Here is a 72,089-nt window from a genome sequence, read left to right on the forward strand (position 1 = left end):
AAATGTCCAGTTAATATGATTCACTGACTTGCTGAAAGTATCAATCAGGTTAGAGTGGGATAATCTGAACAGGCTGCTAAAGGGCTGTTCAGATGCTCAGTATCTTCCAGAATTTGGTCCACAAGTTGGAATCCTGTGCTGAACTTAATCTGTTTAGGAGAATAAAGAGGAGACTCTGGAAAGACTCCCAAAGCCCATAAAGACACTCAATGTACTCATAGTCTCTGCAAGAGTTGAAAAGATTTATCTGGGGACATGTTTAGATGGATAAACATTATTTAAAAGTGCTTTTCTTGTCTGTGTCTTAGTAGAAGGTTACTCTAGTGGTTAGGACACAAGGCTAGGACTTTGGAGACCCAGATCAAAAGCCTGCTCTGCAACATACTTCATATGCATCCTTGGGCAAGTCACTTAAAGTCAGGTTTTTAAAGTAGTGCTAGGGTAGCCCACATACCTTCTGGGTGTGGTGTACTGTCCTATTTTGTGGCATGTAGACAACTTACAGAGAGAATAATGAGTCTGCCCTTACGGCCTTACCTAATAGCCAGCTAGCTTTTACCTTATGTGGTAGAGGCTCATGCATTAAGTCATCTACATCGCTTAAAGTCAGATTTTAAAGGTGTTTGGGCACTGCTTTGCTCAGCATTGGCACGTCTTACTGATTTAGGAGCCAAAGTCTTATTTTCAAAAGTGATTTAGGCACTGAAGAGGGCTGGGGGCACCACTCCAGTGGCAGGTTTTGAAAATATGGCTTTCAGTTAGCTGTTGCACTGTTACATGCATCCATGCCTAAAACTCTAGGCCTATGGCCTTGCAATGCTGAATGGAACAGCAGCGGAATACTTTTAAAATCTGGGGATCCGTGACTCTTACCTTGGTACCCTGTCTGTAAAATGGGGATAATAGTACTTCCTTATGCTAAAGGGAAGAACTTTAAAAGAAAGTGAGGTGCTAGCAGGAAGGGAGGCTAAATAAGTACCAGACTTTTTCAAAATTGTATAAATTGTCTCCAGGGTATTTGTGGTCACATGTTTACCTCTTGACCATAAGGCCCCACACCAGGACTTGGGCTTCTCAGAAATGTTACTGTTATGCTAGGTGAGTACTTACAATTACGTTGGTAACGGGGGTCATTTAAGTAGCTGAGGTAGCTAGAAAGAACCTAAGGAACATTCAGCAGTGGCTTAGAAGGTAGTGAGAATGGAACCACTGAAGATGGGCTGAGCAAGACAATGATTCACCCTGTGTGTGCGCAGGCCACTGAACTCCATCAACCAGATGTTGGTGACACTCTCTTAATGCAGAATAAGTGCATTGAGGGAGCCTGTCCTGAGACAGCCTTGGCAAAATTCTGCATGAATTCAGAAGCAGTCGAGTGAGACACATCATCTCCTAGTCACTGTGAAAGCTATAATCTACAGAGTTTCTTAAAGCAGGAAACTTTCATAGTCTAGTTAATATGAATCTAATGACCAGGAATGACTTTGATCGGAACCTGTGGAAGCTAAAAGGCTGAGACTATTGTGAGAGGAAACAGCCACGGATGAGAGATGCGACCATGCTGCAATATAGTAATAAGTGCCTGCTCTGTCTTGTTACCCATGACGATCAGAAAATTAGCTAATATCCCAACCCTGTATCAGAAATATCAATCCAGTGTCCCAGAGTGAACTATCGCGAGGTCTGATTTGTGTATGTCATTGCTGTGAGCACAAGTTATGCTGATCAAAGTAGTGAAAGCCACAGTGAGATGGATTTTTTTGGAAAGTGCCTTGCACTGACTGCAAAAACAATAGGAACAATGACAGTGGGTGATGGCAATACATTTTGCATGTGATAAGACTGGTTAAACCATCCAAATAGTGTTCCATGCAGAGCAGTAAGAACAATCAATCAATGCACTCAAAGCTCAAGGTCAGGGAAATAATGGCTGTCAAAATATGCCTATTTTTTTTCTGATTCGCATATAATAGAAGATGTTTCCTAAGATGCCTGGCCCATTTCTAGCCATGAGAATTAAATAAAAGAGATGTCAGAGGAGGATAGAAAAATCAGCAAAGAAGAAAAAGAGAAGTATTGATCAGAGAAAGCATTTTCTCACAAGACTTATAATGAAACAGGTTATATCAAAACAAATGAAAAAAAAAAAGCAAGTGATCTGAGAGGGCCTTTGAATACATGCCGTGAACTGAATGTTTGTGCTGTGAGTGGATAGGATTTTCAGAATGTATCTCCTACCAAGAGAATCAAACAGCTTTCAAATGGCTGATCTGTAGAATCAGTGTGAATGTCAAAGTCATAAAAAATAAGAAGCCTTGAGAGCCTTGTAAGTCAAAAGGCTGATAGTAAAATCACTTTGAACCATAATAAGCAGGATGCAAATGCAGAGATATGGGAGGTGAGTTAGGATGCTTCTTAAGGATAGCAAAAATCATACTCCAATTTCTTTTAAATTTAATCTTAACTCAGATTTTCCTGGATTTATAATTCTTGTTCTGGGAAATAATTGTAACACACCTAAATTACTGATGTACTCTCATGCTTAACTGAATCTCAACACAGTTTTTTGCAGATGTATTCATATTGCAGATGTATTCAGTTTTACTCTACTACAATCTTCCTGTGTCATTTTGGGCTAGTTTCTTACCTCTCACTGCCTCAAGTTGGTTTCTGTGAAATTGAGATAATATTTTGCCTTGTCTATTTATATTGCAAACTTTTGAAGGCAGAGAGTCTCTTACTATTTATGCCTAGCACCTATCATAATGGGCCCCCAATCTAGGTTGAGACTGCAGGGTACTATGTAATAAAAATAAAAACTTAACTGAATAACTAATCACTCTTCATTATTTTATTTGTCAAAAGCCAGGAGGATTCTTGATAATGTTAAAAAAAGAGAAGAGTTTCTCCTGTACCACTGACAAATCAGGCAGTCTAGTTCCTCTATCAGCTATGATAGCTCACTAGTTGTGGTACTTCTTCCCACATAATGCCAGCACATTCAATAGCTTCTCTCATTGACATCTGCCCATTCTTCCTTGGACTTCCTTGTTTTCTCTTTCCTCCCTCTGGTATCCAGTTCAATGCTTGCTTACCCATGTTTTATGTTTTCTATATGATGCACATATCCCAGCCACCTGAGCCTTCTTTCTTAGATATTTTTCTAATGTGTCCTGCTCTGTCAGTTCCTTTTCTCTTGTGCTGTTTTATTTTTCCATGAAATGTGTAGTATCCTTCTAAGCCATCTGTGATGAGCTGCTTCCAATCTCTTTTTGTCTGCCACTGTCCTCAGTCAGGGCTCTGCTTCACACAGTAACCTGCTCAGTACTGTCACATGATATTATATGACCTTTAGTTTGGTGTGGAGACCTCAATTGAACAGATGGTATTCATCCTTCCAAAAGTGTTGTTTGCGTTTCCTAATCTTTTATGAATATCTTTATCTCAGCCATCTTTAAATGTCATCACATGTCATTCCCATATAGCTGAACACTTCTGTTTGTCTTCTTTTCCATTCACGTACATCTTTGCATCTGTTGTCCAATTTCCTATCTTCATAATTTTGGTTTTTTCTTAAGTTACTTTTGATCCAGTTTCTGCTGCTTCCTGCCCTTCCTCTGATTCCTTAGTAAAGAAATACCATTGGCAAAATCAAGGTCATGTAACTCTTCTCCACTAACTCATTTTATGCTATCCTGTTTCATCACACAGTCTGTTACTAATGCAAAGAGGATCCGTGATAACACACATCCTTGTGGAACTCCAGCCACAACACTGAACTACTCACCCAGGCTCATATTTCATCTTACTGTGCCTATACTTGCAGCATATAAAATTCTTAATATGTTGATCAGCTTGCCTGGTATCATAAAACTTCTAGCAATATTCCACATGGTCTCACTGTGAATAGTATTGTGTGCTTTCTTAAAGCCGATGAAGGTGATTAAGATGAGTTTTTGTCAAGCAGTAGTTTTTTGTTAAATAGTGAATACTCATTCACAACATGACTTACCTGGATGGAACCCAGCCTGTTCTTGTAATGTTTCACCTACTGGCTTCTCAATAGAACAAATAGAAACAAGATGAGACTGAGTAAAGTTTTCAAAAACCTCCTATGTAACTGAGTACCCTGAATCTTATATTCAAAAGTCCTAGTCACCTAGAAATGAAAATCAATGGGATTGAGGTCTTTTCTTGTCTAGATAGGAAAGCTATTACAAAATAAATCTGGGTCTGATTTAGGGATGTTAAATTTTGATTAATCAGCTAATTGAGTAGTCGATGGAATTTTCATCGACTTCTCAATTAGTCTATAATGGGGAGGTAGGGCGTTTGCTATCCTGGCTGCTTTTCTGCCTTTCAAATGTAATAAGAGCTGCCTGTGGCTCTTACTACATTTAAATGGCAGAAGAGCAGTGGAGAACTCAGGGCGAGCGGGGACTCTGGCTACATCCATGTGGGGCTCTTGCTACATTTCAAAGGCAGAGGTGCAGCAATAAGGACCTGGCATGAGTAGGGACTGTTTCAGTCCCCATTCATGTTGTTTCCCACTGTGCCTGCTCCCTCATGGAGATGATGCTGGGAGGAACTGGCTTTTAAGCTGGCTCCCACCACCACCGGCTCCTGCTCCCCACCTTGCTGCTTTTCTCTGATAGAGGCAGCAAAGAGGGGAAGCAACTAGTTGAGTCACTACTTGACTACCCGATAAGCTTATGCTTATCAGGTAGTCAACTAGTCGCCTACATACCTAGTTTGACTTTAAAGGGCAAAAGCTGTGGCTCACTGATTTCCCTTGTGAACATACTTATTCTGCACTAAGAGCGCTGGTGTGAAATTTAGTTCAATCCACTTTCAAAGTGGATTAAATTAATTTTGGAAAAAAACATTCTTTTTGTGGAAAAAGAGTGTCCACAAGGTGAGTGCTGAATTTTGCAATAACTTTTCCAGGCTATTTCCCTTTGTAGCAAGCTCTTAGGCCCCTTAAGCCTGGTAAACACTAAAGGAGAAGGTCAGCTTAAGATACGCAACTCCAACTATGTTAAGTTCATAGCTGGAGTCAACATACTGTAAATCGACATCTACACAGTGGGAGGTCAGTGGGAGCAAGTGGTCCAATCAGCTTCTCTTACTTTTCATGAAAAGCAGGAGTACCTGTGCCAAAGGGGCACCCTCTCAATTCAAATTAGTGGGTTTTCTCCGGACCTGTTATATCAAACCCCAAAAGATCGACCACGGCAGCATTGATCTTCTGCATATTTTAGACATGGCCTAAGTGTCTAAATCACTTCTGAAAATAGTACTTAGGCTCCTAAATCACATAGATACTTCTGAAAATGTTTCCCTCACTCGCTGCCTAAAAGAGTTTATAATCTAAATTCAGATACAGACAAAATAGATAAGTCATGTACCTCGTGTACCAGGAGGAGATGTAGGTTGGGACTGAATCTGTCAGTAAACATTTTTTAAAGGCTTAGTGGAACTGTTAGAAGTGCTTCTCTTCCAGATGTGCACTTTCAGCATATACTATCAAGGTTATAACATGCAGCACAGTGCATATGGAAGAGGTGTATTGTATCTACTGACATTTGACATAGAACAAAGAAGTCTTGACACCATTGTGTAGGGCTAGTAATAGTAGATCAATATATTTCAAATCAATGTAGCTACACCTGACTCTTTATTAACAGTTCTCCGGCAACTAGATCTCTTCAAAGCTTCTAATTGCTCAGTTCCCAGAAGTTGTCAGGCCCTGATAACTTTCCCTTTAAAGTCACTAACACCCCAATCTTTGTGTGGCTCTCTGAACAAATTTGGTCTTTCTCAGGAACCCTGAGTTGTCCTTTTATTCAGGATTGCCTCATCTTCTTATTCCTTGGTTGGTCCCAATTATCTGGTTCCTCTCAAGTGAGCACCTGTCTGGTCCTTATCCATTTAGAGCTATTCCCAATCTGACTTCTTTATTTTCTAGGATACACTGACCTTGCAACTCTTATGACATCTCTGGTCTGGTTTCACCATTCTAATTTGGTCTTGGTCCTTTAACACTGGACAGACTTAGGACATTGCCTTTTGTTCCACTCTAAGCATACTACATTAGACACGATGATGCAACTGATATATTCAGGAGGAAACTCATGGGGCAGGAAATACAATACACTGACATCTTGCTATCAGAAGACATCAGGAGGAATTAATATCTTGTCTCTTTAAGAGCTCATTATGAGACACTTTTTAACACAGGTCTTTTCTCAAGGAAGCAGCAAGTACTAACCACCAAGATTTCTTCCTCCCATGGATATTTGTGTTCTAAGAAGCCACAGATAATAAATCTCTCTGGATATATCAGGATGCTAAGGCTCTTAATTATTTTATTTGATACCTGAATATCACCAGAAATTCATAGCTAGAGAAATTCCTGGGTACTTCTCAAACAGCAGGTAGTATAATCCTTGGACACCTATTTCCTGTTTCTTTAATTTCCCCAAGTTCTTTTTTCCTTTAGTGTTTTCAATGAAAACAAGATAATGTATGTAGTTTTTTTTATGTCAATGAGGAAAATAAATTCTCTTCCAGGTTTATTCAAAACTTGATGAGAACTTGGACTAGATCACCCACTATGGATATATCTAGTTTAGACCTTATCCTACTGTTGTAACTGGAGTTCACGGATTGTTTGCAGGTTAATTAGAGTTAGCTAATACATTTGTAAATGACATTTTAAACATTGAAAAAACATTTGTTTCAGGGAAAGCATTTATGGTTTACCCTAGGTTGCTTGCTAAGATAAATGATAAGCATTTGTCTCATGGAACAAGCATTTATGAGATGTCTAGGGTTGGCTAGCATCTACAATCATGCTAAATAACTCTAGTGAACTCACCATCAATTAATTCGAGTTAAGACAGAACAAAACTCTCAAATATAGACAAAGCCATTGATCTCAAAGTTTTCTAATAGCATGGTGAATTCCAAAAATGTGTCATAGGGTCAGGTAAGTGGTAGTAGAAAGATCTAGAGAAGCTTTTCTTGTCTAGTTGTTAAATATTAATAAGTTTATTAAATAGCCATAAGAAGTTTGAAATATCTACCCAAGAAGATATCTCCTAGGATTTTGTGGGAAGAGGGAAAATGGCATGTACTGGGCAGCAGACCTGAAAAAAGCAGGCTGTGCGGGAGTAGGCCAATTGGCTGTTCACTGAAAAATCAAGAAGAGTCAGCAGGATGCTAGCCTTCTTGCAGTAGACAAGGAAGGCATGTCTAAGGGGCATGTCTACACTGGTAAGTTTCTGTGCAGTAAAACAGCTTCTTGCACTCAAGCTGCTGAGGTGTACACACTACCAAGTCACTTTGTGCACAGAAACTCCTCAGTTGCAGTGTTGCAATAAAATCACCTCGAAGAGAGCTTCAAGGCTCACTGTGCAGAGGCTGCAGCACAGTATTGGCAGTGTAAATACATGGATTACTTTCTGTGCTGTAGGTGGCTTCCAGAAGTGTACCAGAATCCCTCCTGTGGTGCTCTGCGCACTGTTTTGAACTCCTGACTGCCATGGAGGTATGTGCTTGTCCCCTTTCAAAGCTCCATTTCCAACAGCCCTTGTGTGCTTTGTCGATCTGCTCCATGACGCAAAGCAAATCACTACTTTGCAGTGTAGATCTACCCTTAGTCTAGCCTTGCTGTTTTATCAAGACTAGGGATGACTAGTCAACTATCCAATATGCAAAAGCTTATCTAGTCCCTTGACTAGTCGCTTCCCCCCACTTGCTGCCTGTATCAGAGGCAGCAAGGTCGGGGTGAGCAGGGACCAGTGCTGTAGGGTTCCCGTTTCCCCCCAGCACCATCTACACGGGGGACAGGGTAGACAGTGGGGTAGCAGGGATCAGGCGCGAGCTGGGAATCAAATGAATCTCGGCTCGCGCCCAGTCCCAGACACTGTGCCTCTGCTTTTTAAATGTATTAAGAGACTGCTGGCTCTTAATACATTTAAAATCAGAAGTGCAGCATCTGGGACTGGACACAAGCTGGGAATCAGCTGATTCCTGGCTTGCTCTGGGTCCCCCCACTGCAATCCAGCCTTTTTACATTTAAGGCTGGTGTGCAGTGCGGGGGACCTGGCACAAGCTGGGAATCAGCTGACCCAGCTCGCACTAGGTCCCCTCCACCGTGCTTCAGCCTTTTAAATGTATTAAGAGCCTGCCAGTTCTTAATACATTTAAAAGGTAGCGTCACAGTGGGGTTAGCTCCTGGGACCGGGAGTTAACCCTGCTGTGGCTCTCCCACTTATTGACTAATCAACTAGTCAATGGAAAATCCATCGACTAGTGATTAGTTGATTAAACTACATTTAACATACCTAATCAAGACATGACTTGATTATGTTGCATACATTCATTCATTGGAAGAAAATTCCATGTGCTAAAAGCTTTTTTATCTGGTAGAGAAAGGCATAGCAAGAACCAATGGTTACAAGTTAACATTAGAAAAATTCAGACTCGAAATCAGATGCAAATTTTAAACTGTGAGGGTGGTTAACCATTGAAAGAAATTATCAAGGGAAGTAGCAAAGGTGAAGTCTCTTTATTTCTTCAGATCAAGACTGGATGCATTTCTGGAAGGCGTTCTTCATTCAAATATAAGTTATTGGGCTCAACGATGCACGGGTAGCTGGATGAAAAACTAAGGACTGTGCTATACTGAATGTCAAACTAGATGATTTAATGGTCCCTTCAGGCCTTAAAAATCTATGAATCTAAGAATTTGGCTCATAGTATTTATGACTTTTCTCCAGCAAAGGAAAAAGTATGGTTTGAAAGTGAGTTAGGTGCCCTGTTAATACAGAGCAAATGTTTAAAAACAAAAATAGAACAAGCAATCAGTCAAAATATTGCTGATGTTCATAGTATTGAAGTAAAACGGGTCATAATGCACATGGTGTTCAAATAAATGTTGTTATTTCAACCTTTTGAGCATTATCAGCCATTTATTTCCTTTCTAAAAAGACTAATTAGGGGACATTATATTGATGGAGGAGGCATACAGGGGATAACAAGTGGCTATCACAGGTGCTTAAATGCCCCAGGGAAGAAAAGCTATTTGATAGTGTAAATAACAAAAGTTATTTGATAATGCTGTACGAGGCCATTGTTTATGGCCTCATACAGTGCATTCTTCCATCATGGACATTGTTATTATGTCATAACAAGACAAAGAAAAATGGTCATAAAAATAGGAGTAAAGAATTTGCTTTTCATTCCTCATGAGGTTTTGAAAGTCTGGTGCTTCTGTTTTCTCAGACGGAAGTGCTTAAAGGCAGGGTTAAATATGAATAACCGACTGAGGGAGTGACTTGGAAACACCATGTTGCCTCTGAACACAGACTGTGTCAATAAAGACTTCAGTACTGCTGCACAGTTTGAACCAAGACTGAAATAGATGTCCCCAAAACTTCATGCACAGACAGGTTCCTTAGAACTCAGGAACTATGTTCAGCCTTCTTCAGGGTGTGGTCTTCTCCACCCAGACTGCATATTTCTCTGTAACCACTGTTGTGAGTCATGTTTGAACACGTGGAAATATTAATAGATGAAATACCAGTAGATAATCCGCAAGAATATATAGCACAATTCCTGGTTTTTGAGAGACCAGAAAATCATCTTGTGGTTGTGCACTGCCAATGGCATCCTCTGTGCTGCTCTTTAGTTACACAAGCTTTTAACACAGTGTTAGAATAAAAGAGTTTCAAAGAGCCTGGGCTGAGCTTGCACCTGCTGCTGTGTTCACCTCTTCCTCTGATCTGCATTGCCTTCTTCAGGCCTGCTGATGGAGGCAGACAAAGGGGCAGTTGTCCCAGGGCTCAATGATTCAAAACGACCCATGGCTAGTAGTGGCTGGATCTCTGGGCTTTGTAAATTGCCACTGGAGTGCTGTGTGGCATGCTCCTGGGGGTCCAGGGCTGCAGCAGGAGGAGACGTGGTCCAGGCAGCACTGAAGACTGGCTGCCTGTCAGCCGACGGTCAGGGCAGTGTGTGTGTGTATGTTTCCGAGAAAAGGTTTAACGTCCGTGCCTTTACTGCTAGGACCGGGGTCCCATCGCAGAGGGTGGCCAGCAGGCCAACAGACGCCCCGTTATATAGGAAGAGCTTATTACATCTTAGATTTCAGCTGCTAGAATTTCATAATTCCTTCGCAGCGGGCAGCCTTGAGGAAAGACTGAAAGATGCCCCAGTGGGTCCTGTCACCTGGGAGTGACACAGATCCAAACGCCCAAGCTCTTCCTATAACTGTCCCTTTAGACCGGCTGAAGTTCTTTTAAATTGTGCTTGGTTCTGTTACAGCAACTGAAGGAGTCAGGTTAAAGCTTAAACAGTTACAGGTTTATTGAGGAAGCTTATAAATCATATGGTTGCAATGGCTATTGTTCTATTTCTTAACTATTAGCAAAATATAGGTCTTAAAATGGTTACAAAGAAGATAAAGATAGAAAAATAGAAATAATGGTACCAAGTAACAGCTTACTCTTGCTATGTGTACACTTAAGACAGAGGACCACATCCAGGTACCATTTTTACCCCCTTCTGTGCCTCTCGACTCCAGCATGTCAGGCCAGGGCCGGTCCCTCAATTCCTAGGAAAGACGAAAATACGAGGTGGGCGTCCCCATAGAACCTCGGGAGGTCAAACACCTAACCCGACCAGCAGGTAGAGGGTAGAATGACACTCAAAGTGAGTGTGTGCTGGGCCCATCTTTTATAATCATGGGGTCACGTATTTCTCTTTCTTATCTTAATTGCCAATTGATGCTGGTCTGTCTGCTGTGAGACCAGTTCTTACAAGGGAGTTGTGAACTTAATTTACACTTGTAAGAGAGATTTGAGATGATTAAATTTTGAAGTACTGGACATTGTTTTCTCAGTGGGAAATTCCTCTTCCTGGGACTGTGTGTTCGAATCAACATAGGTGCCAGCCGCAGCCTCGAGGCCAGCTTATTGACTTAGCTGCTCTCTATCCACATATTTGTGTTTCAGCTTCTCAGGATCAGATGAGCCAGCATAGACTATGCTGATATTATTGCTCCTTCTCTGCCCTGTGCTTCAGAGAGGCAAATAAGATGGATAATATGGAGGCAGGCTGTCTGGCCACACTGCCCTCAGCTCCATTCCTTCCAGGAGCATGGAGCAGCCTCCGGCCCCATCCAGGGGCCTGATATTCTGTTGGCCAGTGTGGCCGTCTTCTGATTGGAGGCCATATTATGGTACCAGCAGGCAGCTATAAGCAGCATTCACCCCACTCTGAGCAGGAACAGCAGTCTGGTTTGACTTGTGCCATAGGAAAATGGTGTCACCCATTGACCATAGCCCAGACATTCCCTCCCTGCTGCCTTTCCTCTTCCAAATGTGAATGTAGTCATTACAAACTCAAGTGTTTAAAAACTCTAACCCTCCCCTCTATGACCAAAACTCTGAATTCATCTCCCTCAGTTTAAACTGACACATCCAGTTTAAACTAAGCTTCCACCCAATTTCAAAAGCCCTGGTAAAAGCCCTGAGTTCCCATTAACTTCCAAGAATTACCACACTAAACATATATACTGTTGGTTGATGTTCGATTATTTTGTTTCCTTTCATTCTGAATTCAATAAAAACACATTGATTTTATTTTCCCCCATACTGCTACGAAATCTGCAGCAGACTTGAAAGCATCCAGACCACAGAAATCAGAAACTCCAACCCCAGAATATAGAACCAGACTGCAGAGCCTCATGCATATAGGACACTGATTGGCACCTGTGTAACAGGGCTTCCCTCTCTCACCGAGAGGGATCTCTGTGTGCTTGTTAAAAACAAGCTTTGTTTTGCCCTAATTAATTTTCACTCCTTTTTCGTGACTAACCTTTTCTGTTAGCACTTGGAGATCAAATGGATTTTCTGTGCAGCTGAGGTAGTGCAGCTATTATCCCCTAGAGTTGTGCTCCTTTACTCATCCCAGAGGAAGCAAACCATTTATGCTGCATGTTTAAGATATTTGCAAGAGAAACTGTGAAGAGCATGGCTGTGTTTTCTGATAGTAATATTCTGGCACACAGCATAGGCCAATTAATATCCTATTTTAATGGATATTGTATATGCAGCATGCCCACAAATGACATGTGGTGTAGGGGCAGCCGATTGCTGGTGCTCTGATCTTTTGCATATTCTACAAACTTAGGGTATGTCTACACTAGCCCCCTAGTTTGAACTAGGGAGGCTAATGTAGGCATTCGAAGTTGTAAATCAAGCCCGGGATTTAAATATCCCGTGCTTGATTTGCATCTTTCCATCCAGTCGCCATTTTTGAAATTTACAAGTCTGGACTAACTGCCCGTGACTACACGCGGCAGGGACCTGGTAGTTCAAATTAAAGCCCTAGTTCGAACTACCTGTTATTCCTCCTGGAATGAGGTTTAACAGGTAGTTCAAACTAGGGCTTTAATTCGAACTACCGGGTCCCTGCCGCGTGTAGCCGCGGGCAGTTAGTCCAGACTTGTAAACTCTAGCCATTATTTCCAGAGCAAAACACAGTTACTGCAACAGTGGATCATAACTACTTTGGGCAGGAAGTGATGCTTTGGCCTAGTCAAAAGTTCCGGAATTATTCTTATTTATTTTGGTAGTTGGATTGTATAAACCTGAATTTAGTCAGGATCCTGGTACTAACACAACTCTTGCAAAAGTCTGTGTGGTGTCTTTAATGAACATAGGCATCAAGATCTTATTTATATATTGCATCAATGATATGGCACCTCCATCAGTAGCACAGTGCCTCCTACAAGCATTCAGGGACACTGCTTCAGAACTGACGCAGAGGAAGAGTACCACCCGAGGAGTCATGCACAATACTCCCTGCAGCTTTGTACACTGTCTTTAGGTGTCTCCCATTCAGGGGTCGATCAAGACCAAAAAAGCTTAATTGGTGAGCGTAAATGAAATCAGCATGACTTGGCCTGGTTGCATGTGATGCTGGGGAAGAAAAAGGATCTGAATTCAGTGTTTTCCAAAAGTAGCTAGAATTGGGAGGTTATAAGTTTTTAACTTGAAAAGCAGATGAATTAGAAGACTGCTGCTTGTGTATTGGAATAGTTTGGGATTTTTTTTTTGGTAGAGAGAAAAGCCTTTCATTTAGATTATTGCTTCTCAGCTGAATTTACTGCAGCTGCAATTTATCTAATTATTGTAGCACATTTTCAGTGGGGGGGGGGGGAGGGGGAAAGGAGGGGAAGAGAAGGTAAACTACCTCTGATTTTTTTCTTGCATTTACATTTCTTTTGCAAATATTACCACGTTTTTCAATAATTTTAGGTCAATAATATTAATTCTTATTGCTGGGTCCTATTAGTCTGTCAAAGGTTTTCTTACCCACCTGCAAAACAAATAAATTAGTTTTTTAGGGTCACAGTCAATAGTCACTCCATACACAGTAGATTTAGAGGAATTATTAAGGGTGGCAAGAAGGTGTATAGCTAGAAGTGAAGAGATGAAATGATGAAAGAGAAAATTTTAGATGAATATTATGGAGCATCTTCCTGACAGTGAGATATATTATGCTCTGAGGAAGCTTGACCTAAATATTGTATCTGGGCGCCATGAATGGGGCAGTTGGTGTGCTGAATCTTTGACTACAAGAATTATTTTTATTGTTGTAGCGTGTATAAGTTCCCAATCATACATCAAAACCCCACTGTATTGTACAAACCTACGAGAGAAAAGATTGTCTCTTCCTCAATGAAATTAATCAGGGTTGTTTCACTGTATTTACCTTGTCCTTTTGTTGTTTATTTGCTGTATCCATATGTTGTTGTCTCATACTGACATGGGCACCAACTCCTTGGGTGTTTTGGGGCACGAAGAGATGGGGAGAGGGTGGAATGTTGAGGGAAGGAGTGGAGGGAGGGCAGGGGTTGCGGTGGAGAACAAGGTTTGAGCATCCCTGTCGGGGGGTTGGGATGGGGGTGGGAAGGATTTGATGCATATGGGTAACACTTTCAAAAGAGCTCAGGGACAGCTTTTCAAGAGCTGATTCTCCAACTGGAGCAAGTTTGGGCACACATAAAGGCAGGATTTACAGAAATACTCCTCTCACAACAGCCCCCGTAATCATAATTATAGCCACATTTTCCATCATGTGCATGTGATGTGCTGACTTCTTAAAAATGCTGACATCTGTGTGTGACTATGTCTACTCCATGGGAACTGCATGGGAGCCTAGCCATGTTTACACTGAGGGTTAGGTTGGCATAGCCTCAGTGCCCACGGCCATGGGTGCTGACTGCAGGTACTCTAGGACTGGAGCACCCAGGAGGAGGTGGAGGAATGGGGAAGGATGAGGCAGGCAGGGGTCCAGAGAGGGCAGGGTGGGCAGGAAGAATCAGGGCAAAGGTGGGGTCTTGGAGAAAGGGGTGGTGTGGGGATGGGGAGCACCCTCCAGCACATTAGAAAGTTAATGCTGCTGCTCAGATCTATGGATTTGTCACATCCCTGAGCGCTGTAGTTATGATGACCTAAGCTTTATGTGTATTCCAGGGTGTGTGTGTGAGAGAGAGATGTGGGGGGGAGAAGCAAGAAGAGAAGCTCTGTGACAGCAGCAATGAGCTATATAAAGATTTATTAAATAGTAAAAGGAAAGTTGAGAATTATTTACAAAGTTAAAGCAGGTAAACACAAGTTCATACACGTGTTTCATTCTTAAATTTTAAAAGGTAATAAACTTTCTATAATCTGCAATCTATATATATCTTAAGCAGTTGGGGGAATCTCTAATTTATGCTTAGATAACCTTGACCCTCAGAGAATTCTTTCCTGCTAGAGGTTGTATTCCTCTTCTGCAAACTCAGCTGATGCAAGGAATTCATTGGCATGACTCCTCTTCACAAGGAGGCAGGTAGAATGAAAAAAATCCTTTGTATTGATGCCATGTAGGTAAATTCCAGTTGCAGCATTTCACAATAGCCCATCTAGTATTGCCTTTCAGGAAGGGCACAACACCTCCTGTGGAAAATCAGCCCTTCATCCCTAGTAAATGTTTCCTTTCTGTCTGGTAATTCACACCATCACAGAGATTCACAATATAACTACTCCAACATTACCTTACAGTATGAGATACAGAAGTCATAAATGAGATGAGTGCGTGCAACAACTCACAAACATTTAATAAAGTTTAAACACTAAACACATTCTTATGATTCTAATACCTATTTTAACAACACCGCCACACAAGTGAGCCTGACTGATTTCAGCTGTGTATTTATCAGTGTTAAATTGACACATGGGGAACTTGGCATGAGTTGGTACCTTGTCTGACAGCATCAGAATATTCCTTTTCAAGTAAAGATAAGCAGAACTGATGGTGCAAGTTATTTTCTGAAGTATTAAAACAGAAGGTGACAGATATAAAACACATGGGAATTCAGCAGATATGAGGCATTACTGACTGAGTTGCAATAAATATCCTTATTGTTAGTATAAATAGTTATGAGTTTTAGCAGCCCATCCTGTTTGCCTCATCTTTCCTTAAGCAGTTCAGTTATTAATCTCATGAAATCAGTAAGTCATTCCATTTTTCTTGTACTCTGGGCAAGCACATTTCTGTAAAGAGTATTTATTTTTGCAGCCATAGTGATGCAACATATTTACTGGCTGTGCTCGCAGTTATTCTAAGCAAGCATTTCTGATTCTTTAATTTTAAACAGATTAGTAATAGAAATGCATTGTCTAGGGGAAGTCTAGAGGCTTTGGCAGCTGCTTGGGCTTTTAATGTTGCAGGAGTCTAGGAGGCAATTTGAGTAAGCACATTAGCTGGGTGATCAGCAGGAAGACAGTTAACAATGTTGACCTTTAAATTACCATCATGTTCATGGTTCTCATACGATCAAGATAAATGGGGTAGTTCACGCTGCTTACGGCTGATATTTCAGGTTGTCTGTAGACTCTGGAAGTTGTGATCACATCTCACACGTGGCCTTATGTCTTCATGCAAAAAAGCTGTGTTTTTACATCAGCTAACTCAATGTAATTAGTTCCATATAAGATCCCACTGAACACAAGGCACTATTTAGTTATCACTATATATTGAGATTGACTCTAAACTCCCACCTGAGGTATACCAAGACAGGGCCTCATTTCCCCTGGGATTTGCCAGTGAGGTAGCTATCTTGAGTGAGCTATCTCAATGTGAAAAGACACCTTTTTTTGAAGTGAAGACAAAGCCTCACTCTCAGAGTTATGCTGCCCTTGTTGATCCATATAAGTGTTGCTTCCATTGGTTTTACACTACATGGAGCGTATAATGTTCCTTTCTGTTGTGCCTCTGCACATTTTTGTAGCTGTTTGTCTCTTTTCTTCAACCTTGGCCACCAGAGGTATTATTGACAAGTGGTAACCAAACAGACATTACCAGCTGCTGCAGCCACCAACTCAGCATTATCAGTGTATTAATTCTGACACTGAAGGATGCTTGCTGCTGTGGCTTTTCTGTAGGGTAAGCAGAGTCAGCTTATTAAATATTTATCATCACAGCGTACACACTTCTCTTCCCTGAACTATTCAACAAATATAGGAAAATGGAAGCCACACCCCAGACTTCACACCAACCCCCTCCCCTCCAAAAAACCTCCTCGTTAATGTTTTTAATGAAATAAATAGTACTGGGAAATGTGTGATTATGAGAGGCTTTAAGCTTCCCAGATATAGATGGGAGGACAAGTGCAATTAAGAATAGTAGGACCCAGATTTTCCTGGATGCGCTTGCTGACAGTTTTCTTCACCAGTCGCTAAACTAACAAGAGGTGATGGCATTTTAAATTTGGTATTGGGGAGTAGTGAGAAGAATTGATTAAGGGACAACTTTGGTTCAGGTGATCAGCAGCGAATTCAGGTTAAGCTAAAAGGAAGGATAAACAAAAACAGATCTGCAACTAAACTTTTTTTTAAAGGGTTAACTTTAAAAATCTAAGGGAATTAGTTAGAGAAATGGACCAGAGAACTCAAGGATCTGGATGTGGAGGAGCCTTGGAATTATTTTAAGTCACAGCTGCATATCAAGCATAGGTGAAAGAATAATAGGGAGGGGCTACACACAAAGCTGGACTTGAAAACATATCGAACAGGTGATTAAGAGAAAGCAGAAAGCTTACAAGGAATGGAAGACTGGAAAGATAAGTAAGAAAAGATACTACTTGGAGGTCAATGCTCAATGCGCGGAAGAGACAATGACAAATTTTTAAAATGCTTATACACAAATGCCGGAAGTCTAAACAATTAAATGGGTGAACTAGAGTGCCTCATATTTAAGGAGGATATTGATATAATAGGCATTACAGAAACTTGGAGGAATCAGGACAATCAATGGGACACAGTCATACCTGGATACAAATATGTTGGAAGGACAGAACAGGTTGTGCTGGTGGGGAAGTGGCACTATATATGAAAGAAAATGTAGAATCAAATGAAGTAAAAATCTTAAATGAACCAAAATGGATAGTGATTTCATGCTCTGCTAATAAGAGTATAGCAGTAGGGATATATTACCAACCAAGATAGTGATAGTTATTATGAAATGCTAAGGGAGATTAGAGAGGCTAATATCCCCATGTTGACTGGCTACGTGTCACCTCAGGTTGGGATGAAGAGATAAAATTTCTTGATACCTTAAATGACTGCTTCTTGGAGCAGCTGTTTCTGGAACCCACAAGGGGAGAGGCTATTCTTGATATAGTCCTAAGTGGAGAGCAGGATATGGTCCAAGAGGTAAATATGATTGACTGCTTGGAAATAGTGACCATAATATAATAAAATTTAACATCCCTGTTGTGGGAAAAACATCTCATGAGCCCAACACTATGGCATTTAATTTTAGAAAGGAGAACTACACAAAAATGAGGAAGTCAGTTAAACAGAAATTAAAAGGTACAGTGACAAAAGTAAAATCTCCACAAGCTGCATGGAAACTTTTCAAAGACACCATAATAGAGGCACAACTTAAATGTGTTTCCCAAATTAAAAAGCACAGTAAGAGAACAAAAAAAGTGCCATCATGGCTTAACAACCAAGTAAAAGAAGCAGTGACAGATAAAAAGACATCTTTTAAAAAGCGGAAGTCAAATTCTAGTGAGGAAAATTGAAAGGAGCATAACATTTGCCAAATTAAGTGTAAAAATATAATAAGAAAAGCCAAAAAGGAGTTTGAAGAACAGCTAGCTAAAACCTCAAAAAGTAATAGCAAAATGTTTTTAAGTACATCAGAAGCTAGAAGCCTGTTCAACAACCAGTGGGGCCCTGGACGATCAAGATGCTAAAGGAGCACTCAAAGACTATAAAGTCATTGCAGAGAAATGAAATGAATTCTTTACTTTGGTCTTCACGGCTGAGGATGTTAGGGAGATTCCCAAACCTGAGCCATTCTTTTTAGGTGAAAATATGAGGAATTATTCCAGATTCAGGTGTCTTTAGAGGAGGCTTTGGAACAAATTGATGAACTTAACACTAATAAGTCACCGGGACCAGATGACATTCACCCAAGAGTTCTAAAAGAACTCAAGTGTTAAATTGCAAGATTATTAGCTGTGGTTTGTAACCTATATTTTAAATCCGCTTCTGTACCTAATGACAAGAAGATAGCTAATATGACACCAATATTTAAAAAGGGCTCTAGAGATGATCCTGGCAATTATAGACAGGCAAATCTAACATCAGTATTGGGCAGATTAGTAGAAACTATTGTTAGGAATAGACTCTTCAGACACATAAACAAACATAATTTGTTGAGGAAAAGTCAACATGGATTATATAAAGGGAAATCATGCCTCACTAATCTATTAGAATTCTTTGAGGGATCAAGAAGCATATGGACAAGGGAAGTCCAGATTTCCAGAAAGCCTTTGAAAAGTCTCTTACCGAAAGCTCTTAAGTAAAGTTACCAGTAGTTGTCATGGGATAAGAGAGACAGTCCTCTCATTGATTGATAACTAGTTGAAAGACAGGAAACAAAGAGTAGGAATAAATTGTCAGTTTTCAGAATAGAGGTAACTAACTAGTGGTGTTCCTGAAGGGTCCATACTGGAACTAAGCCTATTCAACCTATTTATAAATGATCTGGAGAAAGGGGTAAATAGTGAAGTGGCAAAATTTGCAGATGATACAAAACTGCTCAATATAGTTAAGAACAAAGCGACTGTGAAGAGTTTCAAAAGCATCTCACAAAAATAGGTGAATGGGCAACAAAAGGGCAATTTAACATCCACTCAATGTGCAGCGGCAGTCAAAAAAGCAAACAGAATGTTAGGACTCATTAAAAATGGGATAGAGAATAAGACAGAGACTATCTTATTGCCTCTAAATAAATCTGTGGTACATCCACAGCTTCAATACTGTGTATAGATGTGGTCACCTCATCTCAAAAAAGATATATTGGCATCGGAAAAGGTTTAGAAAAGGGCAAAACAAATGATTAAGGGTTTGGAATGGGTGCCATAAGAAAAGAGATTATAAAGACTGTGACTTTACATCTTAGAAAAGAGGAGACTAAGGGGGATATGATAGAGTTCTATAAAATCATGATAGGTGTAGAGAATTTTCCCCAGGTCAGATTGGTAGACACTTGGGGTACATCTAGACTACAGGCTTTTGTCGACAGAAGTTTTGTCGACAGATACTGTCAACAAAGCTTCTGTCGACAAAGAACATCTAGACTACATCCAGTTCTGTTGACAAAGCAAGCTGCTTCGTTGACATGACAGTATAGACGTAAAGGACAGTGTAGATGCAATAACGCCTTCTGTTGACAGAACTCTGTCGACAAAAGGTGTTATTCCTCATTGAATGAGGTTTACAGCTGTCGACAAAATTGCTGAGTTCTGTTGACTTTATGTCGACAGAACTCAGTGGCAGTGTAGACGCAGGTATAGTTTTGTCGACAAAAGTCCACTTTTGTCGACTAAACCCTGTAGTCTAGACACACCCATAGTGGGGGTTTCACCTTTCTCTGACATATGTGGCACAGATCACTTGCAGGTTTGAACTTGTGTAAACAGTGAATTCTTTGTCAATTGAATTCCTTCAATTATGATTTATGGTTTTCACTAACTCAGCCAGAAGTCAGGGGTCATTATAGGACTGGTAGATGAGGTGATGGTTCTTCTTCCGTCTTTAAATGGAAAATGAGGCAGACATCCATATGCGAGTGTGGTCACGAGGCACAAATAATGGATGGCATCATACCTGAAGGACATTCACTAAATCCCTGCTGTGGCAACATGCTGACTTTCAAATCTAGATATAAATTTGTAATTATTGCTACCTATGGGACCATATGAAAGAAGATTTGCTTATAATGTTAATATCATTGAGGAGATATTTTGTCTGCTATCCCATTATGCTGTCCAATAGGCAATACATATGATTTGAGACCATCCAAAGCTTTAATCTTGCAAACATGCGTGCAATATGCTTAATTTTTTATACAACAATGGGATTACTCACATGAATACATGCTTACAAGATCAGAGCCTTATGTTTATTTTCTTCAAACAACGAACTAAGCAGTGTCCGGCTGACTCTCTTTTTGGAAGCCATTATTTTAATATATTATGATTTACTACATTATTTTCTTCCAATACATGACTTATTGGCACTAAAGTTATTTTAAATAGGAATTGGAACATGAACTTAGATTAGCTCTACTCTAACAACTTGATCTTCCACAATAAACAAATACAAATTTAAAAATTCAGCATCCTGCAATTTTCACTGAGTGCTTAATGTAATTACATATTGCATGGTGATAACACATTCAAGGTTTGTTGGGTTTTTTATGGTTCCACAAGCTGGCAAGAAACCCAGACCAATTATGTTAATGATAATTGGCAGATAAAGTATAAATCTGAAAGAATCAGGATTTCTTCTGTTTTCCTACCTTTGTGTTGATTGGAAATTGGAAGGTGAACTTTTTTTTTATCACAGTTTTTTCTGTTCTAAAGTGCCAGGCAATTCAACACTGTCTTTCCTCTGTGCCTTTTAATCCATCAGCTGTTATTCATGTAATGCCTTGTTGTGTATTTTTAATCTAATAGACTACATCAGTTTTCTTTCTAACTGCCTTTTAAAATCAATCATAAAGGACTTTTTGAATGCGCAAAACAGTTGGTTGTGATGACATAGCTCCAGCACTGATGTTTTTTTAGTAGAGGCATGTGCCCTAGTGCTAATAGCATGATCTGTTACATTTGAAATATGATCACTTACCAACTTCTCAGGTAAAGGTACTTAGTTACTGTCACTATATTTAATAGGCTAAGGACCTGACTTGCAGTTGGGGCTACATAGGTGAACCCCTTTCTCCTGCACAGGTTGTATTCCAGTGGTGGGGCCTACAATAGGACTTCTGTGTGAAATCCTTCCAGATGTCCTGGTTGACTTTATTCACCCTAAACTCCCCCCCCCCCCTTTTTTGGATGATGTCACCGGGAGCCCGATGATAACGTCACGGCCATTGACGGCCAAGCAGGTGGGGACACCGATCGCGCCTTCTGCCTAGGGTACCATCTGCTGCAGCTGGCCTTGAGCCACTCCTGTCATGGTCCCCTTATGTGTATGGGGGGTGGTGGAGAGGGAGCCCAGAGACAATGCGCCTGGGCCTTGCCCACCATGGAGCAGCAGCTGGGTGTTATGCAGGGGTCCTGGCCCGTTCGCCACATGCCGACCTTGCCTTGCTGAAAGGGGCTGGGTTTCACCCACTGTGTCCCCAGGGAGAACTGACCACTGCTCTTGTTTCACCACAGCCACAGCACCTGGAACTGCAGGGTGCACCACTCTGCCTGGAATAGCCACCTGCACCTGGGCCAGCAGGTGCACCTGCAACCAGGAGGAGTACCAGCAGCACTACCTGCGGCTACTGGGGCAGCAGCGCCACAACCAGGAGCACTGGGTCCGTGAGGACCTGCGGCTGCATCAGCAGAGTTTGCAGGTGTTGGAGGATCAGGGCCGTGCCCTCTGATATCACCTCCAGACCCTGGTGGACAGGTTTCTGCCTTCCACCTGCTCCAGCCCCTGTGGCTGCCCCAGCTCTCGCTCCTTCTCCCACCCCTACTCCCCCTCCCGCTTCCTCCGCCCCCCATCCCTCTTGCCCCACCCTTCACACCCACTCCCCTCTGACAACCCACAGTGCTGCGAGATGGGAGAGCCTGCAAGACCCCGAAGCGGAAAAGCTGTGAACCGGCTGTCCAGGGGGATCCCTTTAAGCACAAGCCTCATATAGCCTCAGACAACAGCCACACAAAGCAACTACTAACCTGATGCCCTGCTGGAACCAGTTTGAGCTATCCTTAAATATGACCCAGTGTCCAATCAGTGTGGACGCGCTAATTCGAATTAGCAAAATGCTAATTCGAATTAGTTTTTGGGTCTAGATGCACTAATTTGAATTAGCTTATTTCAAATTAAGTTAATTCGAATTAGCGCTGTAGTGTAGACATACCCTTATACAGTTCTGACCACTGGTATCAAAGGGTACATCTACACTACAAAGTTAGTTCGAACTAACTTAGTTCGAATTAGTTAATTCGAACTAAGCTAATTCGAACTAACGCGTCTAGAACTAAAAACTAGTTCGAATTAGCGTTTTGTTAATTCGAACTAGCAAGTCCACATTGAGTGAACTCTGAACAGGGCTTAAGGATGGCCGGAAGCAGTGCCGGCAGGGCATAAAAGGAGAACTTAGAGCGTGGAGATGCTGTCTCAGGCTAGCCGAGGGCTGCGCTTAAAGGGTCCCGACCCCCACCCCGGACACACAGTTCTAAGGGGTGCCCCGCTTGCAAAGAAGTTCTGGCTTGGAGTGCCCGGAGTACCCACACTGGGCACATCACACCACTCGACCATCAGCCAGGCTGCACTTGCCGCAGGCTGCCATCTGGGGAGAGGAGGCAATCGGGGGGCTGCAGGAGAGCTTCCACCCCCAGAAGCCCGCAGAGCCAGCCCAGTCCTCCCCATCGGGGGCTCGTACCCCATTCCTCCCTCGCCTCCTTCCACTTACCCTTCCTTAGCCCCCCTTCTTATTGATGTACAAAATAAAGATAACGTTTCTTCCAACATTGACTCTGTCTTTATTGACCAAAACTGGGGGAGACTGGGAAAAGGAGGTGGGAGAGGGGAAGAGAAAGGCTGGGAGAGGGGAGGGCAACTAACATGATCAGGGGTTGGGAACAGGTCCCAGATGAAGAAAGGCTACAGAGACTGGGACTGTTCAGCTTAGAAAAGAGGAGACGGAGGGGGGATATGATAGAGGTCTCTAAAAGCAGGGGTTGGGTGGAGAGGGTGCATTCAGAAAAGTTCTTCCTGAGTTCCCATAAAGAAGGACTAGAGGACACCAAAGGAAAGGAATGGGTAGCAGGCTTGAAACTAGTAAGAGAAAGTTGTTGTTCTTGCCAAAGCAAATAGTTAACCTGCGGAACTCCTTGCTGCAGGAGGCTGTGAAGGCTACAACTAGAACAGAGTTTAAAGGGAAGTGAGATCAAGTCATGGAGGTTGGGTCCATGGAGTGGTCTTAGCCAGGGGGTAGGAGTGGTGTCCCTGCCCAAAGTTTGTGGAAGGCTGGAGAGGGATGGCACGAGACAAATGGCTTGGTCACTGTCTTCGGTCCATCCCCTCCAGGGTCCCTAGGGTTGGCCGCTGTCGGCAGACAGGCTACTGGGCTAGATGGACCTTTGGTCTGACCCAGGACGGCCATTGTAAGCTCAGGGCTCAGTGTCGGGGGTCTCAGTGGACCCCCTTGATTTTCATGCACACCTGCTCTTGGGTGGCCAGGCTGGCAGCTCTCCTGCCCTAGACAGCCACTTTCCTGTGCCTAGTGCGAAGATCGTGGATGAGGTCCATGATGTCCGCACTAGCCCAGGAAGGTGCCCGCCTCTTGCGGTCCAGGGCAAGCTCCCGGGAGCCGCCAGCCTGGTCCCGGGAAGAGGGGGTGGGCTGGGGGACATCGGGTGGGTGGCTCTGTGCCATGCCAGGTGCAGGGTCTGCTGGCTGGGTGCTGGCAGGCTTGCACCTGGCACGGGCACCGTAGCCAGCCCGTGCCCCTTTAAGGGGTCCGGGGCTGGGAGGGGGGCATAGAGTTTCCCTGGTGTTGGCCAGAGTGGCCACCAGGGAAACCTGGGGAGGGCTAGCCTCCCACTAGTTCGAATTAAGGGTCTACACAGCCCTTAATTCGAACTAGCTAGTTCGAACTAGGCTTAATCCTCGTAAAATGAGGTTTACCTAGTTCGAACTAAGCGCTCCGCTAGTTCGATTCAAATTCGAACTAGCGGAGCGCTAGTGTAGCGCATATTAAAGTTAGTTCGAACTAACTTTGTAGTGTAGACATACCCAGAGTGACTTTACACACACTCTGAATCATCAGCACATTTGCTGTTGGTGAGCCTGTCTTACTATTCTTGCAGAGCTAATATGAAATTTACCCTCTGCAGACAAACTTCACAGTGCTTCAGGCCTAAACTCTTACTGAAGAGTAAAAATTGTTCACAGGTCTAGCGTAGGCTGTTTCTACCGAGATGAATTGCACACTTACTGCATAGTTCATGTAGGTCTTTTAAGTAAAATTGTACTGCTTTCCTATCTCTAAATCTTCCTGTATATGCAATTCCAGAAAATATAATATGAAGAAATGCACTTTGGCATGAATGTATTGGAGGTTAAAAAAAACCCCATGTCTCATTCTGTCCTGATGTAGGTGTACAATGCACTTTTCGTTTAGATGACAGTGTACAAAGGTGCATTTTCACTTCTTGTGTGCACCTCTGAGCTGCTGACAAAGATGGGCAGACTCCTAAAAAACCTTCTTATCTTTTACATCTCTATCGGATACAGGTTAAATTACATCAGATTTTTTTCCAGAACGGTAAATATCCTAGTTACTATCTACTGTTTTCTGTCATTTTTTATACATTTTAGCTTTGAAAGATAAAATGAATCTTTCCTTTTCAGCAAGTTGTGAGAGATGGTGGAAACTTGATGGAAGGAGAAGCCATAGAAGGCAAGAGATAGGGAATAGCCCTAGAGAGAGAGAAAAACACATGTTGAGTGGGTGAGGTACTTGAGGGCGCAAGTGAGGAACCAAACACAGGGTGGGGGCAATTTGAGGGAGCACAATGCAAAGAATCCATAGAAAATAGGTGGCCTTAGAGATGGCAGGATGGGGTGGGGAGAGATCTAAGATTTATGTACATGAACTGCTTCATATTAATCAAATAGAAAATGTATCTTTGGCATAAAATCTCCAATTTTCTAGGCCAACCACCTTATCAGATACTGAAGTTAGGGCTGGTTGAAAACTGAGGAGGTGAGCAGGGTGGTGATGGTGGTGGGACTTGCAAGGGGACGTTTTGCAAAAAATTGACTTCAGAATTTCAAAAATTAGAAATTGTCTAAACAGCTGTAATGAAAGTGGCTCACTAAATTTAAAATGGAACATTTTAAATTAGTTAATCTGGATTGAAAAACAAACTGGAAGTGAACTGCAATCCTGGGTATTCTGTATTGCAGCATGTGGAGTCTTAATCTATCACTTCCTCTTACCTTGTCTTTGTAAAATGATGCCTTCTGTTCACCTACATTTTGTTCTTTTTCTTTGATCAAATGTAAACTTGCGTTCCTGGGACACAACCACCCTCAAAGACTGAAGCAAAGAGCCAAATTCCTAGAGTATGAAGCTATATCCCTTCCAAGTTTTACTTTTTATGTACAACTGCTGTTGGACAGCCCAATGTGTGGGAGTCAACACAGTCCTTTGGCGTGCAGACAGAGGTTAAACAAGCTGGGTCGTTCTGTTCTGGTGGGGAGGAAGCAAAGCCATTAGATTCAGAATAGTAAAAAATTCCATTTCAAGAACAGAGGTGGCAGTTTTTACAATATTAAGCACTATAGGCAAATAAGAAGTGCCATGTGTCACCCATGAATTAAAATAGCTAAGTACAGAAGTTACTTTCTTCAAAGAAATCACAACATGCTAGTTGAGCCCAAATTCTATGTGAATGTGTGCAGTGATGATGATGAATAAAACAAGCTGTTCACTACTGATGCATTGCCAGAATATAAATTCAGAAAGAATTGTTACAGCTTGAATCAGTGGAGATTCTGTCGTTAAGTGAGTAAATGTCAACAAAGTAAAGTGGCATAAAAACACAGTGCAATGAGCTGTAATGCTCGATATTCAGGTCAGTAACATTTGAGGGAGTGACTCTTCATACCTAATTCCTGGAGTAGCATGTTTTAATGAAATGTACTATATAGTCATGACATTTGGGCATCTTTTGCAGGCGTTGATGTAGCTGGCTATATGCAGTGCAGCGTTACCACTGGAATATGGCTTTCTTTAATGCAGTAAATGATGCTGCTACATTGTGATGTTCACCAACTCCCAGAACTATATCTATTTTACTACCAATACATCTGCCACTCCAGTGTTGGTCAAGAGAGTGTACTGTTAATAAAATAAGTGTACGGAGATAGTCCGCAGACCCCTGGGGAATTATTTTAGCTTCTACCATAGCAGACTCTGTTTGGCTAGAAATCATTTCTACTTTCTGCAAAAGTTCTGATTCAAACATAAATTTGTCACATCACATATTAATAGTTTCAGCTGTATTCTCCACAAGATGGTCATCCTGTCTGTACAACAAAGAATTCCTCTTAGCTATAAAATAATCATTCAATTGATTTTACCCACTTTCTGTTAACTTTGGGAAAATTTCTTTCTTTCTATGACCACATTTACTTTAGGAATAAAAAATTATTGGAAGCTTCAACTGCAGATACAACCAGTTACAAAGAAGGGAAAGTGTATAAAATATGTGCCGATCTTCTGTAGAGCAAGAAAATTCCTGGCATTTGTGAGCAAATCCTCATTACTAACAAGAACATAATTCTTAAATATATTAAACAAGTTTAAAAGGAGCAGTGGAGACTTACCAAGGTAGATTAAAAAGCAGGAGGTGCAAACAGCCATCAGCATAGAAGAACTATGGAGTAATTTAGGTTCTTTGCCAGCAAACTAGGACAGCCTGACCTGGGACATACTTGATTAATGCATCCTAATTTGTTCATAGAATATGTTCACAAAAAAAAACCAAAAAAAACCCCCACATTTTGACACTCACTGAAGAAATGATCAATTTTCAATTTTCATTTAAAAAAATACACGGAACCAATACTTTTCAAAGTCTTGTTTGGTTTTTTAAAATCTAACAACCATTCTAAAGCAAGTCCAAAAAATTTCACCTTCTGCCATTTTGGAATGATCAAATACCATAATTTCTGTTTGGAACATACTTGGGTGATGTTTTGTTTGTTTTTGTTTTAATAACATTCATCTATATCAATCAGTTGTTTTCAAAGTTATTTTTAAATTCACCTTTGAGACCAAGTGTGATAAATGTCAGCCTAACAAAATATTTGTTAGAGAAGATTTTGAGCAATAATATTAGAGGTGGCTAGAATGGAAATTGAAAGTGTTAATATACTTCTCACTGGGCTGGCTATACTTCCTTCTTTCCCACACTGTATGACTTAATATTTCTGTCTGACCAGACCTTCTTCCTTCAAATTATCTCCACCTCAAGTGTAGGCTCTATAGCTCCAAATTCTGATTTAGTGTTTCATTTTTCAGACAGATTATGGACTCCTGATTGGCAAGAAAATCCTTCAATCAGATTTGGCTCGTGTCAGAGGGTTTTTTTCCGCACAGTAACTGGAAACAATATCACAAACATAGCAAGGTAAAGATTAAGGCCCAACCCTGCAAGACCTCAAAGCCCAATCAGTTGTGATTATGGCTATGTCTACATTGCAAATAAACATTTGCAGCAGGATATTGTCCGTTAACTTAGGTTTACAGGTTTTAGATTTAGGCAGTATTTAATTGCAATGTAAATGTTCAGGCTTAAGCAAGTCTTTTTGCACTTGATATTTTAGTATAGGTCAAGAGTAAATTGCTATTATTATTATTATTGTTGTATTTACTTTCAGATAAGCGCTTTTCATTGCTTTTGTTTTTACTTAGTTTCATCCATATTTTCCCTTTCCTTTGGTTGGCTACCTTTCCAGCTATTGTCAATGTCATGGGGTGTATTAGATTTTAACTGCAAAACCTCCTGTCCTCATTTACCCCAAAGATCTTGAAAAACATCGTCTGAGTCTAGATTTCACTTTTTTAAAATGTTGCTACTACAGCCACCTATAGCTCAGATTCAGCATTCATCATGATCAGATTGAAATCCATTTTTAATCTACATAATCTACAAATAAAATGTTGGCAAGTTTTTCAAAATGTATGTAAAAAGATATGCTTGTACGGAGGGAAAATCCATTATCTCTGATGTGGGTGATGTGGGTAGTGGCAATGATGGGAAAAGGCTGAGAAGAGAGGTTGGAGGAAGAAGTTATTGTAAGGATTTGTAGTGGGCATGAAGTGAGTTAGTGAAACCATCTCAAAAATAGCCCTCGTGTGGAGCCTCCAAAAGGCTTCCTATTCTAGACTACATCTGAATCATGTCATGTCAGATCAATGTCTATTACACATAATTATTTTTCTTTATACTGGTTCCCTCATCAGTCCTTAGCTGCCATACTAATGCTATCTGCATAAGAAAGAAAATGGAATAGCCCAATTGGCACTGCATAGAATATATTTGTAGCTGCAAATTCAAAGTTATGGTGATAACAGGGTTAAAAAAGCAGCTTCTCACTTTAGGAACTCTTTTATTTTGTGTTGCACATAGAGCTGTAAGAATTCTTTTGACAGGGCTGTATGCATTGTGCTGCTTCTGCCACAAACTGAAAAAGAAAATCAGTATTTTGTAACTATGATACCCTGTTATCTTCTACAAATGATGAGCTCATCCAGATTACTCCAAGGGGATACTTATATTTTATCAGTGGCGCCTTGTTGCACAATTTCCAGTTTCTTTCTTTAAGATACAATAGAAGATTTATGTCTGAAGGACTGTGATGTGGTTTCCATCTAAGAGCAAAACAATTCCTTCTAAAAAATACCATATCCCCAACTGATTTCATAATTGCAAACAGTGTTGACGAGCTCTGTGGCCTAAATGAGTTTATACCATATTTGTTGTGTTTTTAGTGGATATCTTTGAAGTGCTTAATAAGGAAAAAATAATTAAAATCCCTCTGTCATTTTGAGCTGACAAAATAAATGTGACCCACTAGTGATGTCTACTATATTATAATATGTCAATTTTCTAATTTCATTCCAGATTTGTTTCAATGACTCACTTTTTTTTGTTTAAATAGTTTCAGGATAGAAAGCCAACCATGTTTCTCGTTATCAGACTTCAGAAAGGCTTTCTTCCCTTTGTGTTTTCATGCCACTCAAGGATAAGTGATTCTCAGAATACTGAAATTTTTTGATATATGGGTTAAATTCTCTCCTTTTATCCTCAGTGCAAATCTGTTATCTGCACTGCATGCCCCTACTGAATATTCTGTCGTCATCCCTTATATTACATTCCCATGGTTATCAGTGGAAATCCCTCATAGGGAATAAGCAAGATTTCTGAAATGCGGGTTGCAGACAGAGCATTTTTCCAGATTATAGCTGTAATTCTGGCCTATAGCTGTAATTTCTTAATACATAATGTCATTGTATGGCTTAACTAGGACTGAAGAAACTTCTGAGCCCATGTAGCAGTGGTGTCTGAAAAAGAACACAAGCTAACAATTTGAAAGGCTGGAATGAAAATTAGGTACCATTTTCTAGTCTTGTTGCAATTATTCTGTCATATAAATTCATGTGGTGCCATCTTTTGTTCTAATAGAAACTTTTTTTGAATCACCAGAATTAATATTTGAAAATTTGTAACACTTTAGTTAGTCTGTGATTTTGTCTGTTTCTTAAAAGGCTTGTTGATTCCTCTTAGGAAAACAATTAACTGTGAAATATCTCTGGGTGCATTCTATTTTCTCTATGTGATTACCTGGTTCTTACAACTAATTCCATATGCAAGAGAATGAGATTTTTTTTTTATTTGGAACATTGCCATTCTGGATCAGATCAGTGGTCCATCTAATTCAGGACCCTATGTAACAAGGTTTGTTCTCGTTAGCCAGATAAATGCTGAATCCTTTTTTTTTTTTGAAGCCTGATTAATTGTTGGTCTCAGCACCATCTTGCAGCAGCAAGTTCCACAGGTTAGTTAGAGATGTGGCCTGTGGTGGGAGGAAGAGCTGCATTGTAAAAGTTGGATCTGGAGCCAAACTTCCCCAGTGTTTAGTTCTGGAATTTTAGGTCACCATAATATATAGTGTAGGTAACATTTGGATCTTCTGCAAAGTTTGCATCTGGATTAGGATTTGAACTTCACAAAAATTCAGGGACTTTCAGATCTTGTCTGCTACTTATGCACCATCTCTAGTTCATTTGCTCTGGCTGCTTTGTGCCTACATGAAGCTTTACTCATCTCTCTATGACATCACCATTGTGTGGAAAAAGGAATAATATTGGAAGTTTTATGGAAATAGGAAGGTTTATAATTCAGGTAGGTATTAAACCACAGAAACAGTGCACTGCAACATAGACACATATGCAAACGTCTGGCAGAATTTTACAGAAAATTATACCATTTTTAAAGTGAGCTACTGAAAATCTAGAGATAAAATGGATTATCTGAAGAAATTCAGGGAACTCTCAACACAGAGGTTCTCAGTCCCTTTACCCAGGCCATTTCAAAACTGGTTTTACTGCACTTTTTTTGTAATTAGTAGTTATCAAGTGGTCCAATATGAGAATTTGCATCAACATCTTGAAAAATTGAGGGCAGGGAATGTGTTGTCATCTTGAAGATATCAAGGAACATTATTATCTCCAGTTTGTCTGTATGTATGTGCCAGATATTTGGGCATATGTGTGGTTATAGTAGCTGTCATTAACGTTTCAGCCTGTATTCTATAGGCTCCTGTGTTGACTCCACTAATAAAATTTGTGTCCCTCATTCTATCTGGAAAATCGGGGCTATATTGTACTGCCTTACTAAGGAACAGAGCAGAGACGGCCAAAGCCGTCCTTAGGATTTATGGGTCCCTGCGCAGCACTATTAAACTGGTGACCCTATGCCCAACGACAGCCTGGGGCTAGAGGAATGGTGATATTTTTAGAGATGTGGTTTTATGATCTTTAGCAGCACACTAATGACATATTTTAAAGCAAATTTTAAACTAAGGTCCTGTAGACTAACACAGTAAAACCAGAAACTGACAGTATATACCTGGGGTTGGCAAATGCCTGTTAAATGGCTTAATTACCACTTGAATGGCTCTTTCACATATTTGATGTCTGCTAATAGATCTGACAGGCTTTTTCACTTTTATGTTAACTAGCTCCTTTCCAGAGGAGACAGAGCCACAAAACAGGGATAGGAAGAAGCAGGTGGGTGGAAATTAAGACCTAGTGGTGTCCCAAATTTTTGGGTGCCCTATGTAGCTGCATATTCTGCATATGGGTAAGGAAAACTCTACTCCCGGCTAGGACGATGCTTTGCCCCACCAGGACCACAGATTTTCTTGTAATTTGCACCTGCAGGGACTGGTTGTTACCAGCCCTGCAGCAGTGGAGGAAGCCCTCTGCGGATCTCTTTTCCCTCTCTCCCATGACAGTGGGGCTGCAGTGACATCCCTGTGCTGCTGCAGGAGCCATTCAGCAGCAGTGTGGCTTTCTTTGTGATTGTTATCTCTCTCCTCCTCACTGTCCTGGCAAGGGGTCTGTCCTCTATCATGTAAACCCATACATGGGGGACTATTGTGTGGTTCGATTTATTTTAGATCCCTGGGAAACCAGGACATGCAGGGCTACTTAACTACTTCCTTATTTATTGCAAGCTTTAAGCAGTTAATACAGTTGTTTAAGTTTTACAAGCCTTAAGAACAATTACAGGCAGTCCCCGGGTTACGTACAAGATAGGGACTGTAGGTTTGTTCTTAAGTTGAATCTGTATGTAAGTCGGAATTGGCATCAGCCGCTGCTGAAACTGATCAGTTTCAACAGCGGCTGAAGCTGGACGCCAGTTCTGACTTACAAACGATTCAACTTAAGAAACTCAGGCATCCCCAAGTCAGCTGCTGCTGAAACTGATCAGCGGCTGATTCCAGGAAGCCTGGGGCAGAGCAACTCTGCCTCGGGCTTCTTGTAGTCAGCCCCTGGTCAGTTTCAGCAGCGGCTGACTTGGGGATGCCTGGGACAGAGCAGCTGGGGTGCTGCTGGGTTGCTCCAGTAGCGCCGCTCCTCGGCACTACTGGAGCAACCCAGCAGCACCCCAGCTGCTCTGCCCCAGGAATCCTGATTCAGCCACTGCTGAAACTGACCAGCAGCGGCAGAATCAGGATGCCTGGGGCAGAGCAGCTGGGGTGCTGCTGGGTTGGTACAGTAGCGCTGAGGAGCGGCGCTGCGGGACCAACCTGGCAGCGCCCCAGCTGCTCTACCCCAGGCGTAGGCAAGAAAAGCCTGGTCTGCTGGGGAGGGGGCGGGGGGGCACTAGTTGCACCCCCCCCCAGCAGACCAGGGAGACACGGGTGGTGGGACCGCCCGCATCCTCCACGGCTTTGCTCCATCTCCCTGGTCTGCTGACCAGGGAGACGGGGAGCAAAGCCGCAGAGCACGCCCGCTGTGGGCGTGCTCCGTGGCTTTGCTCTGCATCTCCCTGGTCTGCAGGGAGATGGGGAGCAAAGCCTTGGAGCACGGCCGCAGCTTTGCTCCCAGTCTCCCTGGTCTGCAGGGAGACGGGGAGCAAAGCCTTGGAGCACGCCCGCAGCGGGACAGCCCAGGCGCGCCCGGGCTGTCCCGCTGTGGGCGTGCTCCGCAGCTTTGCTCCGCTTCTTGCTGGTCTGCTGGGGGGGGGCTCCTCCTCTGCTGGGGGGGAGGGCTGCAGCACATCTGGGCGTCCTGCTGCTCCAGTCCTCCGGGGCGAGAAAAGCCGTGTTCGTAACTGCAGATCCGACGTAAGTCGGATCCGCGTAACTTGGGGACTGCCTGTACTATACAAGTGAAACTTTAAACATTATAGATTCTAAAGCAATTAATACAGTGCAAAGCAATGCAAAAGCAATTACTAGAAAATCTACTATAATACAATAATAAAGCCTAATTCACTTACACTTCACCTGCATGCTACCTACAGTACCAGGCAGGAGGTTGTAGTTCTGTTTCTTCCCACGCCGTGGAATGCCATGCACTGGGTCGTCGGGGTGAAGGGCCTATTTACTTTTAGTTACATTGAGCAGGACCCGTGGGTCAATCCTGCCCATTCATTCCCACCTTTCGATTGTTCTTACTAAGCCCAATTTTATAGCAGAGAGAGACTTGGTAATTATAATAATATTTACCAATTGATTAGGTATTGTATGGGATATGTAAAAGGCCCAATGCCTCTATTTGGGGGTACATCCTGCTACCCAGGATGTTACCTAAACTATGTGCATAGTTGACAGTTTCATGGCTGCATCTGTACTTTGTGCTTATCAGAAACAGAAGTACCAGTAAAAGGTTGCTTGTCCTGTGTTCTTGACATGGTCTTGCCTACCATGCTTAATCTGCATTGTTATTCAAAACATTTCCAGACTCTCACCGCTTCCCTTGGCCATTCCTGTGCGCTTTGGCACACGAGACTTGGGACAGGCCAGAAATCTGCACTGTGGACAAGGCAGTCATCACCATTTATTGCCAAGGCAGGGCAGTCCAGGCTCCCCTAAAGAGACAAGAAAGGGATTAGGAGAATAGGGTTTCAGATAAATAGGAGTATACTGTAAATGGAGATAGAGTGGGGAAGAAAGGTGAATCAAGCTATTGGATAAATCATCAGTGGTAACTGGCCTTTGTGTAATGAGAATCAGATCATCTAAGACTGATTTTCAGAGCTGTCAAATATCTGCAACTTAAGTGGCAGTTCATAGGAGCTGTATTATTATAATTTGATATTTATATTACAATAATACTCAGAAGAGGAGAGATTAATAAGACTGGGACTTTTCAGCTTGGAAAAGAGATGACTAAGAGGGGATATGATAGGTCTATAAAATCAAGACTGGTATGGAGAAAGTAAATAAGAAGTGTTATTTACTCCTTCTCTTAACACAATAAACAGAGATTATCAAATGACATGACTAAGTAGCAAGTTTAAAACAAACAAAAGAAAGCATTTCTTCACACAATGCACCCGTGGAACACCTTGCCAGAGGATGTTGTGAAGACCAGGACTTCAAATCCAGCCCCCCCCCCCCCAAATCCTAGATAAATTCATGGAGGATAGTCCATCAATGACCCTCTTAGCCAGGATGGGCAGGAATAGTGTCCCTAGCCTCTGCTTGTCAGAAAATGGGAATAGATGCCAGGGGATGGATCACTTGATGATTACCTGTTCTGTTCACTCCCTCTGGGGACACCTGGCATTGGCCATGGTAAGAAGACAGGATACTGGGCTAGATGGACCTTTGGTCTGATTCAGCATGGCCGTTCTTATATTCTTAACATCCTGTTGGCACTGGGATCCCATTTACCTAAGCTTGGTATAAACACATTAGAAGATATAGTTCCTTCCCTGACCAGTTCATATTGTAAAATATCTATATGGAAATTAGGTTTCTGGGCAGCTATTTTTGAAAACTTAGGTTTTAATTCCTTTATATTTCAGTTCCCCTGCTGTAAAATAAGGAACATAGAGAGACAACATGAGAAGTTAGCATAATCCACCGCACAGTGTACCAGACTGGGAATTGGAGCACTTGGTTTTCTTCCTGATTCAGTTACTGACTCACTGTGTGACCTTTGGCTTTGGACAGCTCATTTTCTGTGTTCTTCACTTTCCCCATCTATAGCATATGAACATACCATTGTACATACTATATCATCTTTTCAGAATGCCCTGAGATCTGTTAGTGAAAACTGCAAAGTAACTGAGATGCTCGGGGTGTTCTGAGGTTGAATAGTTGCAACGTTTTTTGAGATTTTTTGACTGAATGAGGCTATTGTACACTCAGTAACACTTACATTGCTGTTATAATATTACGTGATTCTTTCATGTGAATTCATAGATATTCAACATATTATTCCACTCTCAACAGATTTTTGAGTTTGTTTGTTTTGGTACAACTCTTAAAGTGTGAGAACACTCTTCCAAAGAAACTGCCCCTGTGTTACTGGGTGGAGAAGTGAAGGCTTCATGTTCTGCCAGATTACGTAAAGCAGTGTCAGATTTGGACTACTGTCCTTCCTGTTGATTTAAAAAAAAAAAACCCAGCTGCCATTGGCATCATTGAATAATAATAACAGGAGGCCCGTCTGGTTTAATACTCACTACACGTTTTGTGCTTCCTCATGGCTTTTTCAAAGGATTCAATTTATATGTCAGGCTGGTGACTCCACATTTGTGGGCACTAGTCAGATGGGCTTGCTTATCTGTAGAACCCAGTTGGAATATCATACTGCAAAATCTTTATCTGGAGTAGTTTGGCGTGAACACTTCCCTGAAGAATATTAATCCACTGGGCTATAAAAGACTGACATGAGATGATGAAGTGTATTGTCTGCTGGATAATAGCCACCTCTGGATGAGTCTTCACAAGGGAAAGCAGCAGGAATACCATTTCTCATCAGCTGGTGTCACTGCTTGGAGCCAGATGTTAGCAGCTGGGTGTGGTAGTACAAAGTGGTCTAGGAAAGAAAGAAGAAAATGTTTAATAAGAAACATTAACTTTCTGGCTAAGCTATAGGCAAATACAGCAGTCCCTTGTTTACTGTAATAACTGCTGGAAGCTTCAGAAATAGATCTGACATTTTAAAATAGTATGTTTACTCTGTTTGATCAGACAGGAGATAATGTCATGGGCTTATTTTACCATAAACACTCCTATTATGCACTTAGCATTTCAGCTATTGGCAAGAATTAGAAGAACATGGAGTATCTTTTGAATATTCAAGAACTGGAGTGTTTGGAAATATGCAGTTGCTTGTGACTGTACTTAATATATCTTAATCGTTCCCTATATTAAATGTTTTGATCTGTTAATGTGTGCTAAAGTGATGATGTGAGATTTTAGAAAAGCACCTCAAGCAAGCCCGCTTGCCTTAATTTTAAAAAAAAAATCACCAGAAACTTGGGATTCTGTGGAAAGTTTCGAAGGAACACCAATGGCCAGAATAAAATATAAAATAAATGGGTTTCTGTATTGTCTCCATAAAATACAGCACAGCATATACACACAGTCACTTCACCTATGATCGGTGTTCTGATTGCTCCCATTTTTGTAATATGTGAACAGCCTTTCATGTATTTACCCACTTGCCTACCGTGAAAAGAGATGCACTCACAATGACAAAGTGGAGACTAACAAGCGCCTCTGTGATGGCTGTGCCCCCATAAGGTGCACCTGCAAGGTTTGTTCTGCCCAGCTAAGAGGGTAGGGGTGGGGGTTAGAAGGAAATTCCTGCTCCAGGGAGGGAGCTTATCCTTCCACACAGGCTTGCTGAGAGGAAGACAGCAGCGTGTCTCACCGCTCCTGAAGCGGTGTGCCCCAGCCTCAGAGCAGTGTGCCCCACAAGGAGCTGGAGGTAGACTAAGCCCAAATGAATGACCCAGGAGGGCTGCATGGGCTCCTGGTTGCCTTCACTTCTCTTTATTTTCTCACAGACTCCACTCTCCCATAAGGGAAGAAAGAGAGGAGAGGACTTTTGTTTGTTTGTTTGCTCCAAGAATACTCTGAGGCGTCTGCTGTGGGGAAGGAGGAGAGGACATAGAGGGAGAGTTACACCATATAAGGACCTGAAGTGGAAGCTGGATGTTGCTTGAGTGGATCCTTGCTGTACACACCTTGTGAAGCAGGGCAGTGCTATTATCCCCGATTGACAGATGAGGAACTGCTCCTAGAGAGATTCAGGGCTTGTCTACACTTTTACTGCACCGTGGCTGCACCAGTGCCAATGGTAGTGCTTAGTGCTACCCATGCTGACGAGAGAGTTCTCCCAAGAGGTTGATGGGAGAAGCTCTCCTGTCAACATAGTGCTGTCTAAACTGGGAGTTTGGTTAGTATAACTGTGTCAACTAAGGGATGAGGATTTGCCATGCCCTTGAGCGATGTAGTTATAATGACAAGTTCATAGTGTTGACCAGGGCTGAGATCTCTCTGGATCCCCCCAGGAATTTAAGCTTGATCTCCCTAATCCAGGCCAGTGCCCTACCCACAGTGTCTGTCATGTTTTCTATCCCTGTTTCATACATACATATGCATTGTGGGCCACAATGATGTTTGCACAGGCATATATTTTGCTGGTGCAATTTAAGGAAACTAGTTTCTGACAGCAAACATTTGAACGTAGGAATTGCCATTAGGGTTCAGACCTGTGCTCCAGCCATTATCTTATTATGGACAGTGTCCAGAATCAAGGCCTTGTGAGGAACATTGTTATTTTTCTAAAATCTCACCAGAAGTGGAACTTCTGGATGCTGTTCCCCTTTGAAATTTTGGCCCCTAACTCTCATGAATACTGACTTGTTTAGGAAAAATATTTCTGGAGAAGGAAAACACAGCAAGAAGAAGGGGCAAAAGTCAGATCTTATTTGCACTATTATTTAACACCACTTAACTGGAGTTGCTCAAGAGTAGAATGAAAATGTAATCTAGCAAATAAAAAGAAAAGTATTTTAAGGAAAGTATTTTCTAGCAAAAGTAACTGCTGTTCTTGTTTTATTCACACTGCTCCATTATTCAGTTTAAAAATAGGAAAACCTCAACCCTTTCAAGGCTGGTTTCCAAATCAGCTGCACTTTGGGACCAGACCTGAGCACAGAAGCAGCAGGTACTACAGCGCACAATCCTGGATGGCCTGGTTCATCAGATCTGAAGCCCTGGCAAAGAGGTTGCTGGAACCTAATGATGAACTTCAGAAGCTGAATTGGGAGTCTAGAAAATCAAATACTACAAGCTTACTTGATATCCTGTGGGCACTTAAGAGTGAAAGAAAGTCTATTCCAAGAGGTATTGCCCTGATGACTAAACAAAAACATCATTATCTAAAGGAGTCCAAGCAGCAGAAATCATCCTGCTGAAAATAAGATAACTTCTCTGACATCCCAGAGTAATTACACTGAAAAGCGCAGACATAACTACCTCTCTTAGAGTATGTCTAGACTGCATCCCTCTGCCGGCAGAAGGATGTAGATTAGGCAGGTCAACATTGCAAATGAGGCAGGGATTTAAATATCCCGTGCCTAATTTGCATAAAAATGGCCACCACGTTTTGCTGACTCAGCACTTTGTTGGCAAAAAGCGGCCGTCTAGAGGTGGATCTGTCAAGAAAGAAAGCCTTTTTCGACAGATCCTGTAAACCTCCTTGCAGGAGGCATACGAGATCTGTCAAAAAAGGCTTTCTTTCTCTACAGAATGCTGCTTTTTCCTGACAAAGTGCTGAGTTGGAAAAATGTGGCAGCCATTTTTATGAAAATTAGGCACGGGATATTTAAATCCCTGCCTCATTTGCAATGTCAGCCTGCCTAATCTGCATCCCTCTGCCGACAAAGGCATGATTTTGTGGAAATACGTCTAGACTGGCATGATTTTGTGGAAATACTTTTAACGGAACAGTTTTTCCATTAAAAGTATTTCCGCAAAAGGTGTCTAGATTGGCAAGGATGCTTTTGCAAAAAAAGTGCTTTTGTGCAAAAGCATCCGTGGCCAGTCTAGATGCGATTTTGTGCAAGAAAACCCCGATCGCCATTTTAGCCATTGGGGCTTTTTTGCACAAAACAATTCTTCCCTGTCTACACTGGCCCTCTTGAGCAAGCATTCTTGTGCAAGAGGGCTTTTTCCTGAGTGGGAGCATGAAAGTATTTGCGCAAGAAGCACTGATTTTGTACATTACAAAGTCAGTGCTCTTGCGCAAACTCAAGAGGCCAGTGTAGTCAGCTGGCAAGTTTTTGTGCAAAAGTGGCTTCTTTTGCACAAAATCTTGCCAGTCTAGACGCACCCTTAGACTATACAACTGACAAATATAAAGAAGATTAAATTCAACCACATAAACATTGTTAGAAAGTTATTTTATTGTTTTAAAATACCTTTACCCATGCTGGTTCACATCACATCAGTATAATAAGATAAGCTTTGTGAAAGGTGGGACACATCTAATCTGTGAACAATTCTCAATATAATTAGAGTATGGAACACTGGTTGTAGTGCTGTTCAAATGAAAGAGGGCTGAGATGATAAACTATCTCAGACTTGTCCAGTTTATATGAGAGAGACAAATAGTGTATCAGCCCTCTGGGAATAACCACTTAGGGCAGATAAGCCAAATCCAACTGCCAGATTCAGTATTAACTACAATTTCACAATCCAAGGAATGATCTAAAATGAATCTGCAGTCTTGAAAATCTCAATTATAGTTTGAAATGGCTCTTGGTAAGTATCCATGTGCTGCAAATACAAAGGTGTGTTATCCTTACCACATTTACAACCTGATTGAGGGAGAATGGGGGGGTTATTTTATTTTATTTTATTTTATTTTTGGGGTGTGTGTGTTGTTTTTGTTTTTTTTAATGCTGGGTTGCATTAAGAAGTCTCTAGGGGTATGTCTACACTACCCCGCTAGTTCGAACTAGCAGGGTAATGTAGGCATACCGAACGTGCAAATGAAGCCCGGGATTTGAATTTCCCGGGCTTCATTTGCATAAGCTGGCCGGTGCCATTTTTAAATGCCGGCTTGTTCGAACCCCGTGCCGCGCGCTACAAGGCAGAGGAGAAAGGAAAACCCTGATGAAAACAATCAGCCAGTAACCTGTACCACTAATATTTTAATACCTCAAATTAAAATAAAACATGAGTGTAAATAGCATAAGGATTGACTAGTAATGAATTATTTTACTAGCATAAATAATTAAAATTGTTATTGCAAACTTACCTAAATGCTTACTGCCTTCTTGCTGGTAGAAAGCACCAAATTACAAATAGGCTATTTCAAAATTAACTGGAAATAAGGTATGCAATTTGCATAGCTCAAATTGCTGGGACTTAAAAATTTCTAGGGATGGAGTTTCCATCACCTCCCTAGGTAACCCATTCCAGTGCTTCATCACTGTTGAGAGACTTCAGTGTTTTGAGACTTCAGTCTCAAATGAAGGGATGAGATCACAATGGTATGTGTATCTCAGGACATTGGTTATTTTGCAAAGATCTCTAGCTCTAGTGCCTTTGAGAGTAAAGTTTCTGTGGTTCAGAAATGTCTTAGCTGAAGTCTATATTGTTTGTATTCCTGCCATGTTATCCATGAATAAACTAGAGCTCAGAGGGACCACAGCCTAGGAGGGTCTCTGAGGCAGCATTGGGTATGTGGGTTAATGTGGGGATGGTGGGTTAGGCGGTCAGAGGGTTTCAGGATCTAAGGGGCTGGGCTGGGCTGTGGAGTTCCATATAGTAAGGAAGGGCTCATACAAGAGGTCTGTTCCCAGGTGTGTAGACTACAGACCCAGAACGAGGTATATGGATTAGATTCTGTTCAGACACAGTTGGTTTGGAGGCATGTGAATCCAAGATCTTTGACTTTCAACAAACCGGTGGTCAAATGGAGGAATTCTGGGCCAGGTTTTGACACAGATTACTAGACATATTTGTTGCTTATTACACGTAGTCTACACTTCAGAGATTCACTAGTATATCTTTTCAGTTAAAGGTGTGTTTTAAAAAGAATATTATTGCTATTGACTGAAATTGTTATAATGTGGTTAAAATCACCCTATGTAACTCTTCCTATAAAGGAATAGCTATACTGGTATAAAGCACCTTTATACTAGTATAAGTGTATCTACACTACAGACATGTCTACAATAGGAAATTATTTCAAAGTAACTTATTTAGAAATAATAACTCCTGAAATAACTATTTTGAAATAATATGTACACACTATAGGTAAGCCTCAAAATTAGTCTGAAGCAGGCTCCCTTAGGGCATATCTACACAGCAGGGCTAAAGCCAAAATAAGCTATGCAACTTGAGCTACATCAATTGCATAGCTTAAGTCAAAATAGCTTATTTCAGCTTCTGGCACTGTCTGCACAGAAGGAAGTCTGAGGTAGAGCACTCTTCTTCTGACTTCTCTTACTCCTCGTAAAATGAGGGTTACAGGAGTTGGGAGTAAGAAATCCTCCAGTTCGCCATTATTTAGACATTGTGTTGAAATAACTGCTTGTATTGTGGATGTGGACTATGTTATTCTGAAACAACACTGCTGTGTAGACGTATTCTTAATATGGACACGCTACCTTGTCTTAGAGCCTCATCAAGCACTTGGGAGTTATTACTCTGAATGATTCTGGGGAGTAGTTATTTCAAAATAGCAGCAGTGGAATGGCCACACTATCACTATTCAAAATAACTATTTTAAAATAAGCGTTATTCCTCGTGGAAAGCAGGAGTTATTATTTCGAAATAACCAGCCACTTATTTCAAAATAACAGGCTTGGTAGCATGGACACTCTGCTTCTTATTTCAAAATAAGGGGAATTATTTCAAAATAATTCCCTAGTGTAGACCAGGGTTAGGGAATTGTACTGATTTAGCAACACTGCTGTATTAAAGAAGTACAATTTTCTCGTTTGGATATGCCCATAGATATTACCTTAATGGGTTCTGTGGGTATATTTCTGTTTACCTTTCACAAAGAGCAACTTTCATCCAAATTACTTATTTTAGGTTAGGGAGAAACAAGGAAACAACTACAGAAACAAAGTCTCTATGAAGTAGCTCAGTCCCTTTGAATATGTGGGGTGATGCATGTGCTATAGAAACTGGCTCACAAAATGGCAGATAGCAGACTCCTAGCAATGGAACGGTATTGTACACAGAAAGCAAAATCTTAATAGGCAGGTGGCTACAATAGCTACCTGCACAGGTATAAATCTCTGTAACCCAGACTTCCCTCATCTGGCAACATATATGGTCTGGCAGCCGTGGGTGCTTCAGGGCACACAGGAAAAAGCCCATGTGTGTGTGTGAGAGAGAGAGAGAGAGAGAGAGAACGGATGGGGGAGGGAGCGCTTGGGAGAAGAGACAGAGTGGCTGCAGGACGAGGAGCACATCTTTGTGGTAGGCAGTGGTGCTCCAAAGCAAGAGCCAGGAGCACAGCTTTGTGGCTGCACTGACCATGGAGCTGAACCCCTGGCCGTGAGACTTCTCAGCCATCTTGTCTCTTTCTCTAAGCATTCCCCCATCCTCACTCCATCAAAGCCAGCCCCTCTGGCACTGCCAGAGCAGAGTCCCGCAGCCAGTGGCAGCAGGGGAGCCAACACTGACCTTCCCTGGTCTGGCATATTCACTGCTTGGGGATTGGACCAGGGAGTTCAACCTGTTCTCTGATGTAATACTAAAGGAGGGGCTAAGTAAACCTTATCACAAAAGTAAGATCCAATCTTCACCTTGGGGCTTATGCTGAACAGAACATGAACCTTCTTTTAGGTTTTATAAAGTGTGCAGAGAACTTCCTTCCTGTCTTCCATGCAATCCTGTTGGAAATCCATCTCTAGCTAAAAGTTTGTGTTAGAATTTCAGCCGTCTATGGTCATCTTCAAACCTCACAGAGAGGAGCTTGTTTGTGTGTGTCTGTGGGAAAAGGACATGTACTATGGGATACTGCTGGGCTTATGCATACTCCCAACAGTACGGCATTTTAAGTTGCCACCCACAGGAAGTGTCATACTGGAGACCACCACCCCACTACATTTTTGCTAAACTTAGGTCGTGTGGGAACTTTTTTTCAAGTTGGGGGCCACTGACCTACAGAAAAATCCATCAGGGGCTGTACACAAGTGAGAAGCAAGAAAGCAAGCAAGCAAAACACCCCAAAACAAGACAATAACAAACAAACAACAAAACCCCCAAACCCTCACTGACATGACCCCCGACTAAGAAAGAGAAAGACACTCACCAGAGTCTCCTTGCACATCAGAGCCTAGAATGGGTCTAGTCTAGTGAATTTTGTGTGCTCCAACCTTGCAAAGGATGGCAGAGGGACTGGAGCACTATCACGGACTCCCCAATGCTGGGGGAGGGGAGCCCTGAACCTCAGGGGCTGGATCCAGGCAAGCTGGGGGCTGCATTCTGCCCCCAGGTTTTAGGTTCCCCACCTCTGTATCAGAACAGTTGGGTAGATCAGATGGCTGAGTAGTAGTGATGGAAAAACTCAAAATGTTCAAATTCAAGGGGGTAGCCATTTAAATCGAATGCTATCATTGTGGTGCACGGCAACTGACTGCATATGGGAGTGCAGCACAAAATTGCTTTGCAGGTTCATTAAGAAATGCTAAGGTGGGTTCCACCTGTAATATTTCCCTTCTAATTTTGCAGACTGAGGTGGTTTGGATAGTTGATGTATACCCTGGGTAAGCTTTTGAATGGTACTTACCCACAGGCTTAGCCCTTTTTCTTCCCTTTCCTCATTTTCTTCCAGAATTGTTAGCTTCTCTAGAAATTTTTTTGAGGTAATAGTTTTGCCTTTAGAAAAGCTGTTATACTACAAAACATAAGAGGATCTCTAATTAAATCCTCCAGTTTAGATTTAATCTCAGTGTGGGATTCGGTTATAATTTGAAACGGCAGAGGTTTATGTAAGACAAAAACAAGCTTTCATGCTCATTTTAAAAGACCAAAAAAAAAAAAAAACCCTTTAAGACTTTTTTCCCTCAAAAACACAATCTGCAGGGAATATTTTTAGATTGAACCAGGTGGAAAATGTAATTTGCATGTTTTCTCTTATTTGCAGAACTCTGGAGCCACAAATCCATTAGCAATGAAAGCTGGCATATTTTGTGATTTTCCCTTATTTTCTGTAAGGAATAGCATTTCCTTCTCATTTTTCCTACAAAAGTGAGGATCCCCAGGTCCTGGTGGAGCTGAAGAATTGTGGATTGATCTTTGCAGAATAACATACATCCCATATTGGCCACACAGAGTGCAGGGGAGGGGAAAGAAAACTTCTGCCAATGTTGTTTATATGGAACTGGAATTTAGTAGCACAGCATTTCTAAAGTGCAATAAAGTACAGCAGAGAGAGCAGTCAGAGGATTTACATTATGTGAAGTGCTTCAGTTAAAAAAAAAAAGATGCTGCTTTATTGTGCTCCAATGTCCAGAATACAATAGCAACAATGCTAAAAGATTTCAACTTCTTTAACACCTCCGAACTTTTAAATCCAGATTCAATGTTTTTTTTAAAGATATGCTCTAAATTAAAATAGGCATAATTACGGGGAAATTATGGCCTGGGTTATTGAGAAGGTCAGATTAGATTAGATTAGATTAGAAGGTCTCTTCTGGTCTTGGAATCTATGAACTGTCCATTCCTGGAGGAATTTCATAAGACTGGCCATATTGGGTCAGACCAGAGGTCCATCAAACCCTGTAACCTGTCTTCCAACAGTGGGCAATGCCAGGTGCTTCAGAGGGAATGAACAGAACAGGTAATCATGAATTCTGTTCCAAATAATTAAATTCAGCTTGCAGTATTTTAAAATTCTGCAAAATTTTGCATATTTTATTTGTCAAAACAAGACAATATAATTATGCCAGTTTTGATTATTTTGGTAACTTATTTCCAAATACCTGTCAACAAGTATATCTGTAACAAAACAGGCAATAAAAGGATTCAGGAAATGTTTTTTGACCAAAAAAACTCCATTGTGAGAAATATTAATATAGCACTTTGAGTAATAAATTCATTTACATCATCTACATCTACTATTCATCTAGAGTAAACAAACATGCTTCCTGCACCCCTTTTAACAGCATTTCTTAAACTGTGTCCCCCGGTACACTGGTGTGCCATGAGGCAGTCGGAGGTGTACCGCGGAGAACAACAGAGTTCAAAATGGCCGTCCTTAAAGAGGCAGGTGGCTTTTTTTTTTTTTTGCTCAATAACTTTCCCCCCGACCCTTTTTTTTTTTTGCTCAACAAAAAATCCCCGGTCTTCCTCATAAAATAATTATTGTTTGGGGTTCCTCAGTCTTAAAAAGTTTAAGAAACACTGCCTTAGAAGCAGTGCAAAGACTTGCAGGAATCAGGACGTTGACAGTTTTACAGAAAAATATAATAAAAATTTGAAATGGAAAATACTTACTAGGTCACTTTTCATAGAATCGTAGAATTGTAGGACTGGAAGGGACCTGGAGAAGTCCTCTAGTTCTGTTCAGCTGCACTTCATGACAAGACTAAATATTATCTAGACCACCTCTTACAGGGATTTGTTTAACCAGCTCTTAAAAGTCTTCAATGATGGAGATTCCACAACCTCCTTAGGCAGTTTGTTTCACTTCTTAATCAATGTCTAATCTAAACTGCCCTTGCTGCAATTTAAGTCCATTGCTTCTTGTCCTATTTCCTTAGAAGTTAAGGAGAAGAACTTTTCTCTCTCCTCCTTGTAACAATCTTTTATGTCCTTGAAAACTGTTATCATGTCCTCTTTCAGTCTGTTCTTCTCCAGACTAAACAAACCCAAGTTTTTTCAATCTTCCTTCAGAGGTCATGTTTTTTAGATCTTTAATTTAATTATATTTTTTGTTCTTCCCTGGTCTGTCTTTGGTTTGTTCGCATCTGTTGTAAACAAATGGGGTGGCAAGAACTGGAAACATGGGGGTGGCAAGAACTGGAAATGGGGTGGCAAGTAATTGGAAACATACTCCAGTGCAGAGTGGAATCATTACTACATCTCAGAATGCTGACATTTTTTTCCTCAGTGGATGCTTCTCCCTCACCCTGACCCCAGACTCCTCCTGTCTGCCAATGGCTTGCCATTGCTTTGGAAATGCTGACATTTTAAAATGTCCTTTTGAACCAAATCATAACAAAATTCAAGGTTTCCCATGAAATTTCAAAAAATTATATTCATATGAAAATGGCATCATAAAGGTGCTTTTTTTGATTTTTTACTATAGAATTAAGTTTGTCTGTTTGTTCAAGAACTCCTTCTAAACAGTAACCACTAGGTCCACAAAATCCAGTATACTGCTTCCTCTTTTCATGACTTAATACCAGGTAAGGGTTTGCTTGTGCCAGGAAAATGGGATGTGCCTGGAATGGGTTTGCTTCTCATATAACCATAGAGATAAACACCAGGCAGGTGAAAGGGGCTGGATGGAGGTACTCCCCCTTCCCACATCTAGGATTGTCCCAGCCATGAGCCTCCCACCTCCAAAGCACCCTTTAGGGAGGTGGGGCTGAAGGTGCTGAAGCTCCTCTCCCCTGCATTCGTACAGGAACATTTCTTGCTGTTCCCTTTCATCAGAGAGCAAGGGGAAAGTGCACAGTTTGCTGTATTTCTCATTCTGTCTGAGGAGCACAGGGAGTAGACAAACCTGCTCAGGGACATACATCCCTCCACCAGCTGTGTCCAGTAGTGCTGCTGGACCATGGAGAGACGCTTCTCACTTGGCCCCAAGCTGCTTTGGTGAGAGAGGGCTGGGCTATACTGAACCCCTCATCCACAGTTGCATACCAGAGTAATGATCCAAATGAAGCCTGTACATTTTCATTTTATTTTCCAAAAAACAAAAATTAATTGAGCTAAGGACGTGAGCAACCCCTGGTAAATGTTCTAAGTCAAAAAAGCACTTTTATAATACTTCACTGAAAATTTTGACTAAGTCAATATGTTCTGGCAAAACATTTTGATATCATCAAAACTGCATTTTCTGATGGAAAACTGGTTTTGATCAGCTCTACTAGTATCTTCTCAAATGCCAACATCAGTCTTATTTCTAGATGTTTAAGCTTCAATCAATAAGTCTCTTACTTTTTTGGGGGATGTTATATTCATCTTGCTTAGAATATATGCACCTTTGCCCAAGCACCTGTGTAAACTTATATGATTTTTAAAGTACCTACGTATGGCTTTAGTTATTTTTCTGATATTTGAAACGGACTTTTACTGCCTTGAGTTATATTTGTGCAATCTAATTAAAGTCAGTGGGGTTGCACAGATGTATCTAAGGGCAGCTCTGGGCACAGTAGGATTCTTTTAAGAGAGAGAGGGCAGATGGGTTATTTTCTCAAGGACCTCCTGTGCCTCATCTGTATTTTCTTTCTAGGGCTACAGAGTCATGCAGCCAAGTAACAAGTATATTATCTATATAAATCTGTGCGTGGTCTTTCTGTAGATTATAATCTTTTTAGAGTAAGGCTGTCTTTTATGCACGTGCATGTGTGTGCATGCATATGTGTGTGTATGTGATCTAGCACCAGTCCTGATGGATCCTCTGGCCAATATGGTCATGCACGTTTTAAGAGAAGAGAGAATATCTGCAAATAGGATTGTTGTGAATTTTATTCCTTTAGTGGTAATTGCTCCACTTTGGGCTTCTGAGAAGTTAAGAGGTAAGTTTGCTCAATATATAGTTACCTGTTGCTTCTTTGGACATAAATGGCTAGTTTGTGGCCCTCTGAGGGCACGTCTACGCAGCAGGGCAAAAGTTGAATTTAGCAACACAACTTCAGCTATGTCAATTCCATAGCTGAAGTCAAAATAGCTTACTTTGGCTTTTGACGCTGTCTACGCAGCAGGAAATCAAAGGAAGAACAGTCTTCCTTCAACTTCCTTTACTCCTTGGCTACGTCTACACTGGCCCCTTTTCCGGAAGGGGCATGTTAATTTCAGCTATCGTAATAGGGAAATCCGCGGAGGATTTAAATATCCCCCGCGGCATTTAAATAAAAATGTCCGCCGCTTTTTTCCGGCTTTTAGAAAAGCCGGAAAAGAGCGTCTACACTGGCCCCGATCCTCCGGAAAAAGTGCCCTTTTCCGGAGGATCTTATTCCTACTTTTTTTGTAAATGAACAAAATTGCAAAGTCATGTGTATGTGAGGGTAGAAAGAATCAAATAACAAGAAACAGCTTCTTTTGCTCATGCCACTCAGAACACTTTTCTGCCTACACCCTTGACCTAAACATTTCTCTTTCATTTTCTTCCAGGGTCCAGTACTGTGTTTTTAACTGCTCCATTGGGTTGTTTTTCCTCTCTTTCCTCACTTCTCTCAGTTGCTTTGTGCTCTGTCATTCCTTACCTGTCCTAAAGCAATACTCAGGTGGATTCACTGGTGGATTCGCAGTCCTCTTGTCTTATGTGGAACTTATGCTTAGAGTTATGTTAACTGAAGGGTGAGTTCACACCTATCAACCTCAATAGGTTTCATCCTCTCATAATAATATTTTAAAAGTGGGTGCTAACACAACTACTGTGTGCTGCTAATACAGTCTCTCTATGCATCAATCCAATTATTCTGCTCAGGTCAAGTGTGACTGTTATTGCTAGGGTCACACTTAATTATGCTACAGCCACTAGACTGGCAAAGTTATAGTGCTGCCACTGGCCCGTTTTAATGCTGTGGTGCAGATGCTTCCCAAATTGAGACGAAGGGGATTTCAGTCACTGTAGTTAATCCATCTCTCCAGGAAACAGTAGCTAGCTTGACAGAAGAATTCTTCTATTGACCTAGCTGTGTCTACATTGGGAGCCATGTCAACTTAACTACATTGCTCATGGTGCAATTTTTTTTTCAGCCCTGATTGACATCACTCATTCAATCTAATTTTTAAATGTAAACTAGACCTTAGTAGCCTAGAGTGAGTTAAACTGTGTGTAGATAACTCAAGTTAAATCTCCAATCAACACATTTTCATTGTTCAGCAAAGAGTTTTATGAAGGATTTGGTGGCTAGACTTTAAGGGCTGCTGGGCCCGGTCTTCCCAGTGACTGATCAGGTGATTATTTGAGCCACACATGGGCCTGTTGAGGAGAGAGCCTTCAGGAGCAGATTGACTCTGGCACAAAACCCCTGTGTCAAACAGGGAGAGCTATTGGAAGTAGATTGCTCATGTGGCAGACCTTGTATCAGGTGATTTTTAGGCAAATGGCCAGTAGAATGAGAATATATAGGGAACAGATAATCTTCAAGTGAAGACCCCAGGTCAAGGGAAAAGATAGGGTTCATATGTGTAACTTATGTTGAACAGCCTTATTGTTAAAAATTAAATTGTAGCTCTCTGAAAGGGCTAGGATCAGATGCTGGATTTTGTGTTAGTTCTTCTGGGTCTGGGAAGACAGGCCTGAAGTTTACAAAGAGATGTATGGGCTCGTGCAGAGGTCTGCAACCTCTGGTATGCGGGCCATCAGGCTTATCTGCTAGCAGGATGTGAGACTGTTTGTTTACATTGAGCACCCGAGGCACTAGCCCCTACAGCACCCAGTCAGGGCCGGCCCGAGCCATTTGTGCGATGTGGGCTCCGGGAGCGAGGCACTGCCTCCGGGAGTGCGATGCATGCGTGGCCCCGCCCCGGGCACGTGGTGCATGCATGGCCCCACCCCTGGGAGCCCGACGCATGCATGGCACTGCCCCAGGCATGTAAAACATGCGTGGTGACGTCCCCGCCCAGCCCAGCAGCCACGAGTGGTGCCCTCTACAATGGGACGCCCCGGGCGGTAGCCCGGTTGGCCCGTACCTTGGGCCGGCTCTGCTCCCAGTGGCTGTGGCTTGCCATTCCTGGCCAATGGGAGCTGTGGGAAGCAAGACCTGCAAATCCCTAGATTCTAATTCTCACTTCTGCTGTGTGATATTGGAAAAATTTCTCCATCAGTGTGCCTCTGCTCCCCATCCAACCTGTTGTCTATTTGGATGATAAACTCCTTAACGAGTGGCTCTCTTCTATCTTGTGTGTGTACAGCACCCAGTACAATAGGGCTCTGATCTTGGTTGGGCTCATGAGGCACTTGTATAGGACCACTAATAAAGGATAATGGCTGGTGTACATAGGCATCATGCATGCATTCCATAGAAGGCATCATGAACACAAGCATAGAGTGACTTGTGCAAGAAATGTATGAAAATGGATTGAGGCTGGTATTGATATGGTACTGGTATTGATGGGTGATGAGACAAAGGCTCCTATGCCTCATTAACATTTTCAGATAGAAAGCACACCTCACATTTCTGAATGTCTTTAGTACACAACTAGTTTTTACTGAATATTGCTCTGCATCTTGCTCTTTCTAGCACAGCTCAGAAAGCAGCCTGAGCTGAATACTTTGGATCTAATACAGTGAAACATCCCACTTTTGAGAACATTTGCTTGTATCTGGGCCCTGGTTTTAATGGAGACAATGCAGAGAAAATCCTACTTTCTTCCTTTGCTTATGTTTTCCTAAATCTCAGAGAACAGCGGAGTAAACCAGGTCTGGTGTTTTTAATATTTACTCATCATGGTTCCAGGAAAACCAATGTGGGGGAGAGCTGACCCTGAATAACCGTGGGAGTCAGGAAGGAACTTCTCACACATACAGCATTGTACAATTGGCCAGGTATGAAACATTTTCATCTTCCCCTGAAAAGGTCAAAGGTGAGTGACATTGGGAATGATTCCATGGTGAACTTTATCAGACACTACTGAGCTATCAGCACTTTAAATATACATCAGTGAAATGAAGATGATTAATAATAACACATGATTATGCTTGAAAGTAAAAACAAACTATTCTCTAAATTTGAAACTTACTCCTGCTTACAAGTTCATAACATGTTAAACAACAACAACAACAACAACAACAAGCTATTGCTGCAAAATTAAAATTGCATGATTAAATTGTAAACATGCCACAAAATACAAAAGTGAAGGATCCAGCAGCAATGTAAATTTGCCCATCTTGCAACAAAAACCATGGAAAGTGTAGGGCAAGGTTAATAATAAGTTGCGCTACCAACTTTGCTTCTATTTATGGTATATGTTTTGTTGACTAAACAGCAATGTAGTAAGCATTTAACCAGAGAAAGAGAATTACGATCCTGATCAAATTAAAAAATGGTTTAGAGAATTCCTCTTCCTGTCTCCCCCATCAAACAAAGAAAAATCACCTTTGTGCAGAGATTAATCATGGAATATTTCAGCCTGAAAGCCAATGCTTTGCTGTGTTTATAAATCTGTGAAAAGGGGTTTCTTTTTAAACTGTTTTGGAACCTTAATTCTATTGGGCTGTCTCAGAGCCCCACGATAACAGCTAGAATCTAGACTGAATGTGAATTTGATTCTCAGGAACTGAGTGTTAAAGATAAAATTTTCCAGTGGGCTTAAGTGATTTCGAAGCCTGACTCCTGCAACTTTCAGACTATGTCTAGACTACATCCCTCTTTTGAAAAGAGGGATGTAAATTAGGCAGATTAAAAGTGCAAATGAAGCACAGATTTAAATATCCCATGCTTTTGCATATTTGCGTCCGATCGCTGTTTCAAAAAAGGGTATTTCGAAAGGGAAACCGCAGTCTAGATGCAGTTCTTTTGAAAAAAAATGCCTTTTTCAAAACATACCGTAGTCCTGTGGTATCACTTTCAAAATACCCTTTTTCAAAACAGCAGTCGGACGCAAATATGCAAATGAAACACGGGATATTTAAATACATGCTTCATTTGCACTTTCGATCTGCCTAATTTATATCTCTCTTTTCGAAAGAGGGATGTAGTCTAGATGAGCTCTCAGAGGCGTAAGCTCCTTTTGAAAATGGGACTTAGGCATGTTTGAAAAATTTACCTTGTGTTCAGACTGCTCTATTTAAATCAGTGGTAAAACTACCACTGATTTAGATGTGAGCAGGATTGAGGATACTGCTCAAGTTGCACTTCACTTGCTTAAGATATAAGCACAGCCTCTTATGGGAATGTGAAGTTGTATTTGTTCCAGGGTCATCTATTATTCTGTGTGCTATAGAAAATACCATTTATTTCAGTTTCGGCAAACATAAATCAACATATTATTAGCAGCATGTGATCTGGTGCTGCACAGCATGCTTCAGCACTAGAAGAACAGATCTGGTCTAAGTCTTGGAAATGCTAAACAGCCCATCGTTACAAAATACTTTAAATAAGACATTCTGCATTTATTACAGGGTGTCTGTTTTCTCTGGGGCTGGAAACAACTCTGTTTCAGATTGCTGGGGAGAAAATCTAACATCATAGATTTTAAAGGCTAACAGGAGGATAAGTATGTTGCAAAATAGCCACCCAGAGTTGCCAGAAATGATGGCATTTAACAACACTGCAATCTATCCAAAATTTGAGGATTGCTGCTGGACCTCTGTTTTTAATACTGCTGAATCCCCTCAGTCTTTTGTGCAAAGTTCCTGCTGAGGCCTTATTCCGGTCTCCATGGTGGGACACCTTCCCAGCACAAGCCACCATTGAGTCTAGAGTAGGGATGCGAACGACTAGTCAACTATCTGATAAGTATTAGCTTATCAGAAAGTCAACCCATTAGTTGATTAGTTGCTTCCCTCCCCATTTTGCTGCCTCTATCAGAAAGAGGCAGCAAGGGGGAGGGGAGAAGAGGAGAGGGTACTTCAAAGCGACCCTGGGCTCCATGAAGCGCTGCCTCTTTGAAATGCCATGTGCAGCCTGGGGCCGGTTGGAAAGTTCCCAGCTGGCCCGAGCTGCACGTGGCGTAATAAAGCGGCGGCACCGCGTGGATCCCGGGGTGAGCTGGAGACTCCCCCACAGATCCTGGGCTCCATGCAGCACTGCCACTTTGTAATGCCACAGGGAGCATGGGGCCAGCTGGGGGACTGCTTGAGTTCCCTGCTGGCCCTATGCTCCCTGCAGCGTTTTCACCTATGAAGTGTAACAATAACCCTGGCGCTGTTGCAACACTTCAAAGGCAGAGGTGCCCTTATCGACCAATCAAATAGTCGATGCAAATTGCATTGACTAGTCTATTAACCAATTAATCTAAATTTAATATCCCTAGTCTGGGGACATGGAAACACAGAGCAGTGCCGCACACTGTATAGGGTCATGCCTGCACTCAGGCAGCATCCGCTTCCAGTCAAGCGCGATGATGTGGAGGAGACTGATGATGTGCAAGGGAACCTGCCAGGGGAAGGTAGAAGAGAGGACTCCAGTAGCACTCTCTCTGGCAAGTGGCATTTGCTGCTCACACACACCTCCCCCAACACCTCCTACAGTGGGCAGGGATAGAAGTTCTCTCTCTGGCCCATCAGTGAGTGCCCATCTCCCCTCTCACATTACAGGTTCTTTACCCAGCCCTGCCCCGGTTGTATGTCCCCCCAATGAACAGTCCTGTTTTTGCAACAAAAATACCTTTATTATTTTTCTCCGCAGGAGAGGGGGGAAGGTAAGAAGGGAAGGCAGGGAAATGGGGGAGGAAAGGCACATAGGGAGAATGCAGGGGCCTGTGGCAGAGAGGCACGCGGGAGAGTGTCACAACTAGCCTTGCATGAAACTTTCCCTCGAGGCCTCCCTGATGAGCACAGCCCCTTGATGTGCTCTTTGCATATCACTGGTGTCTGGCTACTCAGATTTCCTGGTCAGATGTTCAGCTCTAGCCCCCCACCCTGCCAGAAAAGTCTTCCCCTTACTCAGGGCTAGCCTTAGCCATTTTGGCACCCCGGGCCCCAGGCGTGCGGCTCCACCTCCCGGAGCATGGTGTATGCGTGGGCCCACCCCCAGGACACATGGCCCCACCTCCAGGCGCACGACACATGTGTGGGCCCGCCCCTGGGACTCGTGGCCCTGCCTCCGGGCACCTGATGCATACGTGGGCCCTCCCCTGGGGCACCTGGGCGGATGCACGGCACATGCGCTGCCCAGTCGGCCCGGCCACCGCCGATGGCACGCAGTCTAGGGCTGCCAGAGCGGGCTGTGCCTGGCCATGCAGGCCCCTGTGGCTGCAGGGGGAAGGGTGCTGCTGGTCCATAGGTTGGCACCCTGGGCAGCTGCCCGGCTAGCCCACCCCTTAGTCTGGCCCTGCCCTTACTCTTACATAAGTTGTGGAGCACACAGCAGGCTGCCACTATGAAAGGGATGTTGTGCTCACTGAGTTCCAGCTGGGTGAGGAGACTCCTGAACTTCCCCTTTAAAAGGCCAAACGCACATTCGACAACCATGCAGCACCTGCTCAGCCTGGCACTGAAGTGCTCTTTGCTGTGGTCCAGGCTGCCTGTGTCGGGCTTCATGAGCCAGGAGAGCAAGGGGTCAGCTGCGTCACCCAGGATGACAATGGGCATGTCCAACTCCCTGACCCTGATGGTGCAGTCAGGGAATAAAGTTCCAGCATGCATCTTTTGGAACTGGCAGGAGTTCCAGAAGACGTGACTTTCCCAACCATCCCACACTGATGTCAGTGAAGTATCTCTTGTGATCTACGAGGGCCTGCAGCACTTTGGAGAAGTACCCCTTTCTGTTGATGAAGTCTGAGGCACAGTGGTCGGGAGCCAGAATGGGGAATTGCGTGCCAGATATGGCTCCTCCCTCCCCCTACAGCTGGGGAAGCCCATGGTGGCAAAGCCATTGACGATGCTGTCCATGTTGCCCAGAGTGATGACCCTCCATAATAGCCACTGGTTGATGGTCTCAGCTACTTGCAGGAGCATGGCTGCAATTGTAGATTTCACCACACCAAACTGCTTCCTGACTGAACAGTAGCTGTCTGGTATGGCAAACTTCCACAGGTGATGGCCATGTGCTTCTGCACGGGCATGGCAGGTTGCATGTGGATGTCCTGTTGCCTGAGGGTAGGGGTGAGCTACTTGCAGACCTTGAGGAAGGTGGCCATGCACATGCGGAAGTTCTGCAGCCAATGCTGATCATCCCATCCCTGCAGGACAATGCAATCCCACCAGTCCAAGCTCATCTCCTGTTGTCCAGGGGATTGAGGGGTATGCACAGCAGCAGGAGTGCCAGGACCTGAGTGAGCAACATACGGGCAATTTGGAAATACTGCACCATGAGGTGCAGCACGAGGGCCATGAGCCTAGCACTGCAACAGTGCTGGCTTCATGGTGTGAGTGCTGTGGTGTCCACAGCAGAAACCAGAGCAAAACAAGGCATGTGTCCACTGCATCCCTTTTGTGCCCCGCGAGGAGGGAGGAAGTAGAAGAGTGGCATTTGAGACACAGCCATAGAGGAGTCTCTGAAAGCACGCTTGCCTGACCAAATAGCCACAGGATGTATCTGCCCTCCTGATGCCTTCCCCAGTGTGCTTTCAGGAGCTCTAAGCCCGAGGCAGGCTCCCATCAGTGTGAATGCATCCTTTCAGAATAATTCTAACTAATTTCATTGCTTCCCCCGTAGTGGGGACACACTATTTTGATTTTGTTTAATTGGGAGTTATGTTGATTTTAGCAATTTTGAAATAATTGCCTCGTATAGACGCACCCTTAGAGACTAACAGATATTATGGCATAAGCTTTCGTGGGTAAAACCCACTTCAACTCATCTGATGAAACAACTTTTAAAAAAATGATCAGTCTTGTGGCACCTTAGAGCAGGGGTGAGCAAAAGGGCCTCCATGGGCCGGAGTCGGCCACCAAGCGGGTGGATTCAGCCTGTGGAGGCCCTGCTGCTCCCCCGCCTTCTCCACTCTGCCGCCGCCCTGCGAGCAATGCGTGGTGCTTCAAAGTGTAGACACACCCTTAGGGTATGTCTACACTAGCTCATTAATTCGAGCTAGGTAGGCAAATCAGGGAACCGGGGTTGCAAATGAAGCCCAGGATTTAACTATCCCGGGCTTTATTTGCATGTTCCCGTCCGGCCGCCATTTTTAAATCCCCCTTAGTCCGAACGAACTGCCCGCGGCTAGACGCAGCAGTTTAAAGTTAATCTGAACTAAGTCCTTAGTTCAGATTAACTGTTACTCCTCATTCCGTGGCACTTCAAACACTTGTGTGCTCAACACTGTACACACACATAGGAAGACATGGTTCCTGGGCCAAGGATTTTACAGGTCAAGGACCTAAACCAGCAGTGAGGTCTATGCAGGCAGATCCCTGTGCTCACATGAGCCCCATTGTAATAGATGAATCCCTGTCTGAGAGGTTCAAGGATGATCCATCTATTCAGACCAAGAAACAGGAACAGGGCCTAAATCAAACACAGAAATGTGACACAGACACATTACATGCCAGGCAAAGGCCCGGCCTTGATGTGTCGCTGATTTTCTTTCCCAAAAGTCTTCAGGTGGGAAGTGTTTTAGGAAGCAAATGGAGAGTGGAAGGATGACTGATGCCTGAGTGGGGGCAGGCGTGGGTAGTGGTGCTGGTGGAGAGTTCTGTGCGAGAGAGATGACAGGGAAGAAAAGACTACAGTCAGGATGGGAGACCTTCTTTAGGGCCAGGTCTGTGCTAAAGGGGAAGGTCAACTTAAGATACACTAATTACTTACCTGGAGTCGAAGTATCATAAATCATGTTTTCATGCTGTTCACACTGCAAGGGGTTGACAGGGTCTTGACTCGACCTGCAAAATCAAACCCCAGATCTTCCACGTAGTGTAGACAAGGCCTGAGACACTTACAGCTGCTGAGCACCTCACAGGCTTCAATGCATTTGTCTTTAGAACATCCCACAGTGGTAGGGAAGCAGCATGAACCCCTTTTACACATGGGGAGTGAACACAGAGAAATTAAGTGGATTGGCCAAGGTCACACAAAGAACATGCAGAAGAGCTGGGATTTGAACTTTGGGAGATTGCACACTATCCAGTGAAATAACCTCCAATAGGCATAAAGGAGAACAGTTAGAAGGGTGGTGTAGGGTGTCTGGAGGCCATTTGTGGGAAAGTAAGAGGAGATATGAGTAGAATTTAGCTAGTGAAACCAGACCTTGAAGATATGTATCTTGATTTTGGTAATTTTATATCAAGCAGACAGACATTCAAATTTGTTTCCAATACGTTCAGTTCTATAACTCTGCATGCTTTCCTAGAAACGTCCATAACTCTTAATACATCTCTGTGCTGAGTCTTTCTTCTTTGTCTTTTGTTTTGTCTGATTTAGTATTATGATGATGCCTAATAGATTGTTAAATGTTGCATAGCTTTGATGCTGTAATTATTATTAATTTGTATTCCTGTACAGCCTAGAGTCCCCAGCCAAGATCAAGGTCCCGTTACGCAAGGCACTGTAAAATACATAGTGATAGCGGCCTAAGGAATACACACATGTATACATTTATAACAATTCATTAGTGGGCTCCGGTAGTGAGATGCACTTATTCAAGACAACACAAAAATAGACCAGAAGACCTTTAATTCTGGATAATGAATCCCATATTATTTCTCCAGTAGAACTCTCTGTATTCCATTCCACAGGATTTTTTAATATTCACAGCAGGGTGATGCTCTGTTCATATAATTGCTTCATTTAATTGGAACATGAAATAGAAAAAAGATCCTAGAATAACATGTGACAATACTAACACCAGGGCTGTGTCTCTGCATGGGGAAGGTGAGTATGAAAATGTCTAAGATTTGCACCTTTTCCTTCTACTAGGCTATGTTCCAAGAGGAACTAGGAAGTTGCTTCTTAAATTGGAGTTCAAAGAATATCCTCCCTATATCCACCGCCATGAGAGGTACCAACCACAGCTTAGCTAATTTAGTTCCATTTCATGGGACAAGGAGAATCATATACCCCATGTGAGGTTTCTGCACCCTTTATTTTCTGCTGGGCTCCCTGCACATTATCCCATAAGGGTTTTGTAAATGGAACAGGGGGAGGGTACTGTAGCAGTCCTGAGATTGCAGTAGTCATAGAATGACTTTGCTGCCTGTCTCCAACCCTGGCAGATGTAGAATGGAAGCCCCATTAATAGTGAGGTTATTCACCTTCTATGAAGCATGAATTTCATTAGACTGTGTTCTCCATGTACGGTGAGGGATGAAACAAGACACAGCAGGGGTGAAGATGGAGAATTTGCCAAAGCCTGCGTCTTCTGATCCTTCTCTGTTATAGATGTGGCTCAGAAGGGCTTTGGATGCTAAGCCAGTCATGAGGGACTGAATGGCTCACTTCTCCCATCAGAGCCCCCAACACCCAGCCAAGATACTTGAACTGGGAAAACCTCATTGACTAGATGAAGTAGCTAATCCTCCAAAGTAAAGCTAAGAGTTCTTGACCTACTCGTTATCTGGCAGGAAATGCCTGATCTGGATGTCATCATTGCTCTTGTCAACTATGCAAATGTTAAAAATGTAAAGAAAATCACCATTCTGTGTGCTGTAAAATAAAAATCTTAGCCTGTCCGTTCCATACTGGGAACTTTGTTTCTTTGAGTAACTTGATCTTCCAGTAGTTCTAATCACTCTTTTCAAAGAGACTATCCTGCAAATAACTTCAGGGATATTTAAATATAAAATAAATTTTATATATAAAGTATTTTATATATGGGAGATATTGGGCAACCTCATCTATAATAATTTGTAATTGTCCTACTTCACTGTTCTCTTTGCTAAAATCTCATGCATGCAAATGTAAGTGAGACTAGACAAGTGACCCGTTCATAGGTCAAAGATGTCCTATCTATAAAAAGGGGAATAAGAACAACCTAGGAAACTACAGACCGGTCAGTTTAATGTCTGTCCCAGGGAAGATAATGGAGCAGGTAATTAAGGAAATCATATGCAAACACTTGGAAGGTAATGAAGTGATAGGGAATAGCAAGCATGGGTTTGTGAAGAACAAGTCATGCCAAACTAATCTGATAGCTTTCTTTGATAGGATAACGAGCCTTGTGGATAAGGGAGAAGCGGTGGATGTCATATACCTAGACTTTAGTAAGGCATTTGATACGGTCTCACATGATATTCTTATTGATAAAATAGGCAAATATAACTTAGATAGAGCCACAATAAGGTGGGTGCATAATTGGCTGAATAACCGTAGTCAGAGAGTTGTTGTTAACGGTGCTAAATCCTGCTGGAAAGGGATAACAAGTGGAGTTCCACAAGGGTCTGTTTTGGGACCTGTACTGTTGAATATCTTCATCAATGATGTAGACATTGGGATAGAGAGTACGCTTATTAAGTTTGCGGATGATACCAAACTGGGCGGGGTTGCAACTTCTTTGGAGGATAGGGACATAATTCAAAATGACCTTAGCAAGTTAGAGAAATGGTCAGATGTAAACAGGATGAAGTTTAATAAAGAGAAATGCAAAGTGCTCCACTTAGGAAGAAACAATCAGTTCCATACATACAAGATGGGAAGCGACTGTCTAGGAAGGAGCATGGCGGAAAAGGAACTAGGGGTCATAGTGGACCACAAGTTGAATATGAGTCAACAGTGTGATGCTGTTGCAAAAAAAGGAAATATGATTCTAGGTTGTATCAACAGGTGTGTTGTAAGCAAAACTCGTGAAGTCATTCTGCCGCTCTACTCTGCACTAGTTAGGCCTCAGCTGGAGTACTGTGTCCAGTTCTGGGCGCCACATTTCAAGAAAGATGTGGAGAAATTGGAAAGGGTACAGAGAAGAGCTACAAGAATGATTAAAGGTCTAGAGAACATGACCTATGAAGCCAGGCTTCATGAACTGGGCTTGTTTATTTTGGAAAAAAGAAGATTAAGGGGGGGACATGATAGCGGTTTTCAAATATCTAAAAGGGTGTCACAAGGAGGAAGGAGAAAATTTGTTCCGCTTGGTTTCTGAGGCCAGGACAAGGAGCAATGGGCTTAAAGTGCAGCAAGGGAGGTTTAGATTGGACATTATGAAAAAATTCCTAACTGTCAGGGTGGTCAAATATTGGAATAAATTTCCAAGGGAGGTGGTGGAATCTCCCTCTCTGGAGATATTTAAGAACAGGTTAGATAGACATCTGTCAGGGATGGTGTAGACAGAGCTTGGTCCTGCCTTGAGGGCAGAGGGCTGGACTCGATGACCTTCGAGGTCCCTTCCAGTCCTATGATTCTATGATTCTATGATTGTTTTAAGGTATGTTTATCTCCCAACCAGCACTCTTTTGGTTAGTATTAACTATTGTAATCAAATGGCCTGATTATCCACATACATCTCCAATATCTCTTTGAAGTGAGACTTAAATTCTTGGTTTCAATGACATCTTGATGTGGACAGCAGTGGATGAAGATATTGAACAGTACGGGTCCCAAAACAGACCCTTGCGGAACTCCACTTGTTCTCCCTTTCCAGCAGGATTTAGCACTGTTAACAACAACTCTCTGACTATGGTTATCCAGCCAATTATGCACCCACCTTATCGTGGCCCTATCTAAGTTATATTTGCCTAGTTTATCAATAAGAATATCATGCGAGACCGTATCAAATGCCTTACTAAAGTCTAGGTATATGACATCCACCGCTTCTCCTTTATCCACAAGGCTTGTTATCCTATCAAAGAAAGCTATCAGATTAGTTTGGCATGACTTATTCTTCACAAACCCATGCTGGCTATTCCCTATCACTTCATTACCTTCCAAGTGTTTGCATATGATTTCCTTAATTACCTGCTCCATTATCTTCCCTGGGACAGACGTTAAACTGACCGATCTGTAGTTTCCTAAGTATTGATTAGCCCACATCTATCTGCTTACTGTGTGTTTACTGCTCCTTTCTCTGAAGCATCTGGAGGTGTCAACTGATGGAGAAAGGACATTGGATAAGGTGGACCATAAGTTCGGAACAGTAGTTCCTATGTGCTTAAGTCATGTGTATGGATAGCAAATATTTTACAGGCATGCAAGAGGGTTGCAATGCCAACATGCAGTCACACAGAAACAGTGAATATATGGCTTTTAATTTGTCCATGAAATGCAGGAATTACTGGTCAGGATTGTTGATAACTCAACAGTTTAACAGCAGTGCTGCTAAAGTAATAGAATTAAGAGTCACAAAACAAACTTTTGTAAAAGCACTATCATCATATTGACTCAGCTTTGAGACCTTTCTATTGCCTTTTGCAAACATAAAAAAACAGCGCGTGGCTGTGGCACAAAACCCTGTAATCTGTAAAGTCAATAAGCAGCATGAGGATGGCTATCTGGCTACTGCAATAAGACGAAGGGCACAAGAATGAAAGATGGCAATCAGGATAAAACAATGATAATATTTATGATATTGAGCAATGAATGACTACTATTGTTTGAGTGATAGAATAATCCAGGCTTCAAAAAAGCGCATCAATCAACATTTATTCTTTCCTTCATAAATATTTTTACATGACAAAATGTGCTTGTCCAATGGACTCTAACCACACAGAGAAAAATAGAAAATAATTCCTGACACTTCACTACTGTAGTGGGCTTCCTATCCTCCATTAACAGGGCCATAGCGTGTGGTTTGAGGGAGAGGCTGAACTGAAATGAAGTGCTCAGAGTGTGTGTGAGGGAAGACGCTGACTCGGTTATTGTAATCATTATCTTTTGTACTGCAGTAGCACCTTGGAGCCCTCTGCATGGATTCAGGATCCCATTGTACCAGGTACAAACACAGAACAAAAAAAGAAAGAAAAATTTATTTTGGATCCTTAGATGATGAGGTCTAGTTTTGTTCCTTTGTAAACGACTGATAGGACAATATTTATTGCCCAATGCCCACTTCCAAATGCCCTCGAGCTCTGCCTAAATAGACAGATGAACCTTCAGAAAATATGTAAGGCCAATGCTCTAGGCCTGACAGGCTAAAGAAAGCACAGCTCATTCATACTATTTATGCCCTGTTTGGGACTCTGTAGGGGAATGGATGGGTGGAAAGTCTGTACAAGGTTCCTGCCCCTTAAAAAGTGACAGGCACTAGACCTACAAAGGTTGGGGGAGCAGAGTGCAAGGGGGGTGGCTTAGAGGATTCAGATTTATACAGCCTCTTATAAGTGCCCTGTTGTGTCTAGCTCTCTCTACATCAAAAATCTTATGGAGAAACAACAGGATTTTATGGGTTCCAGAAAATCCTGCATACTATACACAATTGTGTACTGCCTAGCTACATATATACTGCTACGTGTATATCTATATACTGCTGCTCTGGCTTGTTTTTGGTAGTTTCAAAACCACAAAACACAGTGACTGCCACTTGCAACCTATTTAAAGGAATACTTCTCTTTTCCTACAGTCCCCTGCATCAGATCTTCTTTATTACCTGGTGATTTCTAGGTGCTGGCTATGGGCAACTGGCACAGGCATTGCTTCAAGTTTTTTCGCATTGCTTTAAGTTGGTCCATGGCAGTGTCCTACTCCCAATCAGCCTAGGGCTGGGAAAGAACAAAGGTGTGTTAAAACCACCTTCACCTCTGAGCTGTACCTATACCCTTCACTCCAGGACTGCCGCTCAGAAATTGGTCTTTGGTGTAGAACTTAACGAAGCAAAGGAAATGGAACTAAATGATGTTAACCATGTTGACCGTTCTCTTTCATTTGTAGATGTGTGAGGATCAAAATCCAAAACTACTACTCTCTCCATAAAATGGTGGCATCTTCCAGATCTGGACTCCAGGGCCGAACTTTGCAAGCTGGAGCCTATCTTTAGTTTGAGATACTTGTTAATGTTGAAAATCATGCAGGGCGAGTGGTTGAACAGTAGCATATTTTGTCAGAATAATTGAAATCTCACACCCTGAACCCTCAATAAAGCATGCTGTTGTTAAATCTTTGCTGACAGCTGTTTTTATGTGTGAATTACGAGGTGTGAGGATAAACGTGCTGCAGATTAATGAGGTTCTGTTGTGCTGAAATGGACCTATGGTGGAACAGAAATTAAGAAATATGGTGTCATTTAGTATTTTGTATTTAAGAAATGATGTTTTTCCAGAGCTTCCAGTCAGAGCATGGAAGAAGGCTACTGAGAGGGCATCACTGAGGGTTGTTTTTAAGTAACCAATATAGAATCTTAGGACTGGAGGGGACTTTGAAAGGTCTAAAATATTGATGAAGATATTGAACAGAACTGGACCCAGATCTGATCTCTGTGGGACCACACTCATTATGTCCTTCCAGCATGACTGTGCACCATTGTGAACTTTCTGAAAAGGGTTTTTCAACCACTTTTGCACACACCTTAGTAGCTCCACCTAGTTTGTTTATGAGAAAGTCATGCAAAACCATATGAAAAGCTTTACTGAAGTCAAAATATACCATGTCCATAGCTTCCCTCCTATCCACAAGGCTTCTTAAACTGTCAAAGGGTATGTCTACACTACCCCTCTAGTTCGAACTAGCGGGGTAGTGTAGACATACCCAAAGAGAGCTATCAGGTTGATTTTATGTGGTTTTGATAAATCCATGCTGACTGTTAACTTATCACCTTATTATTTTCTAGATGTTTGGAAATTAATTGCTTAACTATTTGCTCTATTATATTTCTGGATGCAGAAGTTATGCTGATTGGTCTATAATTTCCTGGGTTTTCCTTATTTGTGCAACACACAGTTGAATTTAGCCATAGAATTTTTTTATACTCTATTCACTTCTTTGTACTGTCAGTCCATCTGATAAGGACAGGTAAAGTTATCTTTTAAAAAAAAAAAACTAAAAAGCCTCAGTCCCTCTTCTTGCCATTTTACCTCTCTGGGGCTTCTGTTTGGGTTATTTTTCTGGTACTTTAGTCTCCTTCTAGCTCGGGGTCTTTGCCACAAGCTGTCTCTGGCACCATGTTAGTAGTTATTTAGGCCAGAGAGGTGGAATAAAATGAGGACAGGATAGCAATGTAGCTGAAATATCCCACTGCCCATTTCAATTTGCTTGGTTTGATATATATATAGTGGAGCAACCATAAATACGTAGGAGAAACAGGGCATTAACAGTGGTATTGAAAAAAATGACTGGAATGCATCAGGAGAAGAAAAGAAAGCAGAAGATCCTGTAAATATGTTTCTCTGAAGGCTAAGAAAAGTTTTCCCTAATGATATTATGCACAGTTCCACACATATAGTAATAGTTTATGCAGAAGTGTGCCCCTTCTGGCTAACCTTATATTTTCTTTGCATGCACATAAGCAATTTCACAGTATTTAATTTAACAGAGTAACACGTTTAAGGACTCCTGGGTTGTTTTATATGTATCTGATTGTTTGGTTTGGCACACAGATGATTCAAGGGGCCATGGGACTGCACAGAGAGGACTGGAGGAGTCAATGAAAGCTTATTCATCCTTCACAAATGTCTCATACATGCTGATGTCTGACCTCCAATCACAGCTTTTTTTTCCACTGAATTTTTAATGTGTTATACCTGTAATTTAATATTGCTGAGAACGATGTTGATGAGCTTGAATACGTGTGTTTGGTGTGGAGGAACAGGTGAGTAATTCACTTAACAAACTTTCAGGTCATCATTAAAATAGTCTGGTATCTGGGCTAGCTTTTGCACTACATTTCTAGACACCAGCGTTGCTATCTCTTTTTGTTCAGTTAAGTGTTTTCTCACCCATTTTCAACTGAATGCTGTTGAGTTTCCATTTTGTGTTTGCAAATGGGAATTGTTGTAAACTGCAAATGGGAATTGTTGTATGTAGAGACGGTAGTGCTTTTTGATCAGTGCAAATAGAGATTTAAATTACCATTCACTACTTCCATGAAGGAGAATGTAGACGAAGAGGCTACAGTGGATGGTGAACCACACTGTTGAAGTGTATTGGGCAGAAATTCTGGCACACAGCAGATTATTTCAGATGTAGTGGTCACTTAACAAAACAAAAAGAGGGAAAGAGTTAATCAGAGTAGGGCATAACACACTTTGCAGATTTGTTTTGTTTTGTCTCACCTTTGTTCTATAATCTTTTTTGGCTAGTGGAGTAGGCTGCGACCAGGGGCGTGGTCAATGTACAGAGTTCATGTCTCTTTTCAACAGTGCAACACAGAATCCATTCAAGCTCTCACCCAGTAACTGGGAAAATTACACATCATCCCATGGGTGCCTTTAAGAGGCAATTCTCCCCCTGTTGTAAGCACAGTGTTTGCATGTAGAAAAGAAAATTTACATAAAAGAAGGGATATAAGCAGCCATTAATCTGGGAAAATGCCACAAGCATAAAACCAGGAGTAAAACACCTATCCCAGGGCTTGGGTCATGTCTTTTGGCTCAGGTTCTTGAGTTCAACAACCAAAGTTCCTTTAACATGCTCCTCCCTCCACTAAGCCTCCCACTCACATTAGTTGTCCTAGGTCTCTGAAGACTCAGAGTTCAGCAGTGTATCTGTATGCATTCAACTTTTGCCTGGAGCTGGGGGGAAGGGAGACACCTTACTTCCTCTGCTCTCTGGGTGCTTGCTCTGGCATCAGCTACCACTACTTCACTCCACACTGGTCTGCTGGGTGCTCTGCTCTGCTGCCCACTCCACTTGGTTCACCGCCCTGCCAGCTGTCACCAAAGCACACCATCACATTCTGCTGCTATGGTGCCACCTGCCTCTTTACTCTGTCCTCTGTGGGTTGGTATCTTGAAGTTCTACCCAGCTCTCAGTGATTTTCAGCTCTCAGATGGTGAACCACACTGTTGAAGTGTATTGGGCAGAAATGCTGGCACACAGCAGATTATTTCAGCTGTAGTGGTCACTTAACAAAGCAAAAAAGACTTCAATTGAAGCCTTATTGTGCTCTATCTTTGAACAGTGGAGAGGGGCAGGTTAAACAACATTTCATTACTCATGCATTCAATACTATATTTGTAACCCAACACCAGCCAAAGTTGATCACTTGGGCAATACAGCTCTGTTTGCTCATACCTAGGCAGGGTGGGTGTATTCACATAAATACAATCTGGTCCTGAAGTCTTTTCTCCTTCCCTGCTCCTTATTAGGTATCAGGGAAGAACTTGCTCAGACCCTGCTTGCAGGTCTAAAGCTTAACCTGAATTCACAGTACAAGTCAGGAAACTCCACCCCAAGTTTAAACTTATCCCTTTTGGAGGTTCAAACTGACTCATTTAATTTTCTTTTAAATATTATTTTCCATTTCCTCACTTTAGGGTCACATGTCAGTGAACCTGTCTTTGTTGAAGAAGAGGTTAAACCAAGCAGATATATTAGAAAAAGAGAGATTGCCTGACATAGTTCACAATTTAGATGCTGGTCCAAAGCTGTTCTCACATTATTTCTGGTCTAACTGAATGCAGAGAACAGTGGAAATCTCCCAGAAAAGATGTTGCTGTTTTCCTCACAAGAGTTTCTATTCCCAGCTATGAAATAACTCATATACTCTTATCACTTTTTTCCTGTCCACTTTCGGGTCTTCTGACCCTTATAACATGTACGTGCCACCGAGTCTTCTAGAATATTATTCATTCTCGTAGCAGGAAACATTCATTTAGTCTGTAAGCCTACAGATCTGCTTTAGTGGAGCTTGCAGAATAAGACACACAGGGTGGCTGTGTCTACACTGCACCCCTTTTCCGGAAAAGGGATGCAGATTAGACACTTTGGAATAGCAAAATCCTCAAGGGATTTAAATATCCCCCGTGGTATTTGCATTAACATGGCTGCTGCTTTTTTCCGGCTTGGAGATAAGCCGGAGAAAAGCGGCAGTCTAGACATGATTCTCCGGAAAATAAACCCTTTTCCGGAGGACCTTTTATTCCTACTTTCAAGTTTCACACCTTGAATAGAGGTTTATATGCTAATGGCATAAAATGCTAGGCACTGGGTACTTAGAATACTTATAACCAACTCTATTAGCCTCCTTTAGCACAGACACTCTAATTGACAATATTTTTTCTCTCAACTTTTTCCCTTCTCTTTCCCTCCTCATCCCCTCTCTTTCTCTGCTATTTATTTGCAACCTGGACCTCTTTACTGCCAGCTGCCAGAAGTGGACTGTGCCCATAAAAGCTCGTGATACCATCTACATTTTTTGTTAGTCTTTAAGGTGCTGCAGGATTTTTTTGCTGTTTTTAAAGTTTTTACACAATTTTGTGATATTCAGAAGTCATGCAGCATCACAAGGGCCCACAGCCTGCCAGAACTAAGTAACCTTGTTAATTCTAAAAACTCCAACAAGAGCACATTGTTCTCCTTTTCCTCATATTCCTCCATTTTTAGGACCTTAGTAGCCACGCCATACACAATGCTAATCAGACATTAAAGGCAGAAGCCAACAGACAGTCATATACTTTTAATATGGATAAAGCTTTGCATCAGCATGACTCATTAGTCAGGTGTGATTATTAGCTTGGGGAATAGACTTCTTAGTGAAGTACAGAAACTCCCATTTTGGAGACATTTAGAGATCCCTGGAGACATTTAAAATTAGACTGGACAAAACACTAGAAAGCTTACTGTCGAGAACAATCCCACATTGGCATAGGTTTTTGGACTAGATGACCTAATAAATGCTTACTGCCTCTAATTTCTATGATTCTATGACTAGAAATAACTTTGAACATAAGAGGATTTAGATGGCAGGCTTGGGCATGCATTATTTACTGCCTAACTTACAATAATTTCTGTATTATGGGGTGCAGGAGCAGTGGTGGCGGGTGGAGGATTGTACTGGTAATGAAAAGAGGTGCAATTAGGCAGGAGAGGTAGAGCTGGAATAATAAGCAGAGTTCTGTCTGGAAATGGTGTCTTGCCAATTAGAAGAGCTGTGTAAAAGTCCTAACTACAGCAGGAACCTTAAGGGTTCCTTACATTTCTTTCCTACTTTGTTCTTTTCTTTCCCAATGCTTGGATTCCTATTGAAGGTGTGTCTCTGCACAGGAACATTGTTTTTATTTACATGGGGAGAATGCCTTAGGGTCTAATTCTGGGAGGTGCTGAGCTCCTTTGCAACTCTCATTCACTTATTTTCCACATTCAGAAGTGACTGGTTGTGAAAGGGAGAATGCTCTGCCAAAAAGGTGACCTATTGAATGTGTTTTAGACAACACACATCAAGACAGACTAGCTTCTTCCGCTGTGACTCCCTTCTTCTGCGCTATTCTTGACATTTACCAGAACTATGATCTTTGAGGCACTCATCCCGGCTACGTCTAGACTGCAAGCCTCTTTCGAAAGAGGCTTTTTTGAAAGATACTTTCGAAAAAGCCTCTTTCGAAAAAGAGCATCTAGCCTACAACCAGTACTTTAAAAAAAGCAAGCTGCTTTTTTGAAAGAGAGCACCCAGGCAGTCTGGATGCTCTCTTTTGAAAAAGCACAGTTTGCATTACACAGCGCCTTTTTTTGAAAGAGCACTTTTGAAAAAAGGCATTATTCCCCGTAAAACGAGGTTTTCCACAGTCGTAAAAACTGCCACGTTCTTTCAGTTTCGAAAGAACGCAGCAGTAGTCTAGATGCAGGTAAAGATTTTTTGAAAAAAGGCCACTTTTTTTGAAAAAATCCCTGTAGTCTAGACACACACCCCGGCTACGTCTACACTGGCCCCTTCTTCGGAAGGGGCATGCTAATTTTGAAAGTGGGAATAGGGAAATCCGCGGGGGATTTAAATATCCCCTGCGGGATTTAAATAAACATGTCCGCCGCTTTTTTTCCAGCTTGGGGAAAGCCGGAAAAAAGCGTCTAGACTGGCCCGATCCTCCAGAATAAAGCCCTATTCCGGAGGATCTCTTATTCCTACTTTGAAGGAATAGGAATAGGGCTTTATTCCGGAGGATCGGGCCAGTCTAGACGCTTTTTTCCGGCTTTTCCCCAAGCCGGAAAAAAAGCGACGGACATGTTTATTTAAATCCCGCAGGGGATATTTAAATCCCCCACGGATTTCCCTATTCCCACTTTCAAAATTAGCATGCCCCTTCCGAAGAAGGTGCCAGTGTAGATGTAGCCCCCTAGTCTACACTAGAGAGTTATTTTGAAATAACCCCCTATATTTTAAAATAATAAGTGGAGCGTCCACACTGTCAAGCCTGTTATTTCAAAATAATGGGCTGGTTATTTCAAAATCTGTACTCCTGCTTTCCTCGGGGAATAATGCTAATTTCAAAATACCGTAGTTATTTCAGGAGTTATTTCAAATTTAGTTATTTCAAAATAATTTCCTAGAGTAGATATGCCCTCAGGGAATTTAAGTTCATGCATATGTCTCTTTACCTTGCATTCACGAGCAAGGCAGACAGACATAAAGGAAAAATGCTGTGCATAGCACATGTGCAGGTGCGATCGCAGATAAGAGCTGTGCTCTGATTTGTTGTTTTATGGTCATAACCAGGCACATAGCTTACTTCATCAAATAGTGTCCACCCTCCATTCCTTACTTAAAGAATAATTTATTTATTTTTATTAGCCAGATGCTGGGAGCCACTTATTGTGACTTTTCAGTGAGGTTACATTTTTGACTTCCTGACTTTTAGAGTCAAGATGCATTTTTATATGTGTTTGGATCTGGGAAACTTTGCAATAGTTCAACAAGAAAAGAAGCTTTTTGGTGTCCTTTGCAGACTTACCCTTTGAGAAAAACTGTGATGTAAAAATATCGGAAATGTAGCAGGGTTGAGTTGAATTAAGACCCCCTCACTATGAAGTGGGAGGCTCTCAGTAGTTTACACTGCAATTAAGTATCCTCATACCTTGAGCCCCAGGAGCCTGAGTCAGCTGGCAGGGGCTGGCTGTGGGTTTTTAATTGCAGTGTAGACATACTCTATGTCTCTTGATTCAGAGTCTCATTCTTGAAATCACAAGACCACATTCCTTTCCTATACAACAAAAATAAATGGGGGTTGGAGTAAAATGGGGGGAAGGTTTAATAGCAGAATAGACATACCCCTAACAATTAGTCCCATCTCTGCCACTACTTTGATTGCAAGCTTGGATAAATCACTTAACTTCTCCCTGCCTTGATTTCTTGATCTTTAAATTGAGGATAATGCCTAACTCCTAAAAATTATATGAGGCTTGCTTAATGTATGTAAAGTGTTTTGAGATTCCCAGGTAAAAGGTGGAATAGAAGACCATATAACTTTCAATACAGGTCTCACTGAAATAGATGTGTTAGAATATTCCTGGACTTTACAGAAATGTTGGATTTTCCATATATTGAAATTTGATTGGACAGTCTCCTTTTTAGCTTCATTAGCTTGTTCTGAAAAAGGAGAACAAAGAAGCAATTGACATACGTAATCCTGGAAAGTTTAACATACTACGTCACTTAACTACAGCCTACAGGATATTTAAAGTGTGGTTCCACTCTGAAATTGGCACGCTGTAGCAATACCTATTGGGAGCATTAAAGCTGCTTGATGCCACAATTCACTCTGTAGAAATAGCAATGTGAGGGTCTACGCTTCATGATTTTCAGATCAAATATGCCCCATTTACAAACAAAAGGTATTTTTTCCAATTTCAGCTCTGCCATCTCAGCTTGGTCTCAATGGGTACATCCATGCTGCTGTTAGGCACCCTGGGATGGCCTGTACCAGCTGACTTGGTCGTGTGGAGCTCAAGGCTGTTTAATTGCAATGTAGATGTTTAATCTGAGGCTGCATCCTGACTTCTGGAACCCACCTACCTCTCAGATTGCTACCACCTGGTTTCCAGCCTGATCCAAAATGTCTTCACTGCAGTTAAACATCTCCTTCACTCGAGCTCTGCAAGCCCAAATCAGCTGTCATGGGCCAGCTGCTAGTGTCTAATTGCAGGATGGTCGTACCTTAAGTTGAAATTTTTGTGCATCATCACCAGTAATAAAAGTTCTGAAAATCAGATTAGTCACTTGGTCACACACCTTTGCAACATCATTCTCTTCAAATGATGTCTCAAGTCCCATCGCTTTCCCTGGGTTGCATGCAAGTAACTGACTGGAGTTTAGTAAACACATCTGTGTATTGTGCACAAGATGAAAGTTGGGTAAAAAAAAAATCCCCTTCTTAGCTAACCTCCACTCCTCCCAGAGATCTTTTGGGGCCAGTGCAAGTGCAAGAAATGCATGTTTGGAATACAGATTGCACATTTATATTTGTAATAAACAGAGGCAGCCTCATCCCCCGTGGTGTAGGGCTGAAGTGGGCTAGAAAGAAATCTCCTATTCAGCCAATTGCTGCTGCTCTCCAACCACCCAGCTCTGAAGTGCTTCTGCCAGCAGCTGCACAGAAATAAGGGTGGCAATGCCCTAGCATTCACTCTTTTGTTTCCTCCCTTCCATTTCCTAAAAGAACCTGGTGCATCTTAAACATAGTCCAGCATATAGCTCAAATCCTAGGTTCCCATGAATGCCCAGCCTACAGCCCTACACACACAACCTGCACATATGCAGACCCCACTCTGACTCATATAGCTTCTACTTCCCTTTGGACTCTCCATAATATACTCTTCACCAGTAATAGAGAGGTTAGCCTGATAGAGTTAGTGTTAGTCTGATCTTGCTAAAACAAAAGGAAAAACTATGCAGCACTTTAAAGACTAACAAGATGGTTTAATAGGTGATGAGCTTTCGTGGGCCAGACCCATTTCCTCAGATCATATTCTGGAAGAGAATTGGCATGACCATATATACTAAAGGAATACAACGAGAAAAGTGAACACATTATTAAACTGACAAATCAGATTTAGTACAGAAAGTGGGGTGAGGAGGAGGGAGGCAGGGAATAGCTATTTGAGTCAATGAATGGCTAACCAGGGGTGATTTTTTTTATACTCTTCACCAGGCACTTATCAAGGTGAGTAGCTTTAGTCATTGCCCTGACAGCAGAGCCAAACCTAGCTCAAAGATATGCTGGCAAGAGTCAGGGAACCTCTCTGACAATCTTTACAGAGACTCAGTGTAGCCAACTCAGAAATACACTGAGCCTCTCTCGGCTGCCTGAGTGGCACCCCTAGTTGCCTATTACATCTCCCTGGTCTCTGATTGGTGTGCAAGAGAACGTTCCTCCTTCCTTAAATGTACTTGAACCACCTAAGTCAGCATGGCTTCCTCGCTGGAAGGCTGTTTAAACGTGCATACCCTGGACACTGATTGGTCTGTGTGAAGAACAGCTGCTGCTGTGATAGAACGCTGGACCAGGGGCTCCCCCTCCTTTGCTTGGCTGCATTACATGAGTGAGAGCCTGGATTGTTTGTCATAGCCTCAGGTTCTCCTACTGTGTGTAGGGCTCGAATAGATTGTACATACCTGCCTCTACAGTTGCCTCCTACAGCAGCAGCAACAGAGGAGTAAGGGTGGCGATACCATAACATGCCACGCTTCCTTTTATGTAAAGTTTGACCTTTGTGCTGGGAGAGGTGGCTATGGGAGGGAGTGGGTCCTAAGGCTAGTTTTCTAATGGCTAATGTTCCCACAAGCTTCCCCCCGTATTGCCAGTCCAACAATAGAAATACACGACTTTCTTCTACTGCTTGCATTAGCTTCATCCTC

This window comes from Pelodiscus sinensis, chromosome 2 (assembly GCF_049634645.1).
Source record: "Pelodiscus sinensis isolate JC-2024 chromosome 2, ASM4963464v1, whole genome shotgun sequence".
Classification (NCBI taxonomy): Eukaryota; Metazoa; Chordata; order Testudines; family Trionychidae; genus Pelodiscus; species Pelodiscus sinensis.